Source organism: Pezoporus flaviventris, unplaced genomic scaffold (genome assembly GCF_033815535.1).
Source record: "Pezoporus flaviventris isolate CSIRO_AGI_PZ_B2104156 unplaced genomic scaffold, CSIRO_AGI_Pfla_v1 ptg000013l, whole genome shotgun sequence".
Classification (NCBI taxonomy): Eukaryota; Metazoa; Chordata; class Aves; order Psittaciformes; family Psittacidae; genus Pezoporus; species Pezoporus flaviventris.
This window is the reverse complement of record NW_026892561.1, coordinates 41,835,508-41,907,596: the sequence shown is the minus strand read 5'-3', so window position 1 is coordinate 41,907,596 and position 72,089 is coordinate 41,835,508. Positions and strand designations below refer to the sequence as shown.

Sequence of the window (72,089 nt, the reverse complement as noted above, 5' to 3'; positions counted from 1 at the left end):
AAGGACTAAAGTTATTAACATTTACGATGAAAAAAGCATATTGATTTTCTGTCTCCAGGACAGCATCACCATAAGAGACTTAAGTTCACTTAAGTGAACTAGCCCAAAAGTTACCCAAAAGAATAGGGATATTTACATTTTTCTTTACAGCATATAGACATTTATGTATATTCATCTTCCCCCTACTCCCAGCTTCAGAAGCAGAACTAGCCAACCCCAAAAGCATCAGAAATCACAGATGCTTTTAAGAATCTAGGAATCACAATCTGTAAGAACACGGGAATGAAGCATGTGCTGGGAAACCTGATACCTTCTCAATTATTTGAAAGAAGACTTATATTACCCAGTTAATAAGAGAATTAGCAGCTCTTTTTTAAGAAAACGTGCACTTTTCATTAATCTGACCTCATTTCCAGTTAATCACACTGGTTTTACTACAGGTTTCTGGAAAGGCAAGACCTAAATTTCCACAGAAAAAAAGGGACAACTGAGTATGAACTGTGCACAGAAATCCTGCAAGAGCAGGTCATGACCTGATATATTAAGCCATCTGATTCAGTTCAGATTGAAAGCTTACAGGCTGTGTTGGCTGAGAAGCTGCTGCACAGTCCATCACTTTCTGTAAGGCAGATGATGAACCTCAGAAGAGGAAGTAAGCAATTAGCTGGGAAAGCAGCCTCTTAAGCTGAGTTGCCAGAGCAGCTGGAGGCCTCAAGCTTCCTTCACTGCTGAGAAAGCTACATGAACTACTCCTTATGGAGGAGGAAGATATATAGCATAATGGAGACATACAGCTACCAAATCCACCAACCTCTAAATAAGATTTTTCATATCGCTTAAGGATGTAAAATAAGAAGATAACAGAATGAAAGAGAAAAAGCTAGATGCATGTTCAGTTCTCCTCTTGTTTTTTTTTTACCTGCAACCTATCTGAGCCAATGCCAGAGACTCCGTCTCTGGAGACATCCAAAACTCACCTGGACATGTTCCTGTGTAACCTGCTCCAAGTGACTCTGCCTTGGCAGGGGGGTTGGACTAGATGATCTTCAGAGGTCCCTTTCAAACCTTACAATTCTGTAATTAACAACTGTAGGTTATGGTCTGTTGACAACTAACATTTCATATACACAGCCTTGAGCAAGGGTCTTCAGTTCAGAACTTGCTGGTAATCAGTCTTGATGCCTTCCATAATTGCTGTCATACTACAAGATACTAAAAAAAACTTCAGGCCACTGTTTCTAAAGCCCAGGAAGAGAACAGGAGGCTTCCTGAAATACATGGTTTACATCACATTGCCAAGTATGGTCAGGAAGATTGAGATTCCCACCATGGGAAGATCAATCCACAGATGAATACAGTTTCATACTTAAACTGCTTTGCAGCATATTTAACAGACCTCAGCACCAGACACCTCCTGATTTCAGCCTGAAAATATAAGCATCTTTCTGGCTGTTAAAGGTGAGCACCAGACCACAGGCAAGATACAGTAGCTGCCAAGACTCATGTGTTTCCACAGACACTGCTTAAGAAGAGGTACTAAAGGATAAATAAAGCATTTCAGTTTGCACTCAAGCGTTCAAGGCCGTGACAAACAAATCAAGTATGGCTCATCCTAGCATTGCCACTGAATTTTCCCTCCCTCTTCCTGTCCATGATCACCGTCTCCAGCTTCAGCAGTTGTTTGACACAACAACAGACCTCTGTGTTTGCAGAAGCATTCATGTAGTTGAATAATGAACTCTATTCTAGTACCAAGGACAAGACAGGCAAAAGCAGGGCACAGGAAAGCTTTTTTCCATAACATGCCAGCTGAAACAATTGCGTAGCTACAGCTTTAGGATGCTACCACCTTTATTTGTGTCTCTTTCTCATCTCTTCCAACCCCATCATTTTAACCATCACACAGGAGACACACTTGAACATGGTTGCACATATTTAGCTCTCATTCTCACACACAAGCTATAGACTTTAGTAAAAAAAACTCAACCAAACACGCACCTTTTTATGTTTTCATAGTTCTTTAATTTACACTGTTAATCTCTAAATTCACATGTAGGTGATTGGCTACGTGCTTTCCAAAGCTAAAAAGAGGAAATTCTTTATCTCACTTTGCTTATTCAAAAGTTGTTTATGGTTAATACAAGTGCACTGAATTACACGGTACTTACAGGCTAGTACTTTCTGTAAATCATGATTTCTAAGTTATGTCACAGGAAATTGGGAAGATGCCCAGAGGCACACAAAGATGACTGCACCCAGCAACACTTCATGATTACTGATGATTAATCCATCTTTTCCCTGTCTTCCCGTGTATAAAACCTTTGACCCTAAAGAACAGTAGAATCCGGTTAACACACCAACTAACTGTAAGTGCTTTGATGATTACACTGGATTTTCCCCCAGTTAATATTACAAAAGCATTCTCTCTCATGCATGCTTGTGATTAAGCAATCCAAGCAGTCCAGAAAACCCTAACTCTAGCTTCCAAGAAAAACTGAGAGCCTCAGCTTTTTCAAGTATGAACACTACAGTTGCCTAGCAAGAATCAAAAGCCTCAAATAGCTGCGTGAGCCAGGTAGATACTGAGCCCATCACCAGTCTCTAGCCAGAGCTCCCTCTGAACAAAGTGTTCTCTTACTGTAGATGCACATAATTTATACATGTCCCCATTTTAATTCCTAGCAATAAGGTGAGGTGGTTATTTTTATATATCTGTATGCATACACACACTCTTCAATCTAGTCTAAAAATGCCAAGTGCAGGCTAACTGGGCTCATTGCTTGACATTTTCCTGCCTAACAGTATGCTGTTACAAAGCTTTAGAACTGGAACACATTTCTGGCTGTGCAATTTAGAGACGCACACTAAAAGTCTCTGCATGCCACTAAGACATGCTATTCTCTTGGTTGTCAATGACAACACCAAACAGAAGCTTCAACACTCGTGTATACACACCTTGAGACAAAATCCACTGCAGATTTCTTTGTTTTCTTTTTCGTACTAACATGAGTTTATATCACCTCCCACATGAGGTACATAGAGCTATATATAGACAGTTGTCTACAGTGATGGCCACATCATCATCCAAAGCAGAGGTTTTATAACATCCTGATGTCTAGGTAGCAGATGCACGGGTAATGTCCACACAAGCAGCTTTTCAGCATCTTAAGATCTAACAAAGTTTGCTTACAGACCGTCTGACATGCAACTTGTCCATAATTGTAAGGAAGCTGTGGATTAGCATTCATTACTCAAACTTCATTCCTGTGCCAAAAAGCTGCTATTCTCACAGGTATAATCACACCTCATAAAACGCTATGATTCCAAGCTAGCACATCTTATACATATTTGATTCAGTCTACTTAATCATTCTGCCTTTGGTGTTGGTCTTCACCTCACATGCTTTAAGGACTTATTCGATCGCTTCTCAGGCACGCAGCTGCTTTTCACTTTGCTTGTGGATTTCTGCAGCTTCTTCCCTTTTTCAAAGCTACATGACGGCAGCTTACAGCTACATGCGCTTTGTGAATAGTCCCTACAAAACATTTCTAATGAATTCCTGTGGATAGCAGGGGGTAAGACGTTACTAAATTCTCACATAAGAGAAAGTGAAAGGAGAGGTCATTTTTCAGTGCAGTTAAAAAAAAAGAAAATCAGTCTACCGGGTTTCTCTTTCAGGAAGTTGCCCAAGAATGCAATTAAAACCACAAAGCCAAACCACGTTTCGGAATATTCTGCAGGCATGAGGAAGGGGGAGAGAAGTAAATCACACTAAACACGCTGAGGCCTCTACTGCTGCAGCAGGTATGCCCAAATTTGAAGGGAAATCTGACATCTTAACAGCTACTTGCTAGCACAATGGTATTTCCAAAGGACTTACTTTTCTGTGAAGATCCTCCTGTGCTGCCAAACATTAAGCCAAGGTACTGAGCACCATTTTAACCAGAAGACAAAAGACTCTCTCCTGAAGTGAGATACTTTGCATTTCCCAATCCTCCCAGAACTCATTACATGAAGCATACTACAGCATTATTCAAAAGAGAGCCAAGATAAAGAGTTTTAGCTAACCAGTTCTCTGCCTCAACACACAATTTCATGTCACCAACATTATCCAAATCCTGTTTCAATAATAGAATATATACACCCTTTCCTCCCTGAACTGCAATGGATGTGAACACTTCTATTTTTCCATCACTCGATATGCAAAGAAAATCTCGGTTACTAACTGAATTAGGAATTTTTGGTGGCTTTTTAAGTACATGGAAAGCAAGCTCTTCCTCATAGAGGACGGGAGACACTAGCGAAGTGAGCAACTTCCAGTTTTCAAGCTTTTACGATGAAGCCGATGCTCGGGAAGTGCCTCCTCTCGCATCCATAACTGGGGAGCGGACTCCCAGACTGGCGCAGGGATGCAGCGCCGGGTTCACCGCATGGAGCCCACGGCAGAGGGGGACAGGCGCTCCCACCCGGAGCCGGGCCGACCCTGGCAAAGCGCAAGGCTACCAGCCTGGAAACTCATCTCTTGAGGGGGGAAAAGCCTCCTTGCTTCCGAAACAGCAGGGAAAAGCAGCAGCTCCCCACGCCAGCGGCACCCGCTCACGCCACATCGCCACGCACCCGGCGCTAGGAAACTTGTGGGACCAGGTAAGAGGCGAAGCACACTGAAGAGCCCGCGGGCACCCGGGATAACGCGTCCGGATCGACCACTAACGGCCATCAGCCTTCCGGTTGTCAATAGGGAAACTTTGCTGTGTGCCGCCTGCCTCGCGGAGCCCGCGCAACGCCCGATAGCCCTTCTCCAGCGGGCGCCGAACAGCAACTCCGGGCCCTCCGGCCCGCCCTCCTCCCGCCTGCAGCAACACGGCCCACACGCCGGCCGGCTCTGACTCACCTCCGTGCCCCGCAGCCTGGTCCCGCCGCGGCACCGCTGCACTGCACCGCGCCGCTCAGGCCGGAGCGCGGCGGCGCCCGGCGTTTATAGGGTCCGCGGCCCGCCCCGCCCCGCCCGCCCGCCCGCCCCTCCGCCGAGCCCCGCGGCGGCCCGCCTCGGGGCAGAGCTGCCCGCGGCCGCCCCAGCGGAGCGGGGAGGCGGAGAGAGCAGCGGCGGGAAGCTCTGGCCCGACCCCGTTTGAGGAGGCAGCCCGGCCTGCCCGCGGGATGCCAGGCTGCAAGCGGGCGGCACGGCGGCACCCCGTGCCGCCTGTAGCACTGTAGGGCCCATCGCCCCACGCCTGCCCCCTCGCCTGTGCTCCTGCCCTAGTCCCCCCAGCGTGCCTCCCGAGCCACACCGGCTGCTCTCGCCCCTCTTCTGGGGCATAGGGAGGGGAGAAGGGGAAGTGGAGGCAGATGTGGTGTGCGCAGGGGAAGCCTCAGCCTGGCAGGACCGCTGATGGAGCAGGGATAGTGAGGGGATGGATCACTAAGGCCAATGGTTGCAGCGGCCCCCGACACCATGAGGCCCCTTCCTGGCAGTGGTGTTGTGGGAGATTGAAGGATTCTGGCTGAAGGGACAGCTCCTCCCACCACCTTGCATGTTCCCCACGGCTGGACTGCTGCACCCATGTCCTCTAGCAGCAAGGGTGAGGAAACATGCCAGTGGCCTAGGACCTTGATACCTCATATGATGCTGGGGCTTTACTCTTCACAAACTATGTAAGGGAGGCTGCGAGGGAGGCAAGCTGCCACTCCAGTGTAACAGCATGGGCACAGTCACGGCAGCATGACAGAAGTGTAATCCTGGGAAAACACATGTGAATGTTAACACTGACTGACAGCCCCTGACTCCTCAGCTGACGAAGAGCAAGATGGAATTTCCACTGTTCATACCAAAACGGTGCTGCTGACAAGCCCAGAGAAGCAAGCAGTGTGCTGGTCCGGCAGAGGACAACACTGCTTTGCTAAGTCATCCTTTCCTGTTTTCCAAAAAATTTCTCATGCGTGGCGCAGTCCAGCTTTGAAGGAACAGGACAAGTATGCAATAAACCACGTTTCTCCCCTCAGGAGTTTGGACTTCTCTGGATAAAAAAAAACCCAACCCATCTCTTGGCTGCAGCTGGAGGAACAGTGGTGGCGTCTGCTTTGCTCTTTAAGGTGGAGAGCCTTGTGTTCATTGAGGTGGGCTCTCTCCCTATGGAGACCCCCTGTGCCTGGGCAAAAGCAGGATGCTGGCAGGCAGGATGAAGGAGGTGGCACAGCATGGCAGTGTGTGGAGGCAGGGTGTTCAGCCTCAGCCAGGGCAAGGGGAATTCGGTTGAGACTAGGTGCTGACACCAGCAGGCTGGGCTGTCGAGGAATGGTGTCTTCATGGGCAGTGCCAGCTGAGGTGGACGTTTCTCAGACTGTCTACTAGCCATTTGCCAACTAGCTTAATTTTGCTATTTTTAGTTAAAAATTTTCTCCTTCTCCCCTAACCTAAATGCCTTGTATCATCATTTCTACAAACACAGATCTATTTCTGAGTTGAGAATGAGATGAATTAAAAACAACAACAAAACTGCCACCTTTTGCATGGTTTTTCATATTAGCAGGGACAACCCTGGAGTACCCATTTTCTCTCATGGATTAAGACAGAAAGCTATGCAAACCATGTCAGAGCTCCTGCTCAACTGCTTAACATCATGAAAACCACATGGAAAAATTTTACTGAGTGGTTTTAGGAGCCTTTTGGTACAATCTGGCTTACGGAGAGGAGGCAGAAGAGCCAGTCAGCTGCACACAGATCTTGGGGTAAGAATCCAGGCTCTAGTCTGACAGGCTGAAGACCTAAGCCAACAGCCAAGCCCCCCAAACACCCTCAGCTTGGTCCTGAACCCAGCATTTGCAGGTGCAAACTTCGTAGTTTGTCTTTAGCAGAAACAGGGCAGAGATAAGGGAAGCTACCTTCCAAACAAATTACCGTAAAATAGTCTCAGTATTGATTACACTCAGTTTGAACAACACAGTTTTAATCCAGTGAAGCAAGCTGAAGAGTTGCAGCCAGAAGGCAGTGCTGTTCCTCCCCTTTCTTATTGCCATGTAGCCCATGGCTGCTACAGTTTCTAGATGTGGGCAGCCACCTCTTGCCCAGGCAAGAAATCACTATTTCTCCTTGTTAGGAAATGGTTTAAGCAGTCAAAGTTTTGGCTGTTAAGCAGTTAACTAGTCACACTTCAGAAAGTATGAAGCATCACACATATTAAGCACTTAGCATCAGCAAAGGACTCATTTGCAGAAATACAAGCATCAGGTAAAAAAAAAAGTTGAAGGGGAGTTTGGTTTGAGGCTGCATAAGATTGGGCCACCCAACCTAGCAACTGCCAAAAGGAGAGTCCTCCTTTTTCCCAAACCCCTCTGAGATGAGGGTCTCAGACCCTTACTGGCTCTGCTGCTTGTCAGGCCCTTGTGTGACCCATCTTATCTTGGCAGGGAAAAAATACAACACAGAACTTTTTTTCTGAATTTATCTATGAAGGAGACTTCTGAGGGGCTCAATGAATACTGGAGCCACTGGAACAATAAAGGAGCCAGGTTCACAGCAGCCAGGAGCAAGACTGGCTTAAACTGTTGGAGAAACTTATCCACAGGAGGCATTGTAAGATCTGGTGTAGATCCCTTCAGGTGAGTGCATGTGGGATGCACTTGCTTGCTACTGGAATTAATTTCATAGTTAAGTACCTGTGCACAGAGATGAAAGCTGTGTACGTGAAAGCAAAGTTCACTGACAAGCTGCACGTGCTGTGGGGCTATACTTAAAAGCACAGAGGTTCTTCAGATGGTATCCCACCTTAGAAAGGGTAGATTTCAAACCATGCACCAAGTTGCTAATGAGGATACAGGAAATCTCATCCATTTTTTTCCACTTGAAGCAGAACATCTCTTCCCACAGAGGGAAATGTTGGTGTTTCCCTGTATGATTTAGGCTTAAAGAGGAAGCTGACAGGCATAGTGTTGTGGTGAAATAGAAGAACTGGCTCCAACACAAACAAGCCTAAGCTTGACAAAATAGGCTGTAGTTTTAACAAGCAGCTTAGGAGAAGACTAAGGCAGAGGCTCTTAATGAAAATGACCACCTTTTTAGGCCAAACAGAGTAACATTTTTCAAGCCGTTCAGATTGGAAATCCTATATGAAAATAAAAGAAACTTCACAGTTACCATACATGTTTTATAAAGCTAAAGTAAAAAATTATGGTAAATGTGATAAGCCTATAGAATTTATTGTTTTATGTATGGTTTTGACAGGTTGCCAAGAGAATGGTGCTGCTATATGGAGAGTGGAAGAAATGACATTTTCTTTGCTTTTGGATTGTTATAGAATTTTCAGTGCTTTACAAGCCCCCAGATGGTTTTTATAACCCCTTCAGGGGTTGAAACATATTGACTGAGAAATACTGATTTATATAGCAAACTCTACTCTCTTCTCATTGCTGGCAAAATTACTGCTTTGTATATGTATATATACACAGTGGCTGAATGTAAATAATGGTCCAACAAATAATGAGGTCTGAGGCAAAATCTACCACCTGGTGGTACATTAATTCAGATGAAATGTCTCTAAATTTACACTTGTGTAAATAAGATAAATATTTGGCCCTAAATCTTTTAGGTGAGCTCTGGATAGAGGATTAAAAAAATTTGTACCATGTTTCACCCTGCAAACACAGCAGATTACTAACTCCTTTCATTGGTATCTGAAATGCTTTGCCTGTAATGAGTAGGCATCTGGAGTAAATAGTCTGTCCAGTTTTAATTTTTGGAAGACCACTGTATTCATGCATGTTCTGTATAATCCAAAGGGTATAAAACAATTCTTACTGAGCAGTGGCTTCCTAAAGTACATTGAAATCCAGCAGTGTACCATAAAGACCTCATATCCCTTGGGTGACTAAACCTGTGCTTTTGCTTTTGCCCATAGGTCCTGTACAATCAGGCTGGTGGCATGGCTCGCTGGATGACTGGCCACTGCTGCAAGCCACTGCTGCAACCTGGGTACAAAATGCTCCAGCACAGTGCCGGGGAGGAGGTAACACTTTGTTCGTCCTGTACGTCATGGATTATGTGGTCACTTAGAACATGAGTAGTATGATTTCAACTCCATCAAAGGCAGGAGGAGAGTTAGTGGTGTTCCTAAGAGAGGTCTCTATCCACCTTGTCTGAAGCTTTTCTAGAGAAAGAGAGGGTTTTCAACTCTCATTTTGGCACCTTCCTACTTTGCATTAAAGAATTAAAAATGCATTTGATCAGCAGAAGGAAAGGAAAAGCATGTCACCATAGCTTCATATTTAAGTCATCCTTTGGGAGGGTGGAGACTGCAGTTCTACTCCCCACTTGCCAGACAGAATACTATTGTATTTTACACTAATCAACCAGTGGGTAAAATACATGAACAACCCTTAGGCTGGGCAGAAAATTTAACCAATCGCCTTGTAAACAGCATCTCCTTTGCTCCTTTGCATTGCAATACCTCAGTCACTTCTTGGAGCTGGGCCTGAACTCATGCCCTGTAGCTCTGCACTGGTGAAAGCAGAACCTCTGCACTAAACTTTCTGGCAATTCTCACTATGCAGATTATAAAATTTTAGATCACAAACTTTCTCTGACAAGGCACGCACACAGCTCCCAGCTCCTTCAGCCTCCACCTCAGATGAAGCTGCCTGACACTAATACTAAGAAAAGGCAGTGAGCTGCTTCCAGATTACCTTGGATTTGCATGGATTTGGTGCTAAGCCCCATCAGCGAAGCTGCTGCTTAAGCTTTTGCATGCTGTGTTTAAGTTGTAGGACCCAAGTGACCAGAGCTGGCAAAGTTTTATTGTTGGTTCAACTATTTCTGCTCACTTGGACAGCTGTAAAAAGAGCAGGCAGCAGAGCAGCTCCAGACCTGAAAGAAGGCAGCAAGGAAGACTTGGCAGAGGAAAAAAAGCACAGGCAAGTCAGCTGGCTCGGGGGAGGCAAGTTGGAGGAATGAGCCCAAAGCACAAACAAAGCAAATGGCAGCCTTGAGGCTGGTCCAGGCCCTGGTGGGTCAGAGCAGAGCCACCGGCCAAGGCATGGCCTGGTTCCCAAGGCTGAGAGAGGCTTATGTCGGCAGTGGGGTCAGCAGAGGGTGATGATATGAATGAATGCCACTTTTTTTTTTTTTTCTTTTTGGCTGAAATTTGCCTGTTACTCCAGGCTGGGAACACTACCATTTGCTATTGTAAATACCCTATTCTAAAACACGGGCTCTCGGCACCCAGCCGAAGGAGGAAAGATCTCATCTGCAACTCCTCAGTGCTAGGAAAAGCCAGTACTGCTCTGTCAAGCCTAAATTACCTTCCCTTGGTGTGGGCAGGATGCAGTGCTTCAACTTCTTTGACATGCATTTCCTTGAGACAAATATCAATTCCCTCAGTGGCCCATCGTTTACTATCTACATAAAAACAGAGGGAGATGGTTAGAGTGGGGAACAGCCCTGCTGTTGCTATATATAGTGCCCTGTCTGCTCAGCCTGTAATGTTTTGCTATTCAGTTGTAAATAATACTATAAGGAAGGGAATAAAATGGGGAATAAAATGAAAATTTAACTTGGAGAAACTGATGTAGAAAAGCAGAGAAAAAGAAAGAAGACCACAGGTCCAGAAAACACAGGAATAAACTACCTACTTGGGCTTAAAAGCAGATGTCATTAGTGAAACGCATCCTGCCACTACTGCTTTTGGGGTCTCCTGACAGAAAGCTGAACAAATCTGTCCTTTTGGCTGGCTACTTCTTCCTGGCACCTGCCATTATGGTCCAATGTGAAGGTTTCCAGCATTATACCTAAAATAATTCTCACATTTATATTTCAAAGAGTGCTGGGAGACTGCACATATTTCTTTTACATGCACATATTTAAATCTATTCAAATTTGTTCCTCTTATGAATCATCATATCATCATGAATCATTGTCAGGACTTACTAGCTTAAACTCTACACAGTACACACTTGTAAGGAAAAATACAAAATATATATGCCTTGAATATTCCAGTGGTGGTTGGGCATCTTGCAGCAATACATAGGTTTTCTAGCAACACCCTTGTGAGGAAAAGTGGATTTATTCCCATTTTACAGAATAGTAGTAGAGGTAAAGTGGTCAGTCTGTGGCTATTAAGGAAGTCTGTGGAAACGACCCCAGATCTCTAGTATTTCAGCATAATTTCTAACCCACAGGACCAGCTCCTTCTCAAACCAGATGAAAAAGCAATGCATAAAGGAAAAAGAACAAAGAAACGGGTTTGGTTTTGTTTAGTTTGGTTTGGTTTGTTGCCAATGAAGGGTAAAAGAAGAAAGCCATTAACAAAGCATTTTCCTGTGTGATTCAAATTAGGGCAGCCATAATGGCTGAAGACAATTGTGCTTTTATTCTTTTTCAGTGATAATTTCAAATTTGGGCAAGTTTTTGTTGTTGTTTTGCCATTCAACACAAATAAGTTGAGTTTGGTTCCACCACCAGAATGATTCACTAATGCCCTAAAGAAATTGAGAATGTCCCCAGTACAGGAAATACATTACTAAATTTTAAGTCTGAGCCACATCAGTACTGATCTTTCTATGCTGGGAAACAATTTCTCTGTAGTCTGGAGGAAGTGCTCTCTAACAAATGAAAAATTAATTCTGTATTGCAAACCCCACTGAGTTCACTGTTGGGATTTTTCTTTTCTGTGAGTAAGGAATGAGTGAAAACAAACAAAGAAAACCTTTGGGATGTGAACCAAGAAGAGGCATAAAACATTAGTTGGGCTTCTAGCCATAACCTACTGGGAGATCTATGGTCTCAGTGAGTTTTTGGTCACGCTCTTCAGGAAATAGACAATACATAGTTTATTCAAGATAACTTAATGATAACAACTCCAGGCATTTTGTTTATTAGCTGTAGGTTTCTTTCTTACTGACACATTCTTCTGGAAACCTAGCCTTGGCTCTGCATTCTGCCCATGGCAGGTTTTTGTAGATTTTAGTTTCTGCGGCTCTTTCAAACTGAAAAAGAAGAAAAGAAGTTATAGGCAATATCGAAAAAAATTACATAAATTGACACACAAGTATTTAAAACTTGAAGTTTCTTTTCACCATTTTAGGGCTTTCTTTATCTGAAAACTTCTAAAATTTAATTTAAAAAATTAACATTTATCAAACAAAAGTTTGCAAAATGTGCTTTCCAAGGAACACTTTCTGATTAGCCTTATTCCCAAGACTACCTGGGTGTTTTCATACTCTCAGTTAGTGATACAATCACAGTGACTTCTCCAAACAGAGGTCAGCTCACACTCTGAAGTAGCATCACACGAAGGCATCTTGCATTTTGTTGAACAGAGTTTTATCTGTTCTGTTCCATACACTGAATTCTAGTAAACGAAAGAGGCTAGAAGGAACATTTCTTGTGATAAATAATGGGAAGTTGTAGAGGTGGGGCAGTTAGGACTGTTTCCTGCATTATATTGATAGGGAAACAATAAAAAGCTAATATTCTCCCCAGAGATTTACATATAGATTAAGACTTTAGAGTCTTGTTTCCTGGGTTTTTCAGTTTGTTGTTGTTATTTTCCACCCAAGTGGGAAAAAAACCCAAACAACTAAGTGACTTTTGAGGCTAAGAAGTACTTTGTATCCTCTGAGGATAAGGTCTAAAGAGACATAAATTCTGTATTCAGCCAAAGAATATTAAATCAATTTAAATTACTATTCTCTTTCAGCAAGTGTAGACAAACAAGGTTCGGGGTTTTGATTTCAACCTGTTTGAGTGAAACAGGCTGCTGCTAAGAGTGTCCAAGAGAACATGCTGTTGCCCTGCTCCACCAGTAGTAAATATCTAAAGTAAGAAAGAGTCCAGAAGATAAATGCTATGCCTTTGATTCCTCAAATGTTCAAACTACTGTCTGAAATAATTAGTAGCTGCAGCCTGTAATCACTTGCCATTCAGGCAGGAAGGAAACTCAGCAGCAGGCAGCCAAATTACAATGCAATGTTGGTTGCTCCTGCCTGCCTGAGCTAACCTGGCTTCTCCTTTGTGTGTCAGGGTAAGGACACAGCCCCAAAAGACAAGCCTTTCAGTTTTCTGTTGGAACACTTCCCTCATCACAAGTCAGCTAGACCTGACACCATAGCTAAATATCAGCATTTCAAGTTAGCTTGCCTTTTCCCAAAACAAGGGCTAACTTCTGAGTTTGTCAGCTAGAGTAGTACTCAGCAAATCTTTCTTCACTCATTTATTGCCCAATGACACAGAAGATGGCAGATTAGGCAGTCTTTGGCTAAAAGTAAAGCTTTCTTGCCTTTCAACTAATAACATACTTCAGGTCTTGCTTCCAAAACCCTGTTATTTCTTAGCAAGATATTTCATACTTTCCTTCTGGTCTCTTTAGTTTCCTGCCTGAAGATATAGTCTTATCATGCTAATGATCTTCAGCTTCTGTTGCTTCTGTCGTGCTTTCTGTTACCTCTCTAGGTCTCTAGGGTTTAGTCATTGAACACTCACCTCTCGTTAAGTTTTATACACATCTTTTATATAGCTATTTCTTTTGTTTATATAAAGTGTCTATCACCATACTGATACTCTTTTCCTAATCTCCCAATTTATTTCTCCACCCACCACTTCCATTTGGTATGTTTGATACCTCAGTGTCTTGGGTTTGCCTACCTCTTTCTGCATTCCAGCATTCATTTCTGCATTTCAGCTTCTTCCAAGCCTGAGGTCCTCTCTGCTTGGTAGAAGAGATTTGATTTAACTTCTATTGTCTATAGGTTAGTCCAGACATCCCATTGAGTCTGTTTGTGCTGCAACAATAAAGACAGGATTAATTGGCTCAAAGCTTTAAGAATTAAGACATATCTTGATAATTTGAGAGACAATGGGAAAGGTGGTTCCCCTGTTCCCTTCTCAGAGCTGGAGTTCAGGCTAACAGTTTTTTAAGTCATAGTTTCTGAAGTTTTTGTGGTTTCAGTTTCTGAAGGCAGAAGCAGACCGAATGGTTCACAGTTCAAACCTGTTCTTTCAGAAAGGGGTGGAGTTTGCTTTTAACAATGCCAGGCTAATTTGTGAATTAATGTCTCTATTTTCTGAGGTACAAGAGCAGTCTGCTTTGGAGGACTGGCTGACAGGATATAGTAAAAACAAAGATGAAGACAAATCTGATTCTTTAGATGAAGTTGCTACTGTGCATTAGGACTGTCAGCAGCCTACTGTCAGTCTATAGGAATTGTTTCCTGTTTTCAATTCATGATGAATATGGATAAGAGCATATATGACTTTTTTTTATTAAAAGGGAAAACCCAGTAGCACTATGGGAGACAGATAAAAAAAGGAGAAACAGAAAGGTTCAGGAAACAATTTTTACAACTACCAATGACAGAACAAGCACCTGTAATGACAAAAGGCATTGCCTTGTAGCACAAACAGCTAGGCAGACTTTTGGGCAGAAACAACTCTGTCCTTTTTCATGTAGAGGTACCTAAGAAAGCTCTAGAAGTCTCCGTATACAACTAAACAGCAGCCAAGGAACAAAACCACATTTGCCTTCAATTCACTCTTACACAACTGCAGATAGTAGATAGTGCCCTAAGTGGGGTTCATTTTTGGCTGAAACCTCGGGATGTTCATCAGTAATGACAAGACAAGGGAAGAAACCTTGCCTCTGGTGGATGTGGTTTGTACTTCCCCATGCAGTGCCTCTGCCCTGAAGTCTACAGGGGCCTTTCTCATCACGCTGCTGCTAGTAAGTAAAACCTTAAGTTTTTATATTAAGACAAGGGTGAAAATAATGGCCAAAACCCTTTCTGAGACAAGTGGTTTAGATACAGCTACAGCCAAACTTGAGTAAGTCCTGCCTGAAGCTTGAATACACTACATCCGCTCAGGTCAGTGCTCACAGTGAATGGTATTACACAAAGAAAAGTACAGGGAAGCAGGGGACAGAGAGGATGCTGAACTGCTTTCCAGGTGTCAACAGGGCCATTCCCATGGTACGTGGGTGTTGTGGACAGATGCAGCCCGTGCTCCTGCCCTGCGGTTAGCCTCCACCACAACTTCCCATCTGCTTCACTTATTTCTGGCCCTTTTGGTGGCTGTGACAGGTCAAGCCCAGGCCAGATGTCTGTGACCAGCCCCTGCTGTGCACAGGCCTGTCTCTGCCAGTCCTCCTCCCTGCAGCACCTCTGGAACCTCAATCTCTTTCTGAGGCTTCAGCAGATGGATCTGTCTGTGAACCCTAGCATCACTAGGAAGGCTAAGGAAGACATTCAGAGTGTCCCAGGTTGGAAAACTTTCACCACGCCAGAAGTTATACCATCCGATGGTTTCCTCTAGAAGCACAATGAAATCATCTTAGGAGTCTGAACAGCTCTGGCAGAGCACTTTTTCCTCCCAGGTCTGGACATCTAGCTGGCACCCGAAGACGAGAGCCCCTTCACGAACAGAGGACATGGCTGCAGTGATCTGTCTTGCTGTGTCTCTGCAGTGACTGCCACTTCCACAGCTATCATAATAGCGCTTGGGGATAAGTTTGTATCTCCAAGCTGCGTCCACTGTCTGCATTTTGAAACCACATGTAAACTGGTGGGCTCATGGGCTAGCCTAAGAAAAACTCAGCTCTGCGACAAAGTCTCTCTCAGGGTCTTCCTTGGGTCGGCAACTCTTCACGTCAAACACACACAGCCCAGAGACCAGAGGTCAAAGCTACTCCTAAACCAAGACAGGACACAATGAACTGGAGGTTGTCTCTCCTTCTGAAGAGAAAACAAACATGACTATTTGTTTTTTTGTGCTGGGCGGATAACTCTGCCTTCCCTACCATGTTTCAGTGTTGTAAGAGAGGACATAAATCAATGTCCAAACCCACTCTGTGCCTATCACTGCATAGACTTCTCCTAGCGACATGAGAGTCTTCTTTTTTCAACTGGGCTGAGATGATTTTATTTGCAGCTTTTATTTTGTTCTAGTCCTGGCTTCCCTCCATCCACTTTTGTCAGCTAGGGTTTTGCTGCTTTGTTTTCCATTCACACCGTTTGGGCCCAGTGGATAAGCTTTTAAGTCAGAAAACTAGCATGTTGGCAGCAGCGGCCCAGCTCAGGCTTGCCCTGCCCTATTGGGCTTGACAACAGCTCAGAAATGATTGATGTTCTAGCCCCAGTGCCTTCCCTTGAGATGACAGCACTCAGAAAAGCTGTCAGTGCTTGAGGAGAAAGGATCACCACAGAAATGCTGGCTCATTGCAGCTTATCTCCAGAGTTAGTTACTCGAAGATCATAAATACGTGGATTACAGTTTCTAACTTCATGAGTTCCTGGACAGTTGACACCAAGAACTGTATTTCTGCAGTAAAATATGGACCTATCTCCCTCTAGTCCCTTTATTCGCAATGCCTTGAAGATGCCAATATCTGTAATTCGTTTGGTGTACTGTGTGATTCAGAAGTTGCGGCGGACGTTTTATAAAACATCCACCCAGCTTAAAATGATTGCAGTTAAGTCCCCTCATAGAGGATTCTTCTAATTATGCCTCAGAAAGGAAGGGGCAAAAGACATGAAAAGCAACAGGAGGCATATGCATTAACATTACTATTATGTAGTTGGTTCCTGTGCCCTATGGTATCAGAGGAAGCTATTTTTGGCAATATTCCTGTTATCGAGAAGGTCCAGGAAAGTAATCCAGATGGCAATGAGTTACATAAAGCAACTTCAACTTTTCTTAAGTCATGTCTCACTTGTTTTATGTGCTAGCCCAAAGGTAGCAATCTTGGTACCTTTATGCCTGCCCCCTGTGATTGGTATTTGTTCAGGCTGAACAATCATCTATGATGGATAAATGGCATATGTCAAACCATCGGTTTTAGTAACTTGTAAGAGAAAGGTCAGGAGTTAGTCTCAAAACAGCTTTGAGACAGCTCAAAGCACCAGTCCCTCATATCCATTCATTTCTTCTAAGAGCACTTCGAATTCCCTTTGCTTCCTTTAAAAAGCATTTCTCACTGCCACTTCTGACCAGCCCAGTCCTCCCAGGTGTCCTGGGCTCTGCTTTCTTAGGATGATTATTTCTCTCACAGAGTAATTCCTGGTAGCTTGCCACAGTTTATCTCAAAAAATCTTCACAATTTTTAATAAGCTTTTTTCATGTCGTGTTGAGCAATTGTCCTGAACCCAGGACGACAGCAATCTATATTACATCATTCCTACTGAGTGCTCACTGTCAGCAAGAGCAGAGAACTGCCTACTGGATATGATTTCTTTTCAGAGGTGAAACAAAGGAATTTTTACTAAGCCTGAGTGTTTACTAAGCCAGCCAAATACGGCGAGGCTGACCCCAGCCTTTCACATGTGTAGAACCAGTTTCAGACTGCCACCAAACACTACAGAGCCCACTCACCTTTCAGAAATGGTTTGTTCACGCTAGCAGAGCAATGCAGGATGACTGAGTTCCAGTTCAGCAGCATTTAGAGTCCTGTTTGTGTAGGAATAAATAGCTACCAGAGGATCAAAGGCAGAGACTCGGAGCTTAGTGTCCATACACTGTATTCAAAATTAATGGAACATGTGAGGAGAAATTATTGCAGGTCGCTTTTTGTAATCATTAGGATTGCCTCATTCTATAATGCTGTTATTGAACAAATTCAAGGTAAATTGCATCTCTGGTAATAACTGGAATACTTTCAGGACTAGATTTTCAAGTTATCTAGTTTATTTGCATGTGTGCTTGCACAAATCGTACATGATGCATCTCTTGGCACTAGCATAGCAATTGTGTGCACAGAAGTGGCACCTGTGCACACACATGGCCAGCCAGCTACCAGGCTGGACTTGGACTTGAACACCCAGGTTGGAGACACAGATCCCTCAGAGCAGTTGGCTCCTACTTTTATTAAGTTACTGTCAAAGCAGTGCAGATAATAGAGAAGCAGGAGCTAAAAGCCAATTCCAAGTAATGTAGATGAAACTGAGTTCACATATCACTCAAGCAGTGCCAGCAGCTCCTTCAATTTTGCATCCATCTTTCCTAAACACACAGCATTCAGCAGTTCACACCTCAGGTGTGATCACACCTCATGTTAAAACATTTCTTCTTTTGTAAAACCTCTTGCCAAGTATGCTTTTGTATTTTATTACAAATGCCTATTATTTGGATTAAGTTACTTCCTTTGTATGATTGGCTACATTCCAGATGCCTCTAAAATCAGTAGTGATGAAGTGGGGGAAACAAAAGCAGCAGATGCTCTTCCTTCAGGCCTCACCACCCACACTACAATGCAGCACTCAGCACTCCTTCCCCAGACCTCTGTCCTCTCTCCATCCCTTGATTTCTGGAGCTAGGGAGGGGGAGAACTGCTGCTGATGGCAAGTGGGATGGTGATAAAATGCCATTTTCCTCTTACCTCTTTATAATAAACTCTGTCAGAACATTTAAAAACAACACAATCAAACCAAACAACAGATCTGAAAAAAGACACCTCAACAACAAACCCAACCACCCAAATTCCATTGTCCTCAACAAATTCCCTTGTCCTCAGGCTCTTCCCATTTTGTCTTTTGGTACCCATTTTGGTACTCACTCAACACTTGTAATTATCATAAATTTTGCTGTGTCTAACTGGAAATCTCTTAGCAGTCATTCCAGTATCAGGCACTGTGAGATACATCATGACAGCACCATCTCTATTCACACTTCTCCAATATGCCCTTGATAAATCATCTACTATATTTTTAACTCCTTTTCTGGATTGGCATTCAAACCTTCACTTGGTATTTCTGGAGTGTTAACAGCTGTCCCCCTATTCCTGGTGAATGCTTAGTGAAGGTTCTTGAAAATAATCTCAAACACCTAGTGATCTGTTCCTAGGGCTGCTCAAGTTTTCCATAGATGCACTAGGGGGGATCATTAGGAGCACCACTGTTGCAGTCACCCCTTGTGACACTGGTATCTTGGTTTGCTAAATGCTGCTTGAGATTAGAGATACACTTATAAAAGACAATGCTGAGGTGGGATGGGAGATAAGTTGCAACATAAAAAGAGCAGATGAGGAACTGAGGCACATTTGGCTTTCAACCAAATGTGCAATGCTCCATATAAACACATGAGAGAACAAGGAGGTGGCACATGAAAGCTCTTAAATCTGTCAAAGAAGAGAAGAATAACAATTCCGGATTATCAAAAAATACCTGTTTCACAATTCAGCAATAAAAAATTCCAGTGGCTAATTTAACTACTTCTCTGAGGTCTTGGGTTTGGTCCCTGACCTGCCAACAAACTCTCAGTGCAACCTTTAGAAAATCACTTCATTTATTTTGATCTACATCCCTGTCTGTGAAATGGGAGTAGTGGCATTTATTTACTGTGGTGCCAGACAGCAGAAGTTTGGAGCATGGGGGTGCTCAAATGCCACAGAGTCTACTACTGCTCCTCAAAAGCTGAATATTCTCCATCTTATGGAGTGGTTTTTGATGTGCATGTAGCAGAAGGTAGCTAGCAAAATGAAGCAATTAGTTCCATGACATTTTCAGCTGCCTAACGAGTTTCTGTTCTTGTCACACAAGTGTTTCAGAACTGGAGCTTGTGTTACCAGTTCTCAACATTTTACGCTTTTTCAGGCTGCAGTTCAACAGCTGTCTCAATATTGCAGTTGGAGCCAACAAATTCCATATAGATTTTCCTCAATATGTTGTCATTTTTAAAAACCCTTTGCCATGCCTCTTTGCTGTTCATGGCTTGATCATGGCTACCCTTTCATTAGAAATCTCTCACTTGAGTCTTTTTCCTACTAATGCGTGAACTGGAGTTGTTTTAACGTCATGGAGATTAATTTCTCTGAAAGCTCAGGTTTCTGTCCCAGCACTTGCGCCCCACTCTTCCAAGCTGCTCCAAGCATCATGTGCCTGTTAGTCAGTTCTCCACAAAAATACCACAAATCTCATATAGAATACTACTCTTTCCAGCCCCTCTAATTTTGCTTTCTAGGTTCAAGAAGGTACTATATCACACATGTTATTGCAGGGCTTTTTCGGTCCAGCCCCTGTTCCTTAAGGGTTGATCCATAAAAATTTGTCCTTATAACAGCTCTATATGCTACCATGTGTTATTATCCCCAAAATACTGTATTGTGTTGAGGGTAGGCCTCCTTTTTACTCCTCCTGACCCAGTAAAAATCCTTCTGGTGGAGAACTGCACTGTGAATCTCTGGCCCTTCTCTCCTGTCCTTTGGTATGGTTACAGCTGTACAAATCTCACATTTAACTTCTCTGCACTGATTTCACCAGCCCTAATCCCAAAGGATGTAAGAATCAGGATTCATGCAATTAGGAATCATTACAAGTGCCTGTATTGATTTAAGAATTAAACTGACAGTATCTTTGCCAGCTATACATAGATCAGTATTCTTTGAAGCTTTGCATTCTTACTGTTTTGCACATCCCGCAAGAAGGAGCCCCTTTCCTTGGGAAGGACTCTTTGTGGAAGATCCATCGGAGTCCAGGGCTTGAACATGCTTGCAGAACATTATCTCTGAGAAGATTTCAGTCATCTACTTTGGACCACTTGAACCACAAACATTTTAAAAATGTGGCATTTAGGGAAAAGGAAAATATATCTTTGTATTTGATATTACTTTATTATTATAGTATTGCATATATTTCTGGAATCAGACTGCATATATAAGAACAAACGATCATTTTGTTCATTATTAGGAAAGGAAGCATATTCTCTTTTTATCCACTATGCTTTTCATGCAATCTGCAAGTACAAAGAGAACATTCAAGACCTCAGGACAAATATATTCTTCCTTTTCAGTCATACTATTATATTCTTTTGCCTTCTGAAAATAACTTATGCAACTTGTCAAAATCTGCAAGTTCAGAACTATTTCTGAACTTCAAGAATATTTTTAGATCACTCATATACAGCTCACTGAATATCATCTTTGTTTTTGTAGTTTAGGCAACCTTCTTTCTTAAGTCACCATATGTTACCAAAATCTGTGAGTAGTCCCTTGCCTTCCTTCTTTCCCAGGTATCACACGCATAAATGCTCTATTTTGTGTGTCTCAAAATTCTTTGTCCTCTGAGGATTAAGCTCATCAGGCTATCCTCTGAGTATTTCCCTATTTCCTAGTGCCTCTCAGCCTAAATCATTGCCTCCATTTCTCACCCTCTTTCAGGCTCTGTTTGCCTCATGGTGGGTTTGGGTAAGTCTTCCTCAGTCCATCCCTGCTGCATGGTTCCACCAGGGTGAAATCCTGAACTCATCTTTGGGATGGACTGACTCACTGTCCCCTCCAGCGCAGCGTTACCTGTGGCACTATCCCTGGGTACTCATTCTCAGCTCAGGCTTGGGGGATCAGCGCAGGATGTCTTGAGCAGCACTGCAGTGGTGATAGTTCTGCCAGCAGACCTGTGCAATTTGGAAGGAAGAGTCAGGGCTACAACCCCCACATCCTGGGTAAATAGTCCAGCCTTTAAACTGATGGGTGAAGGGAGCAATTGCAACAGCCACTGTGTACTTTGAGTACTTTCCTCTGCTCCCCCTTCTAAACAGCTAAGTGAAAGGTTTTGTTTCAATTAACTTCCTTTCATTTTTGCTCTTGTGAGGAAAATGGAAAAAAAGAGTATCTTGCTTGAGCCGAGAATGCAGCTCACATGTCCAATACCTGCAAGAAGAGAAATGTTCATTAGTGGTGTCAGAGGGAACAATTCTGCATGAGTTACAGAAGGATGAATTGTCTCCCGCCACATTAGATGAGGCACTGCTCTCCTAAACAGCCCTAATCCATGCAGTACCTCAGAATGTCTAAACTCAGTGATCCTTCCGCAGCCCAGCCCACCCTGAAACATTCCTGTGCTGCATACAGACCCCAGGTACCTTGGTGATGGCACTGGCCATCCCTGGCAGGGTGATGTGCTGGCTGGAGCTCCTGGACACCTAACTGCAAGCAGCTTAAGCTGTCTTTGGAGGTGTCACTGCTCTTCACCAGCCAGGTTCTAAAACAATTGTAATTTGGCGAGCTAGATCCCATCTGGGCCAGAGAGGCCCTATGCAGACATGGCCCAGTGAGTTACAGCCATCCTATGAGCCAGCCAGATGCACCACCACAAGCCCTTGCAAGACTCTTTAGCTCAGGCTGGGGAGCTGGGGCACCACAAGCAGCCAGCAGCGAGGTGGGACCATGGGCTATGTATGCTGCAGCTGCCTACAGAGGACCATGGAGTGCTGACAAAGAACACCAAGCAACAAAACCAAAGGCTGGGAAGAGCTTTGCAATACACAAATTATTGTTGAGAAATCTGAGGACATCAGACACAGATACCAAAAGGTCACCCACATCTTCTAATGTACAGACAGCACTGGTTACTTTATTTTGGGGACTGGTTAGTCAACAGGGCATGCTCTCATATAACTCTTTTTCCTGCCTGCTGTCACTGCTATAAAATATTATTTTCTAGTCTAAGCTCCATCCTTCCCCCCCCCCCCCCCCCCCCCGCATCTGGTTTTGTTCCAATTCTATCTATTGTTTTCCTTATGCATGCTGTAATAATAATACTGATATAACCTCCCATACCCCCTGCTAATAAAAGTCAGTGTATGAATTTCACCAAGGGTCAGCACCCTTATTTCTGTTTCACAGTAGCTAAACTGAGCCATGAGGAGATGAAGTGATTTGCTGGAGACCATTGACCAGATCCTTGACAGCTGTGAGACAAGAATCCAGGTCCAATGAGACCTTAATCCTTGCCCTACCCACTTAGAAACTGTTCTTCCTTCCCAACACATGTGCATGCAAACAATGCACCTATTGTGGGAATAGGAAATTAGCCCTGTTTTTTCAGGATGAAGAATCCTTTCACTACTGTTAGCAAAACCTGCCAATTCTGTGGACACAACCATCCCTGGACTGGAGTAATAGCTGCATATATTAACATCAGACACAAATGCCTGCTCACTGAGTGGCACACACACAGCAGGGAACTTGCCACCCAAATTTCATCAGACACAGGCAGATCACACACAGGGCCAGCAAATTGTACATGGGCTTGGGGCTGGCAGAGACCACCACACTTCCCTTCCAGACACAGACTGCATCACCTAGACCTTAGTGCTTCCCACTGGAAGATTCATGCTTCATCTGGTGGACGCCTCCCTTTTCCCTCAGCTCCTCCCTTCTGCCATCAGGAAAGCGGACCCACCTTTCCCACAAGCTTTGCCTGGCAATCTTTCTTTTCCTGCATTGAGGCTTTACGGAACTGCAGGATTGGCCCAGGAGGGAGAAAGGGAGCCCACAGTGACCCATGCAGCCCACATCTTCCCAGGCTCAGCCACGCAGCGCAAAGAGTTAAAAAATGATGAGGAATTTCTCTGTGAGCCACAGAAAGGACTAAGAAAACGGAAACTGGCCTGAATTTAAACTGAAGGACCCCATTCTTCTGCCAAACCACTCAGTTCCTTAATCAACTGGGGCCTTGTTTCACGGTCAGTCATCAGAGGCTTTAGAAAGTCATTCAGACAAATCTGTAGTGGGGGAGCCACAAAGGATGTCTTTTCTGTGGCACTCTCTACCTAGAATATGTAATGCTTGGGGACAGGCCTGTCCTCAGTGGTGCTTCTATACCACTGGAGCACAATATACAATGATGCTATAGGATACTTGTATTGCTGAGCTCCTGCTTATTTAAATAAGCATTTAATTAAGGCAAGTCCTGTAGAAAATTGAGCAACGAGCTTTCCCAATGGTACTTCTCCTCCTCCCCAAAATAAAATCTCTGTTGGAATTAGGAGTGGGTTTCAGAAGCACTGCAGTCTGCTCCAAATCAGCCTCCTCTTTCTCTCATTAGCCCTGCAGTCCTGTCACTTACTAGATTTCTAGCTTCTAAGGAAACACTTCTCTTTTTTTTTTAGCTCAATTTAGTAATGCTTTCAATGATTTCTGATAACTGCACTTTTATTACTCATTATTATAGAGTCAGGAGAAAAAAAAAATCCCACATAATAGCAGATATCTGATTATTCTGGGAAACTTTGAAGTTCCCTTCTGCAGTGGTATTCTTTGATGTTCCTATTAAATAAATAATGATTTTTACATCTAAGGGTTATCTTACAGTGCAAAATACACCATGATCCTCAGTGTAAAAAAATCTTTTCATTGTTAGCCACAATAAACATCAGGGGAAGCTGTGATTCTGGAGTGCTTGAAGCTGACCTGCCCAGATATGGGGCAATATATTTTTTTCACATCAACTGTGTGTGAAGGAGAAACCAGTGCTGCAGACAGAGGTATTGCAACAGAGAGAGGAAAGGAAGATGTTAGATCAAAACAGAAGAGGCACACAGGCAAAAAGAAACTAGCAGATGCTCTAAAGGCAGAAAAGCATCAGATTAGAAAGAGTATGAGTCTTTTCATAAGGTTTTCAGTCCCAGCCTTGGGCTCTTTGTATGACAGTGGGAAATAGGATGACATTTCTGGAACTGTGCTGACTTAAAAATAATAACAATAAAAGGTCAGAATTTACTGTAGAAGGAACTCGTTAAAAGACTTCAGCAATGGTACATGCAGTAGGTGTTGTGTAGAGCAGGCCACCTAAATTAATTTATTCTATTTTGGTACCTGTGCAGCCCTCTCTTAGGTCAGGTCTTGTGGTCTGTGCTGTTCGCTTGCTCCCGTCACTGTCCATGGCAAGTGGCAGAGGTAGGGGCAAGCTGACCAGGCTGTGCACCCCTGAGCTCTGACAGAGAAGCTACTGTAGAGCCCATGGGCTTAAATCGGAAGGTGTGTTGTCTGGGCAGCTGCTAAATCTCTCTTCCTCATCTGACTTTCACCCACAACATGCTGGCATGGGGAAGCCACACTTCTGCACATAAGCCTTGCAAATCCCACATGCGTGCTGGTTTGGGTGCCTGGTGCTGGGCTGTGGACATGACATTCCTCCTGGAAATGCATAAGGCTCCCAGTCCTCCTGCCTGAGGTGGGCGCTTACCCAGCTAAAGCCTTTACTTGTGCATGTCAGAAAACACCTCCAGCAGCACCCACTCTGTGAGCTGTGCAAGGAGGAGGATGGCTGGGATTCACAACAATACTGCAGGCAAGAGAATACAGCAGCAAAACACCAACACAGAGCATAGAGAGAACAGAAGGAGCAGGACAGAGAAGCAGAAGCTGGAAGGAGTGCTCCCATATTTTTTCCTGCCTTTATCCCCACTTTTATGTCCTGATTTCTATGAGGTTTTTTGGTTTTTGTTTTTTTTTTTCCATTACAGATAAAAGCCAGAAGTCTTCTCCATCCTTCCCACAGCTACCAAATATTTTTCACACTCCAGGAATGGCGCGCCTTTCACTTCCTTCCTTATCCCTCACTTTCAGCTCCCACCTGCACCTCCCAAAACCTCCCTGAGCCACTGCTCTTCCCAGCAGTCCTGTAACACTTTTTGCTAGCACTCTGCAACTATACTCATCTGACAATGCTGGAAGAAGTAATACCACAGGCTTCTTGATGCAGAGACTCAATCTCATGCTCAGAAGGAAAGCCCCCATGCAACAGTTTGCTGGAGGCTGGGAACTTACCCCATCAGTACGCTGCTCTTCCAAATGTCCATTTGCAGAAATCAGAGGTGATCATCCTGGGAAGGGTTTGCATCTGAAATGGAAAAGTTGTGTTTAAAATAAAAGCATAAGAAGAGCAGCAATGAGAGGGTGTTTATTTTGGATGCCAGTGGGAGTAGATGATACCATGGCTGTATTCCTATGTGAGCACTGTGCAACCACATGCACTGTTCAAACCTTGTCCCATCCCTGTCCCAGAAACCCTTCCATCCCCTCCATTAGCTCCTGAACAGGAGCAAACATTAGTAAAGTGAATTGGAGAGAGCTGTGACCTGTAGTAAAGTGAACGGGAGAGAGGGCATTTATCTAGAAACCAGAGCTCCTTCCCGGCCTTTAGACTGTTGACCTGCATTTATGTATCAGCCAACTCCATCAAACCACCTTTGGCTGACTAACTTCTTCCAAAGGACATTTCCAAAAGAAGGCTCCTTTGTTGCAGTCCTGCTCACTGGAGCTTGGTACAAGGCTCTAGGTTTTGTGTGGCTTCTACCTGAGGTAGCTAAGAGGCATTTCCAGTGGTTTTCTGTTTTTCAGTCTCCTGAGCTGCTGAAACCAGTTCATCCCAAAGTATTATTCAGATTGGTTTTCCTGTAGTCCAGTTTCCTTTTACTTAAGCCAGTCTAAGTGAAGGCTACCAAAGAGAGTAGTATTTTTCCCTCTGTCTTACCAGACAGGGCCTCCTCAGTCAGATTGTCATATGCATAGTTATGGCCCAACACAAACTGAACCTACAACACACAGAATGTCAGCTGATTTGTACTGGATGAACAACATGATCCAATTCAGCCCACGGCTCCAGGATACCCAGAGGCAAAAGGAGGGAGAGGGCAGGAATGCATATATGGGATGTGGACAGGCCACCTCTGTTGGAAGCAGCTTGCGTTTAAATAGGGTTAAGCATTTCATGAACCTACACCCTTAGTTACACTGGATTTAGCTTCCAGGCCCTTCTTAGTCACCACAGTTTACAGTATCCCTCCCAGAGGCTAGTCCACCAACTGTACCACACAGCACATCATCCTCTCCTGCACTGCTGCTCTTTGTGTAGCCTGTAAGCTGGACGCAGGGGTTTCTGCACATCAGCACCACTAGCTTTTGACCAGGCAGGGAAGGCCAGAGCTGTACTTGCTGTGAAAGACCCTTTCAATGCTCCTTTCATCTACTTAGGATGCAGTAGTCCAGAGAAACCTTAGGCTTGGGGTCTGTCCATGTTACAGCATAGCAGCTATGCCCAGACACAGGGAGGAGTATTCGGACAGGATGACACACTGCTGCTGCCCATCCGTCAACAATCAGCAGTTTCAGACAAATGTGTTTAGCATCTCATGAGCATGCTGTGATCAAATCCTGGGCAGCTCAAAAAGCCGCAGGCAGGTAAATTAACAGAGGACAAACATTAGCTCCAGTATATGTGGCTTGCCAAACTGCAGTTGGTTTTATGTCCTCATGAGCTGAATTCAAACATGACAGCAGTTCCTAATACAACAGGAGACAAAAAAGCCCTAAACCCAGCACCATAGGTACAGCAACTTCTGCTGCCTAAGATAAGCTAATTGAAATTACACAAGAGGAAGGGGGTGGCAGTATTCAACTTCCACCTTTTCCCAACTTCTGCAGTTTTTCCAGGGAGAGTGTTGGTCTGCTTAAGAAATATCACCTCGTGTAGGTTCACTTAGCGAAAGTGCTTATAGGAACTTTTAGGAAGTAACCATGGACTGCATACATGGTTCTCTGCCCAAAGCCAGCCTTGCTTCTTTTTCCTTATGTCTGTGGCGAAGCCATTGCACAGGGCATGGTACCACTGTCCCAGTTCAATAAAAATCATGAGCATGCCTATAGCTTTATCCAGTTGCTTAGGCTGCAGTTCCATCACTGGTTAAGTGAACTTAAAGTTGTGTCACTCTGGTCTTCTTCTTTCCCTTACACTGGCTGCATGTCCCCATCTCTCTCCTTTGCATCACCAGTGGCATTTATCTGACCCCTGGAGCTGAGTGGAGCTCCAGAATCCAATCTGTCAGAAAACTAACTCCACAAGAAAAATGAATATTTTTTTGCTAGTTTAGAGTACCATAAAACCACATCCATAAAACCGTGACTGATCTGAGCCCTTCATAAGACAATTTCAATGGGCAAGTTATTGTAAATTTAGGCTTCTCTTGCATTTAGCATTCTGCAATATGTCAGATAGATTTCAGAACCATAGACAATTAAATTTCGGAAAACATGAGTAACTACAGACCTCCTTCTCCAGAAAGTCTTTCTTTCCTGACTCTTGGGGAAAAAAATGTAACTGTGTTTCCAGCAATTTCTTTTTTAAAGCATTTTCAGAAAACAAAAAGCTTACAAGATTATGGGGAAAAAAAAAAAGAAAAAGGAAAGAAAAACCTTTTTAGTTGAAGAAGCAAAAATCTTGAATAATTTCTCGCAGTCTTTTACTGGAATCCAATAAACACATTGCCAAATTACACTGTATATTTTACTAGGCTAAGATATATTTGTGTGTATTAGAGGCACAGCATGAAGAAAAAAAATAAAAAATATTAGCCTCCTTCATATAACTCAGTAGAGTTATAAAATATCTAATTGAATAAACTCCATTTGACATGAGCAAATGGCGACATTTCCATGCAGTGTTGTCTTTTTTGGCTTCCTGACAAAGAAAAGCTTAAGGAACCATGATTTTTGTTTCCTAAGGGCAAGTTCTTCTATTTTTATAAACTCAGCAATCAATATTAAAGTATGAGCATATGCACTTTAAATTTATGAACTGTATACTTTCAGTGAGTTTAATAGTTTAATCTTATGCATGTTGTTATAAGAGTGAGGGTTTTTGCTCTACTGCTTAAGATTGTCTAATGGAAAATATTGCATTAAGGCATAAAAGCAGCCGTATATGTAGACAACCAGAAAAGGAATAATTAAGACACAGCAAAATTAATACTATGCTGATTTCTTGTAAGCAGAAGAGCACCATTAACTTGAAGGAAAACACAACCCCAACAGGGAGCCTGCACTGATGTCACCCATAGACAAAAGGCCCCCAGAAGATGTGAAAATCCTCTCTGTGGTTACTTAGATGAACAGGCTTCTTCCTCCCTGGCAGACACTTGGCACTTTTCTTTGTCCCTTAAAAAGTATAGCTCAGCACTCCTGAGTTTTGATATTTGGCTCAGGTGTAGTTTTGTTCCCAGTTCCCAGCTCTGATGATGTGGTTTGTCCAACATGTTTCCTACAAAGCACCTCTCCAGCACCTGTGTTTGAATTGACTGGCGGATCTGCCAGTTTGCACGAAGCTGGGAGTCAGGAGGGGTTGCATGTTTAAATTGACCAAAAAGGACTTACTACTAATACTTGTCTATGAAAATATCACTGCTATTCATCTCAGAGAATAAGGACTAGACTTTCATGAGACTAGCTGTGGAGTGAATCACTGCTGTCCATTATTCACAGCAGAAATATAATGTGACCTGCTGTTAGCATTAGGGAGAGGGTGCCTTTTCCCACCAAACTCATGTTCAGATCTGATAAGGATTTTTCACAATGAGTATTTATCATGTAGAAAGCAGGCTCTTTCACTTTGTAATATTGATGTCAGTCACAGATGGGCTGCTGGTTGCCATGTGGATGATAATGCTCCAGGGAGTTTCAGTTAATATTAAATGGAAAGTGCTCGATTTGCATGTCTCTCTAGAAACGGCACAAAAACCATCTTGAGAATCAATATTGATAATACTCTGAATGTGAAGCAAAAAATAAGCGCACACAGCAACAAGGAGCGCATGTCACATGGTGACTGCTATAGCTGTTAAAAGACTGCAATCTCTTGCAATAGGAAAAGCAGGACATTTAAAAGAAGACAAAATTCAAATTTGGCCTATGCAGCTTTGCCAAAAATAACATCAGAGCCAATTCTTCATAACTGCATTCTAATTAAGACTGTGCATTAATTAATGGATTGCAGAACATCTGTATGCCACCACAAACTTGCCAAATGCATGTCCCAGTGTAGGTGAGCACCATGTGCGAGAAGAGCACCCAAAAAAAGCAGGCAGACCCAGACCAGCTGAGCTGTAGGTCATGTCCTAGGAGTGTTCAGGGGCTTGGAAGAGACCTCTCACCACCCTTTGGCAAGGGAACACAGGGCTGAGGCAAGCCCACGCTTGCATTGTTGGATGTGGGCCTTCTTGTTCTTTTTGGCCTATGGAAACGCAGCGAGACAAAGCAGCCAGCGAGGAGGTTTGTTTCGTAATTCTAACTCTCAACCCAAATCACACACAAAAAAGAAAAGTGATATTTGCTTCCCCAGCTGCTTCAGGCTAGGATCAAGTGCTCATGACCATGTGGATCTAATGGCTCACATGGCTCTTACCTTTCTCAAAGAAGTCTAACTTCTCAACCTGCTTATGCAGTCAGTAATTCATGAAAAATCATATCACCTGAAGAACAAGTACACCAGCCAAACTGACCTCTCTGATAGCCTGCTGTATCTCAGTGTCAGCTTTCTTACTTCTATTTATGGGGGAAATACAAGATTTTCAGGAAAGCATACGTACGGTGTATTTCTTACCCCGTTTTATGTTACCAGTAGCCTGACCGCTGCTGAATATTCAGCTAAAATAGATTAAATCAACCCATAAAAACAGAAGATGATTCAAATCAAGACATGGCATTGAAGACCAGGCAAGTGTGGAGCCCTACACACCCTCTGTAGGTGAGTCTCATCACACAAGCAGGATTCTCGTCTATTTGGTTAAACAAGAGTGTGTGTGTATGCACAAGAGAAAAAAAACACCTTTACTGGGTTCTGAAAAAAATTAAAGCAAGCAAAACCCACAGCAGACAGAGCTATGAAAGACACCCTGTGGCTGGTTTGGAATTTGAACCAAGGGAAAGGCATTTTCCCCTTAGCTCCTCAATGATTGCACACAGTGTTCATCCAAGCAGAGCCCAACTTATGTCCTAAACTTGTCAGTGAAGGACAACATTGAGATTTTGGACACAGGGGAAAGACTGAACACGTGCAAAAACACCAAATAACTGTCGATGCTGGGTAAATCCTGATTCAGAGCTACTGGTAAGCCATAGTAATTCCATTGACCTGGATCCAGCTCCACTCCTTCAGCTCAGGCTGGAGTCAGGCAGCCTGCTCATTTCCTGAGGAGTAGGGCAGCATCTTCACTATCCACATGCACACTGAAGAGAAGGGTATCATAAACTGGAATGCAGAAACAATTTGTGCATCAATTAGTAGAATGAAGGAAAACAGCACATGAGTAATTGGAGTCTCAGGGAAGGGAAAACAGAGAACAATACTGGCAAAGCCGAAGTAAAATACAAATGGGAGTGCTTGTGTCTTCCTTCATCCACAGCCTCAGCTCTCCAGCCTGCTTACACAGGCTTGCCCCTCAGTACATCAAGTAACTTCTCTGCATGAGAGGAGAAAAATCATATGCTCAGCTCAATATCTCATGATTTAATACCCAAGAAATTTGCTTAATTTTTAACTTTTTTATAGTGTGCTATTTCAGCTGGACCAGATAATTTGTTTTAAAACGATCATCCCAGGTTTACCTTTTCTAACAATAGTGAAGTGGTTATGGATACAAATTATCTATCACATTATAGTTGTTGCCATGGAAATAAACTGCCATGTTATAAGCACAAATAGAGCCTGATAAAAAGGAAGATGTGGCAGCCATGGCTTTAAGGAAGTGCTTTTTCCGTGATAAATGATGAACCAATTCCTCCAAACCTCCTGAACTACAGGAGGTAATGCAGCAGCTCTGGCTTGCATTGTTATAGAACTGTGCATAATGTTTCAAATCACTTTGGCAACAGAGGGTGCTCGTACTTGATGGCTTGAGGTTAAATGGTAGTTTTGTCATACTGGGAACTCAGCTGGGACTTTCTGACGAATCTCTGCATTATAGCCTGTTCCTCTGAACTACAATCCCAGGAGCACATCCTTGCCAAAAAGAAGTCTCTTTTCGTAGCAATAATATACATGCATGAGCACGACTAAGATACTTTGTAGCAGACCCATCCTTTCAGAAACTCCCCTTAGGCAAGAGGATTTCTCCGCTGGCCTTACGGTTTGCGACTGTAGCGATGTGATGCCACAGAAAGCTAGAAGGGCGTCAAAGTCTGCTGTGACCTAGGGGCCTGTTATAAAAGTGAGAAAAGGGAAAAGAAAGGGGAAAGGAAAAAGAAAAGAACCTGTGTGGTTTTGTTATTCTTGCATGGTCAAGGCAAAAAGCACATGGCCAAAAAAACCTCACTTGCAATCAATTAACAGATTTTGAGAACAGCTATCTCCTAATCTTGCTCAGAGGATTCAATAGGCCATTAGTAATACCCCAACCCAACTGGCTCATACAAGCCCCAGTCTCATGCATGCTGTGTGTGGAGCCACCAGAGAGCACATGCTGGGGAGAGACCTCCTTGGTACTCAGGTTGAAGACATGGGTACTATGTATGTACAGAAAACAATATTGGCTGCAGAGAAACCCTGACACCCATATGTGCTGGTTTGCATCTTGTGAAGTCTGATTCCAGGGCACGGGGCAGTAAGAAGCTGTGGTTGGAGCTACTGTCCTGTGCTGCATGTTCACAGTGTGAAATAGGTACCTGAAATTTCCAAAGAGCACGTCTGTGCCAGGAAGGGGATGTGGAAGTGGAACAAGAGAGAACCAAGCCCACCACTCTCACCATAAGCATGTTCCATCAGTTAACAGAGAAGAGGCACAAATGAGGCTGAAATAAAGCGCCTCGTTATTTTTTATTTTCTAACCTGCTTTTCCAGCACCTCCAGAAGAATCAGAGATGAGGCTGTGTGCATCCCTGCCTTACTTGATCCTAACACACCCTCGCCTGTTGGGGCTCTGCCTTGGCTGGGCAAGGCTGCAAGTCATCAGCCCTGGCATCTGCCTGTGCCCTACCTGTGTGGGCGCTGGGCTGCCAGCCAGCCCCAGTGACCAACCACCTCCTGGGGAAACAGCCTCCTTGGAAGGTGCATGGGCAGGCACGGCAGGGCAGAGCCAGCAGGCTGGGCTGAACCTACCCTCCATGCACGTCGGTGGCCGGTGGCCAGTGGCCGTCAGGAACGGAACATCCAGAGGACACAGCAGCAAGCTGTGGGCACGGCCAGAGCCCACCCTCCGTCTGCTCTGCGGGTACAAGCAAACTTTGCTTTTGCAGTCTCAGGCCAACTCGTGTCACAAACAGTCAATTAGCTTTTTAAAAGTCAAACAAACAAACAGAGCAGGAGATTATAACTGATTAACTGAAGGGCAGGAAACATGAGAAGCTGGTTTGCTAGAAAGGAAAGCTCTTGTGCTGAGATCTCCAGTAATTAGCAGCAACAAGACCTACAGAAATTTATGAGGGAAAAAAAAATAGCAAACCCTTCCTGTTTGAATGTTCTCTTTTCACATGTTTTGCTTGGAAGACTAGCTTTAAATACAAACACAGACTGGGTCTCAAATACAGAAGAGATTCATGCTCTGCAAAAGTCATATGCTCAGATTGCAAATCAAATGAACTTGGGTCAGTGCAAGCTTCCTCCTCCCCAATCTCCCCCCTCCCAAAAAACTTCTACCTTGTTAACAACTGTCAGATTGACAGCTCTATACTTTTCTCCAAGCACCTGGAAGGCAATTTGGTTACTGCTGGCAAATGCTTTAGGTCCTCCTTGGAACACAATTGTAGACCAAAGCCGCTAGAGAGTAAAGGGCAGACTTCCTTAGCCGCTGCTGCACGGTGTGATTCGGTAATAATTTAGCAATCTCAGTGCAGCAATGGCTTATGTGCCCTGCTTATCAGTTTGCAGCGGAGCTGCTGTTGATTGTGCAGAAACCTACCTGCTTTCATTATTCCCTTGAAGAAGTATTCTTCACCTGGCTCATGGAGCAGCGCAGAGTCTCCCTGATTCACATAATGAGATCCCCAGGCAGAGCTGAAACCCTGACCTAGATTTCAATGGCTCTCCAAGCTGCGTTTATGCACCTTCAGCATGGTTGTGTTTACTCTTTTAAATTGCAGATAAACTGCAAATTAAAGAGAACCATGGGTCTTGTCTTATTTATTTATTTATTTAGTTTATTTTTCCAGTTTAAACGCATTCATCTCTGCTTTGTTGTCCTGGCTTTGCCTTTCTTTGGCTTCATTGGATAGTTCAGAAGAAAGCTTGAAACAAAATGAAGACTTACTCAAATAGATAGCAATAGCATACACTTGGAAAAACAACACTAGCAGATCAGCAGTGATTTCATTGGGAAGGAGGACGGCAGGTCTGATCCTGACTGAACACACAGAGTTTGTTAGTGTTGGGTTATTCTGCATTATTGTGTGGGAAGGTCCCAGGAGCAAGTACAGCTCCAGGGATGCAGGCCTCTGTGCGTTGTTGAGGATGGTGTTCAAACTCCACTACCAATGGAGAGGATCATTATTCCATTTCCCTGGTAGCAAATTGCAAGGAAAACTCAAGCTAAATCTGCACATTGATACGAAGGAACACAGAGAGCAAGAGGTGGTTCTCAAGAGTTATTTGGCTAATATCATCACTCATCACCACCGGGGTGTCCAGCCCCTCTCCCATGCAGGATTATCACTTAGGTGTTCGGACCTAACTTCCAGAAATCCCTAGCAGTGCTCAGACTCTTCTGCAGCTGAGACCAGTGGCAGCAGGATTAGGCCACCAAGAGGATTCTGAAAACCCCTCACACACAGAGCAGCCCTCCTTCCCCTTCCAAAATCCATCATGACATGGGGAAGAAAATACCCAAAGCTTGACCACCTTCCATTACAGCACGGGATTGCCATTCTCTGTGTGCACATCCTCACCACAGAAGCTGATGAGGTGATTAGCAACCATTAATGTCCTGTGGGAAACCAGGGGGGGTCCCAGATTTCCTTTGCTAACTTACCACTACTGGAAAGCACAGAGTTCTTTTCCCAGTCAGAGATGCAGGAAGTGGAATTTGTCTCCTTGAGCAGACATCTTCTACCTTCTAAAAACCTGCCTGTGGACACACTGGAGGTCCCTGGATGAGGCCGCTCCAGAGCAGGGCTGGTGTGAGTAGTGGGTATGTGCTCTGTGGAGCCTGCTGAAGCCTTGCTCACATTAAAAAGCAAATGAGTGGGTGACAATTAAAGTGTTGCATATTTTTGCCTAAAAATAGCTCTCCCACAATCTCACCCCACTTATTTCAGCACAGCACTGAGCTGCCATTAATTTACACTTACCAGAAAAGAGAAGGAATTATAATGGTTTACTTCCTTACATAAATATTCTCTATTTTAGTGCCTGACGTTGTGGAATCTCTTTGCAGCCCAACTCAGAGGTCCCAGCGAGGGCTGATGGTACTTGCAATAGTAAAAACACACTTTCAAAACCATTTTTAGAAATCCCTGTCAGTGTCTGGATATCTACAGAGCTGTGAAAGTCCAGCTGCCCCAGAAGAGCTGTCAACAAACAGGAGCTTCCCAGCAGCCAGCCCTGTAAGGTAGAGGCACAGGTCTCCACTGCAGGCACAGGTGGAAGGCAGGGAAGAGCTCTGCCCTTCTGAGCCCATCAGTTTACACTTTGATTAATCTTGCTGAGAACAAAGTAACCACAACAAAACCAAACCTGAACTATGCAACAGGACTGAGAGGTGGAAAAGAGTGGTAGAATCAAGGCCCTTTCTGCACTCAGAGTGAGACAGGGTTTGAAGAGTTTTTAAGACTGAGAAGGGAATGTAGCTCCGCACTGAACGTGTGGGAAGCTGGAGACAAAGTCTGAACAGTCTTCTTTAAATCAAGGACTTTCTTTTCACCTCTGCTTTTGCTTTGTGATAGGTACCACAGTCCTTCCCCCTCAACTGCTCTTTGTGCACACCAACAGAGTCTGTGGAGCTGAATTCTGCACCACCCTGCTCCCAGTGCCTCAAAGAGCCATGCTTATGCCCAGGAGCTAAATCTGAAATAAAGCCCTGCCCTTCATGATGGGAAGTGTGACAATCGATCCTTAGGTGAGCAGGAGTCCTCTTCCCATCCCCGCTGTGGTCTGTACCCTCCTGAGCTGCTCTGTCCTGGGGCTTTCAACCACACGGCTATTCAGCAGGTCAGAGCCCTCTCTCACCAGGCCAAAAGTTACCCCACAACAAAATGCTTTGCAGTGACACTGGCAGAGATAGGGAGCCAGCCTCCTCCCTTCACAACATGCAGCTCTGGCAGACAAAGCAAATCCCTAAAGCATTCTCTGCTGCACGAAATGCTGTAAGCCAGCTGTGAAGCCACCTCCTCACTGGCATGGTACCCCACACCAAAGACAGAGCCTACCTCTCAGGCTGACAGCCGGCCAAAAGAAGAGTAGAAAAAATTTGTCCAAGAAGTGACATTAGCTTTTCTTTCAATGGTTCACTGAGCAAACGTTTGGAAACTAGTCCCTGTAATGAGATGGGTATTACATTGCTGTTGTGCACCTGGGGCTGTCTACTCTGACCGTTTTCCCCACAGGTACGCTCATGACACTACTCAAAGCCTATTGCTGGCCCTGCTCATGCAGCCTGAACACTGCACTGCTGTTTTCAGTCAGGGCTTTTGATAACCGTTTTGCAGGTAGAAGTCGCTGTCCCTCAAGCGCTTGCACCAGTAGCCTCTTCCGTTCATCGTTAATCTTCAAAACACAAGTTGGTTAAATGAGAAAATCTAGTCTTTTCCAGCCACCCTGATAGCACTGTCATGCCCTGTTGTGATGGCCATGACTGCCCATTAAGTCTCCCAGTTTGGGCTTATCTGCACTGGTGTGACCATTTGGTGCATTACCCACCCCATCTCGCTCTCATCTCCAGTCTGTTCCTCTGCGCCTCCATATGGCACAAACCAGGGCTGTGATGCGGATTAGAAGAGCTTTATAATTTATCTTGTTTGATTTAGATCTTCAAAGCTCTCTGAAAAAATTTAAATCTGTATTTTGGGAGAGAAAAAAAAAGTACATTTTTGAAACAGCTCCTGTTTAAGCACATGAGACAAAAGACAAGGAAATGGAAAGCCAGAGTGACCAGCAAGGTGTGGAAGCCCTTTTTCCCTCTTTTGTTGAGTGGCTGGGGCCGTCACTGCTGGCACAGTGGGCAGCACTGCAGGGTTGACCCTACCTGGTAATTACAGGCATGGTCCAAGTGAAGGACCAGGCTGTTCCCTAGACAGCTCTGGCAGGAGCAGCTTGTCTTCAGGTGATTAGAGAAAAGAGTGAAAGGATGATGAAAGCAGTGAGCAGCGGATGTGCCCACCTGGCTGTGAGGTGAGAGGCTGGAGGAGTCCCTACCTGTTTGAGACTGTTGTGGCTCCCTGGGCAATGCGAATGCACTTTGGGCTTGTTTACTGCCCACATTTTGTGATGTGTCCCTGGGAAGATAAGTGACCTGTATAAATACAGATTAATGCAGTGAAAAAGATTTGGATGCTTAAATGGGTAGCTTTTAGAAGAGATAGCTGCTGCAGGACCCCACTGCCTCAAAAAAGGAGGAGAGAGGGATTCAGGAAAGGTTATTCCCTGCCCGTGTGTTCCCATCAGACATACAGAGTGCCTTTTATTTATTTATTTCGAAACAGCACTGGAGAACCACGAGACCAGTAATGACCTTAATGAGCTAAAACTGCTGACCAGGACTTTGCTGTATTTAATTAAGACTCAGGTACACTCATAGCATTAGCAAGGCAATGACAGGGAGCAGTGTGCAGCACTCTGGCAGCTCCCCATGAAGGACCTACTCTCAGTCCATCACCTCTTCCAGAGGAAGACCTCTGTGCCAGGAGCTTTCCCTTGGCCAGGTGGCACTGCTGGCCATCCGTAGCCAGTCCCCTATCCCAGCAGGACTGCGCACCCTCCCCAGTCTTGCATGTCCACAGGAGGGAACCCCAGCCTTCAAATTAGCAATGCCTGAGAAATTAGCGATATGAATAGACAACAACCTACCAACCAGCAGCACTGGTGGATGCCCTAGAGGTGGTATGGGTTCTTTTATGTTCTTCTAAATTAGATTCACAGAAATTCGTTTGATGATGCCAATACTGCAGGCCCAGGAGTGCTACATCATCCTTTGTGGGCGCATAAATACGTGTTTCATTTTGTCACATTTAGTATCGGCGATGATTTCACACACAGCTGTAGATCACCTCCCATTTGATCACAATCTGCCACACTTTTCTAGCCATTCAAATTTATAGCAACACTAATAGTTCGAAAATAATGGTGTTTACTGTATACTAGATTTCTATAAATTAGGAGGAAGCAAGAGATCCTAACAAAGACCTCAGAAAGCAACAAAGCTGGACTGAATGTCAGCTTTTTCACCCCGATTAACACATCCTTGTCTATTGGCAAAAAGTTTCCATTGCAGCTGTGAGAAAATAATGCCATGGATTATGTCACGTCGATTCAAAGTGAAATTCAAAGCCAAAGAGAAAGCAGAAAAGCATTCCCCACGTTCTCACAGAAAATATCACTGCCTCAATTAGGTGCTACAGATGCTTGGAGTAAACATATTTTCCACCAGTTTTCTTAGAATCGTACCCACTTAAATCTCCAGTATTCTTCTACATGTTCATTTTTCACCCCAGTTTAATACCACGCCTCTGGGTGTTGGTGGTTAAGGGGATACTGCCAAGCAAGGAAAGCCAAGAAAAGCTGGGATAAGAAGGGAAAATATGGCTTTTTAATAGTAAATAAACTTCTCAGCCTTAATGGTATGGCTGCTGTCAGCATAACTCAGAGGAGGGAAAAAAAAAAAATCTCAGTGCCAGTTGTACCTTTCATTTCTTGGACCATGTGAATGCCCAATTCTCCAGTTTTCAATCTGCTTCCAATCCAATGGAAATAATGCACACAACTGAGCATTCAAACCTGTAATAAATCTCATCTTTATGTGGAATTGCTGGGATCCAGAATGGAAACAAAACTAGACAACACTTTTCAATATTTCAGTAAATATCAACTTCTTTCCAGTAAAAATTTGAGTTCCAGGGAATCAAAATATGCTGTTGATATAGCTAGCACATAGCTGTAAGGTCAAAATTGAGACATCAAGTATCTGGAAGTAGCAAAAAGCTGCCAGCCAGAGTAAACTGGGAGCATCCCAAACATGAATGTCCTAGAAGATAAAAACCTCCTCACCTACAAAACTCCTTCCCAGCAGTGCTGATGGTTGGGGTAGCCCAGAGGTGGGAATGACGATGGAGCAGCAGATTCCTCCCTGGCTGCAGCATCACCTTCCATTGCACCTGTGATGGGAAGCTGGAACTGAGGCTCTACTTCTGCTCACTGCTAGAGTGGATTCAACTTAGTCCGCTCAGTGCTCAGCTTGGTGGTGCACATGCAGCCAAGTCCCCCTGAATGTGCCATGCTGTTTTCCACATACACCAACAGAAAGTTACTATTATCTATACCCTTCCTTTGCAAAAGTGGCAGGGGAGGAAGAGGGGAAGAAATCACCTGTTTTAGAGGCACTACAAAGCAGCTTACTTTAGAGCTAAAAATTTCTGGCAGATGGTACCCAACATCTGGGAGAATGTTAATGTCCAGATATAAAATTTGGTTTCCTTATTTGTCTTTATTGGGATAGTACTTGGCTACAGTGTGTTGTGATAAGATCTATTTCCTATGCCTGTCTCTTAAATTTAAACCTCAAAGCCATGTTTATAAACATTGCAACCTATCAGTTATTACTGTAGTTCAGGGCTGAATTCAGATCAGTGATGGTATGCATAAATTTGTCACGTAGAAGCATATCTGCAATGCTTCCTCAAACAAACTTCCAAGAACGATTTTTTTTTAAAGAGATGGCTGAAAAGAACAAAAAAATAGATTATATTAGCATATCCCAGGAAAACAAATGGTTTGACCTTGTAGGAATAAAAGTAGGAACAGCTCCATTAATCACTTAACCCACAAAGGTTCACTGTTTTGAGAGCAGGAATCATCCCACTTTATTCATCGTTGACAGCAGCAGGCACAGCAGGGAGCACAAGCCACAGCAAACACTCCTAAGCCCTGCAATAACTCCGCACAACAGCCATTCCCAAGACACAGACTTTGCCTGATGAAGCATGGGAAGGCTGCCGAATCAGAGTTCCTTGAGCCTCTCCCAGCCGGTCACCAGGGAGCTGTGAGTGCTCCACTGAGCAGCAGACCTGAGGGTGATGCTGGGCTCCTGTCTAGGAGCCTTGCCCACCCCAGCATGTCAGGGCTTGCTGGGGTGCAGCAGCACAGCATGCTTTCCATTCACACCTTGCCCTTTCCTGCAATTAGCTCTGGTTTTGGAGTCAGTGGAGAAATCTGGGTTTCCCTCTTCTGACTGCTGCTGTGGCTCCCCCCAGCCCTGCCAGGGATGCCATGCAGATTTTGCTTTCCATCAACCATGCAGGAAAACCATGGGTCCTCTCTGTTTAGGATAGCAGATCAAGCCTGTTCCCAGCTGAAATGCTGCAGGAGAAAACAACAGTCAAAGTAAAAATAGCTTCTTCCCAGTGCTGCGCTGAGAGCCCTTTGTGCCAGCTTTCCAGGGGCTGAGGAAAGAGAGCAGCTCTATTAGCTCTCTAAATTAACAGCTAGGGTACCAAGGGCTATCTACAACAGCTGCACACCTGAAAAGCCTGGAAAAATATTCCCATCAGAGGCATGGGAGTAAGAGACCTGGAGACATGTGTCTTTTAAAGGCTGTATCTCTCCTAACATCTCTTTCTTCTTCTACCATAAACACGAGCAAGAGCAGACAGGCAAGGGAAGGATGCTGGCAAACACAGCCTGCCACAGAGCCTGTGGATAGCCCAGCTGTTACCAGCAACATAGATGGAATGGGAATATTTTCTACAAACCAAGTAAAATCTAATGGTAACAGTTTCGAGAGCCCAAGCCCCTTCGCAGTGCATTAGCAGTTATTACTCCAGTCTTTCACCTCCCTCACCACTACACCTAGCTCCCAAGGTCACTGTGGAGAGACAGCATCACTCCCGTGCACAGCCTGCCCAAGATGGTGCTCATTGTGAAGAGGCTGCAGGCTTCTTCCCTTCCAGCATCAACCAGGGTGTATCCTGGAGGCCCTTCCTTCCCTTCCTTAGCCTGGCTGCTGGGCTGGCTCCACCTGCCTCACCCCTGGCTAGTGTCCAGCTTCAGCTTCCGGATTTGGGTGGCAAGGGATAGTCAGACACAGAAAGGCTAATGAAAACCAGGCCAACATTCATTCCAAAGCATTTGGAAACCAAGTTGCTGCGCTGTATACATAACTTTGGACACCTCAGTTTGAAAGGGTTAATTTACCAAGTTATTTCCTCATTCTACTGCTAATTCACCAATATTAAATAGACTATTAATGCTTAAACTATAGATAAAAGCAATCCCCAAAAGCAAAAATGATTCACCCTGCATGAAATGCTAGCAGGTTAACTGAAGTAAGGACTCCACCAGTAGAGCCCTGGCTCTGTTATCAGCATCTCAGTGAAGGACAAGTGCAACTAGTGAAAGCTGGGCACTAAAAGCAGCACAGCATCCAACAGCCTTCACCCACTTGTACGACACCTTCTTACAAGGGCAGATTTACAGACAGGATATCCTTTGATTAACCAGTGACATACTGGATCAGGGGCATCTTTCCCTATTATAAATTCCTGAAGTTAAGGAGAAACAAACTCTGTGGAAGACCTTATCTTTTACAGGTGCTCTATGAAGTAACACTGGGGAAAAAAAAAAACAAAAAAAAGGATAGACTCATTCACAGCCTCACACTTACTTCAGTTCATTACGAAAAGGTAAGTTTCTTCCCTTGTGCTATTGGCGGTAGGTTGAGATTTCCTTCCTGTCACCTCATAACAGAGTTCCCATCCCACAGTGGCGCCTGCCTTGCTTATGGTCAGCTCAGAAACTTTGCTGGGGATTGCCAGTATCAGGTCCTGATGACTCCACCAGCCAGGTCTGTACAGAGTCATACATGACTGCCCTCAGCACTGGTATTGCTGTTCCAGAGGGTGACCACAAGTTGCAATAAGCTAAATGAGGTTTTTTACCTTCTGTACCCAGAGCAGGATATTTCTCTCCAGTGAGGTCAGGTGTTCCCCAGAGACCTTCTGTTACCTTTGGCCAACTAAATAATTCCATGTGAGGAAAAGGGAAAGAAAAAGAAACTCACCTTTGCAAACATTAGCATGGGCTGCAAGAAATGCTTAGGTAAGATGACGAGATAAAATGAGATTGCTTTTAATAGCAAACCCATGTTTTCTTTGGCCTATATGCAACCTAAAGCTTTCCAGGTGCTCAAGCTTAAACTAGTCTTATAGATCTAGAGAGACATTCATTATTTAACAAGCACAAAGAGGCCTGAGGAAATGATTGCTTCTTCCTCCTATTCTGTACACAGGTAGAGCTAATCCTGGCTCTCGGATCAGAGAGGCGGTTTTCATCTGCTCTAAAAGCCTGAGTTTTGTTTTTCCCTTCATTTCCTTCCTGCTAAAGACCTCCTTGGTGCAGAAAGCCCTGAAGGTTACCCATGCTCTCTTAGCAGGAGCTCAGCTTTGGGCAATCCCTGCTTGAAGTCAGATGCTGAGGCCCCAAAGATGGACACTTGCTCTCAGAGGTACAGTTGGAGCCCACCAGAAACTGCTGCTGGCAGCTTCATGTTTCAGTTCTTTATCTGGTTGTCAGAAAGGGTGCATGGGGTAGAACACTCATTTCTCAACACCAGGTAAATACTGGCTGCCAGGAAGCTGGGAAGATGCTACAGGGACTAATGTAGCAGTGACCTCGCCAAGCTGCTTCATCTGTTCCCAAACAGCGAGATGATCACCATCTTTGCTATGCTGCCCATGCATCCAGACTGCAGGGCCAAAGGCTGGTTGTCCAAGTCATCCCTCTGACCCTTCTGATCAGAAATGCAAACAATTAATCTCCTGCCTAAACTTACAGCGAATGCTTCATGTCAGGGAAAACGAACTGCTCCAAAGGGTTGTCCTGGGAAATTAACAGCTATAACGATTTCCAGAAGCACACACTGTTCCCAAGACAGATGACTCAGTGGATTCATCTTGTCATGGTATTTTGTTCTCAGCCTTGGACACCAGAGCCCCCAAGTACCTTTTGCCTTACCTTTTGCCACACAGCATCCTCATTTTACAGTTAGTGTGAGACAGATGCCATGAGGAAGGAACAGGGAAGCTAATTCTTACTGCCTAGAAGTACAGATATATCAACAATACCAACAAATACCAACAACAAGCTGGTGTTGGCTTCTGTCAGGTTTTTACCATTACAGTCATCAGCCCTGTAATGGGTGTTTCCTAACTATCACATTTAATGCTGGCTGCATTTTTCCACAAGGGTTTGTACAATTTGTGACTACTTTAACTCAATTAATTAGGAAAAAAAAAAGGAAAGAAAAAAAAACCCAATCAATCAAAAATATCCAGATGAGACTTTTCTTATGCTCATTTTTTAGGCTGTGTTGAGCAATATTTTCTCCACGCTTAACTAGAGTGGAAACAATGTAGATTTGAGAAGGAGCCCTTACATCAAGCTAAGGCATACTGCAAAAGACAGGCTTTGTGAAAGAAGGGAGCTAAAGTAGGTCAGAATAAAACAGGCAAAAGAGACACATGTTCCTCATCTATCACATAATTTTATAAGATGCTGTAAGTGAAGTTAGTTTCAAGAGCTGGCTGCAACTGGTCTTCCTAAGGAATTTTCAAGGGAAATCAGTAGAGCTTCAGCTTTATGTTAATCCTCCATAAGGAAGCATAGTTTATTTCCCATGAAAAAGGGTATTTGTAGTCAGAACTTCATTTCTATTCAAACCTCCAAGTGGGATGTGAGTGGGGTGATGCTGTGAGCCTTCTGTTTGCCCACTGGATCAAGTCTGGTTTATCTGTTATGACCCAGAGGTATGATTTCTACTAAGGCAAAATAATCCAGCTGTATGTGTTATGTACCTCCTCTGAGCTGCAGGGAACACGTTTTGCAGTCATTTAGGAATAACTCAGTGCTGCAAAGCCTCTTGTCAATCTTTGCAATGTCCACAGTCAACAGAAAAACAGCTGGGAAGAACTACAGGGAAACTAGGTGGAAAAGCTCAGTCTTCACCTACTGCCCAGCAGCAGCCCTGTGACACAGAGAGCAAGGTGGGATGTTGATACTTGATGTCACACCTTTCTAAGCAAGCCAGTGATGGCTCCTATGCTCTTCCATCCCAAAGTTTAGCACTTGCTTCTCACTTCCCCATGCTCCTATTGCCTTACCATAGTTCCCAACAATGCAATGAGATGCTTTCCACCTTAACCAGGGACTGCAGTCAGCACAGAGTCCCAGGCAAGACCTTTCTCGTGGAGGCATGCACACAGATGTGATTAAATGCACCTTATTGCTGCTGTGCTCCGCAAGGTGGAAACACTCTGCATAAGGCGAAGTCAGAGCTATTGCTGCTGTCCGTAGCCAATGTATTGAACTGCTGTATCTTTCAAATGCAGTTTTTCACTCTTCATTTAAAATAGCAGTGCTTTCTTTAAGGCAGAGCTGATGACAGAAGAACAATCTACCCTGGCCATTTCTATTGCAGTCCTGGCAAAATATTTTGGCTCAGCCTTCAACTGTCTCTAGGGCCTGTGTATCTGTACTACCCAGCTTGCTTTACCAGACCTTAAGGTGGGCCATGGGTGACAGCTGAAGAATCGCTGTTTAATCCCATTTGAAACTCCATTTGGCTTTGTCCTAAACTGGAACACAAAAGGTCACATTTTTGAAACCTCCCTTGAAGCGTGGGAGCTCAGAGCATTCTTGGCTCAAATGCTTCTTGTGGGGAATCAACCACATGAACCTGCTCAGATGAGCAGCTGTCAAGCTGGGTTCGAAGGCCCCATGCTCCTCACTGCACATGTGCGTTGAACTCCTGACAGAGCACCTACCCCACAGTGAGTTAGTCACAGGAGGGTGTTAAGCTACTGTGGTTTAGCCAAAATGCTGGCACAGAGCCACCGTTGTAAAAGCAGACAAGCATCAACATTTCATCAACATTTCCCAGAGGAAATTTCTCCTCTTGATTTCCCTGATGGAGAATTGCATTCCCCTCCTCCCCCACATCAAGCGCTCGTTTTTTCTTTTCTAAAAAAAGAAACACTACCTTTTACTGAAACCACGTTATTTCTCTCAGGAAATTGTGAGGGTAACTTCCCAGATAGCTCAGCTTAAGCAATCTTCTGTACAGCATCTGACACCAAGAGATGCAGGCTTTCCATTCAAGAGGTGTCTTGCCAGCCTGGAATACTATACTGTGTTGCCTTTTCATCACTAAAGCTTCAACCTGGAAAAAACACAGGAAACCTGTAATACAAAAGCACATGGGTATCTCAAACAAACAAAAAACAACAGAAAAACAGAGTTTTGCTGCTTTTGCAGTCTGGTCACAAGAGTCCAGATGTTTTCAGGCTGTTGCAGAATTCAACAGCAAGTTCAGTTCAGTGTCAGCCATGAGTCTGAAACACATCCATAAGGACATAAGCACTATGTACAAGATCATCTTATTGTTCTTATTGAAGTGTTAAATTGAACACAAACACCTGCCATAGTTACAAGCAGATCTTTTGGAAGGACGGAAGGTAAAGTGAAGGAGATATAGTGCTTACTCAGATAATAGAGATTGTCCTTTCAATACATCAACAAACTTTAAAGAAGGTTTATACAGCACTTTAGGAAACTTGTAAACTGTAGAAAACTTGAACTTTTGACAGGTATGATGACAACTTTCAGAGATCAGTGATGGATGCTAAGCCATGGATGTTCTGGCCAAAAAAGGGTTCTTACTGATAACCCCTCTGGGAAGCCAGGGCCTATATACATCTATGAATCTATTTTGTTCTGCTACAGACCTTGTCCCACCAAGCGCATGGACAGGTTGCCAAACCTGTAACCACCCAGAGCACAGCATGTATGTTCAATGAAAGGTGATATTAGAAGTAACACGGGAGAGCACAGGAAGTATCTCCTTTGGAGCAGGCTGCAGCAATGCCATAAAGCCTGGAAGTTGAGCTTTGCACTAAGAGTGAGTTCTTTGACATATAAAAGCAAAACACAGCAGAAAGCAAACCCTTTACAGGTATGTACTCTTAGTAGTCATGTACGGTGAAACCTGTGCTAGCTTGAGTGTAGCACACGAAGCCTGCTCAGCCTGACCCTAGGACCTTTCCTTGACCTACCACTAAGAACTGAATGTGTAGAATATGTTAGTTGTACTTATTAAAAATCTTCCCATGAGACATACAGATATTATCTTCTGCCATGGCCCCAAAAACACTTTACATGACAGTTTCCTGAAAAATCAAACAAAAATTTATTTTGAGCAGAAAGATGATGACAGACTTCAGTGGGATTAAGCAATTCCTCTCAGCATTTTTGTGGGTTTAACTAAACCCAGAGATTACAAGCAGAAAGGAAAGAACCACCCCCAGATTTTCCATTAAGAAAAAATAAAAGCAGTGAAGAAACATTCTGAAGGAACTATAGAAGGTAAACAGGCCAGTTAGACATGACATACTGCAGCCTTGACCTCCCAACAGCAGCTCTGTTACTCCCATTCAAATCAACTGCTGATACGGTTTTCCTCTCACCCAGCAGCTCCAGCTGTTTCTGAATGCTTCTGCTTTCCAAGCTTGTAGAAGGAGACCACACATACAGGGAGGAAAGCAAAACACATTAAAAAAATCCAGTAAAACCTTTGGCTCTATGAGCACCAAGAGACTGAACAAAACTGCAGCACCTCTTCAACAACTTGCTTCCAACAGCGAGAGAAACAGGAGCAGGGCAAGTATCACAGATAAGCAGGCTGCTTCTGCAGAGAAGTTCAGGGAAGTTACAAGTCAGTGAGTCACTCCTCATGACAGAGGGGAAAAAACCCACTCATAGGTCTTGAGAAGTCAGATAGACTGATTGCACCATCTTTGCAACAGGAATCTCAGATTAAAGCATCTCACCTGCTGCTTCATGAGCACTGTACAGCCCTCCAGATGACAGAGTTGGTCATTTTGGATGCACAACATGTACAATTGACAGGAGAATAAACCTGAATCATGCTGAATGCTTTTGTCAGAACAGGAAAAAACTTCAGTCATCTCACACAGAAAACCACATTGCAAAATTAGAGGTGAAGCCTGCCAGGATGGATTTAGCTATGTTTATGAGGTGCCTGTCAGTGATGTGCACACTGTCGACAAAAATTAAACAATGTACTTGATTGCTAGAAGAAGGACCAAAGATCAGCAGAAGTTCATGGAGGAGCTTGTGCATTTTCACACAGAAGACTAAGGCTGAAGATGTTAAGGGTATATACACCCTGTAAGTACACTGGAATTTATAATGTGTTTTTATAATACACATTCTTGTACACGTGTTTATGCATAAAGATTATGTACCCAAATCCATTTTCTATTTAGGCCTTGAAATTCTCATAAGCATTTTAGTTCTGACATAACCTCTGTGTTCCCAGTGCCCCCACTGCCACTGCCCTGTAATGGCCGTGGTGGGAATACTGCCTCAAGCCTGGGCAGCCCTCTCCCACAGCACACTGTGAATGCTCCAGCCATCACCTACCTTGTCAGACATTACCTGCAGAGATGTTAGCATCACTTTTCTGTCACCCTTCCTTGGTGGTACAAGTCTGGACCACTTTCATATTGCAAAGAAGAGACACCTGAGATAAATGTCACTAAAATGATGCTCATATACAACATGTGATTTGGAAGATTAATGCAGCAAGTCCCAGTGAAAATATGTCTCTGAAGCAGGGTCTTGATGTATTAATCCTTGCTAGCACCTGAAAACTGATAACTTTTTAATGACACAAATGGTAAATTAATAAATTCTAGGATATTAAACCTGAAATAGAATAGAAAGAGTGAAGTAAATATCAATATCTCTTATATCAACAAGAAAAGTCTACAGAGATTTCCTAAACAAGGCTGGGAAGTCAGACTTAACTTCTTTCTTAAGTAAACAGCAAAAGAGGAAACAAATGCACTTTTAAACAAGTTATTACAGTTGTTAGCTGCTTGTTACATGATCTCCAAAGAGTTAAGTACCAAAGGCCAGCAGTTTTTCCAGGGTGTTTTGCATTTTTCACTACTTATACTGAGAGCCATTGAGCACATTACCACATGCAAACATTTCCCACAAGCACCGTTCCTCTGTAAATGGCTGGCTTCTGCTCCAGTTGACAGTCGACCAGATGTGAGAGCTTGGGAGGCTTGGGGACTACTGAGCACTGCTCTGGCGTGCTGGGGTGGCAGCCAAGCCACATAGAAAAGGACAAGTCAGGTAACTTGTTACAGCAGCTATTTTTCCACTTATGCTTTTTGTGACTCCAAATAAGCATATAAAATGAAATGCAACGGTGAAGTGCATCTGGGTGTATGCAAGGTCAGGCTTGGAGGGGGAGGCAGGCAGGAGCAGCTGCCCTGCAAAAGGGCTGAGTCACTGGGAGCTGGGATTAGGGTCAGCAATGATGCAGTGTGGGATGGGGTAGGGAAAGGTTTGGGGCACAAACACTTAGCCCTACTGTGGCCCAAGGATGACATGCAAGGAAGAGAGTGGGACATCAAGCAGCTCCAGAAGAGGAAAGTGCTGCAGGCAACATGTGGTTCTGCTCCACCAGTCACAGGTCTGGCCCCACAGCAGCAGCGATGCGTTTTGTGTTTCCCAGTACATGCTGAACGCCTGGTTCATTATTCTCAATTAAACATAAGTGAACCATACTAGCTCCTTCAAGGACACTGCTGTTCATGCTGCTTTTCTGCACAGCATACTGAACTGATTTAGAGGATGAGAGAAACCGGGTTTGGCAACTCAGATGTTTTGGGGTTTTGGCAATGTGACAAAACTTCCTGATGAGACGGATGTATGTAATACCCTTTCGCTGGCTGTTCTGCTCAACTCAGGCATCTGTAAGCACTTCTCTTTGGATCATCTGGAAGTGACATTTGGAATAAGTCAGACTTTAAGTAGATCATAACCTCTGCTAGTAATAGACACAAGATAGTTGGTTACCTGGATCTGAAGGGCCAGTTCTCTTCGCCCCCTGTAGAGGAATATTCAACAGATAAACCTTAATAGGTAACAAAAACATGTGGGATTCACCAGGCTGAACAGTAATTTACCTATCATTAGCAATCATTAGTTCAACATCTGCTAATACAGTTACACAGATTAACTGAAGAAGAGAAATTACTGTTGAAATACCTTGTGCAGAATGGCTAACTGAAAGAACACAAATATTCTGTATGTTTTGCTTATGGTAATGTATTTACCATCCTGATTTTGCTTGCCTTTGATTTCAGATTATGTATAATCCAAGTGACAAAATGTATAGGAATAATAAGCAACTTGCATACAGAAAAGAAGGGCAGTCCCATGGGCTTTATGCCAGTCTCTGCTCCTCCTCTGAAATGGTGAATTCTTTGAATGGTAACTGTTAAGAAAAGCCAAGCAAAGAGAGACCAGTCCTCACCCAAACTGTGATCAGCAGTGCGATCAGCAGTGCGATCAGCAGTGCACCAAAGTGCCTTCATCCCTATTTAGAGGGAAACCAATAAATCTTTTCAAGGAAGCTATGCATGCCAGCCCATGCTGTGCAGAGCAAAGTCAGGCAGCAAGACAGAGGACAAGGCTGCTTTCCAGGGCTGCCATCCTTGCTGAGCGTCATAGCACTCTTGGTGCTTCCATAGCACTCACCATCACCTTCAGCAGCAAAACAACATCCGAATGACTCAAACCAGCACAGATCTGCGGCAGTCAGTGGAGCTGTGCAACTCTACAGCTGCCAAGGAGAGGAAGGGCCATGGTTTTAAAAGCTTCAAACAAAATTAAACCAGAAGACCACAGTCCTGCACTTGACACATTACTGGTACACAGGCCTGACCTTGTTGATAGTAGCAGAATTGCTTCTCTTTCCAGGTAAGTATTCTGTTGTATTTAAGCAAAACTGCTTTTTCATTTTCCATTGTCTCAGCCTTCCCCAGATAATCCCATTATACAGGCAGGACCCACCACGCCAGGGCACGGGAGCATGGAAAGCATCAGTTTAAAGTCACATCACAGCAGCAGTTTTGAAAGATGCCTTGAATGCACAGGCACAGCCATCTGCTGTGTGTATGTATATGGATTGAAGACTCTGTATGCTGCCAAAACACTCCAGATCCATAAGGGATTCCTGTGGCAAAGCCTTTGCAAGCTGGAGAATATTCCCATTCATTTACCTCTCTCAGTAAATTGGCCAAAGCCACCTCCTGCAGCTTGGGCCTCAGCAAAGCTCCTGGGCAGGGGTTTTATTTCTTCCTAGGATTCTACACACTCATAAGGCTCAGTGCTCTTTCCGTTAACAAGGCTGAAAACCCCAGTGCAAGCAAGGATGAAAAGCTATCAGTGGCACACGTGTGATTTGGTATGCAGCCCTAGTCTCATCCCTAGCACCATGTGCCTCTGTTCCAGTCCCAGGAGAAATTTGCGGAGTTTGCTCAGAAATGGAATTTCTGTCAGGCATCAGCTTCTACATATGGCGTTGAGGATGCAGAAATACTTCTGCATCATGAAACAGACTTATGTCTTCCTCCTTTGTCTCAGTAGTATATACAATAACACCCCAAAACACATGCGTTGGTATGAAAACAAGAACAGAGATAGAAATACCTGCAAACTGTTTAATTAAACATTTAAGAGTGAGAGAAAACACACTTAAAATACAATGAAACTGCTAGCTGTCCACAACTAATTCCCTTCCTGCATTTAAGACAACATTTAACCTAGAGTAGAATTGCTATAGCTTTCTCAGTGTTCTAATGTTTTTGTGGAGACCTAAAGACACAGGCTTGACAGTCAGCACAATGTAACAAATACAGACCCTTGGTTCTGGCACAAGAAGGTATTTTGGAAGTTCAGACCAAGGCCCCAAGTAGAAGCTACTGCCAAAAAAAATGCAGCTGATGTAAGAAAACAGGTAACAGCAGGGTTTTGGTAAGCAGGTAAACTTTACTACAAGGCCTTGTTGTCTCATGTGGGTAATGGTTACAAGGGACAGCAATTTCATGAGCTGACAAGATGTTAATCTCTGCAACTGTAACTACATTTCCTGACTCCAGTGCTGACTGTCGTACATTTAGCATTCAGACCTCCAGAGCCTTAGAGCACACAAACCATTAATCTAGCAAAGCAAGAAGCTCCTGCTCCTCAGGGTCATAGGGATGCTCTGTCCAGGAGAACTGCTGCATTTGTAAACACCTTTGCAGTTTTCATATTTGCTTCTCTTTTAGGATATTATGAGAAAAACTCAGGTAAATACTTCCCCTTCAACCAGAAAGAATTCAGTGGTGGCATCACTCCACAGCCCTGCTTTTGAAACTGATGCAGTGAGAAGGATGACAAATTCACTGCAGAACAGCTGGTGAAAGCGAGGAGGAAATGAAGACAGGCAAGGAAGAAGTCTCTTGACATTTCAAAGCATGCCTCTGCTTTACAAGAGGGCTTAGCACAGCACTGTGGGTTTTCCACATTGTCTGTGGTACGGGATGAATTTTCTCACCATGAAACCATAAAGAAGCTCTAGCAGCAATGAAGAGTTAAACTGAAATTTTCCAGGCTTACATACTATTACCACTGGTGAAAGTAATATGACATAAACTGAAGTAGCAATTAGAAGTCTTCCTTCCCAACTGCCTTTGGCAGCACTCAGGTCTCCCCAGTGACTGTGATTAGTGTGGCATAACTGCAATATAGGTGAGCATGCGCTTACACATTGTGCTTTGAATTTAATTATCTAACTGATTTCAGCAGCACAGGCTGAAGGACTTTCCCTGCCTGGGTATTTGAAAGCATGTACAGTCAGTAAAATAAGCATTCCGAAAGGTGTTTGAAGGGAGGCACTTTTAAAAGCTGTTTTCTTGTCTACTAGTCTTCTGCTCCCTTTCAAAGAAAACCAAGTACTTCTTAACCTCCAAATGAATCTGAAGCTGGATGAGCACAGGTTCGAGGGCATAACAAACATCGATTTTTAAATACATCACTAGTTTTGTATCACTTTGGAGGAGGAAGCATGCCTGGCAGACAGCAGAACAAGAACCACACTGGGGAAGAGAGAAAAACATTCGGATTAAGTGGGAGGGGAGGGAGAGGAGGAAAAATCATGATTTTCTGCAGTTTGAAGGTATTTGACCCAGAAACTACAAGCTTGAGAGCAAGAAACCACTTTTTATTTTTTTTAATGCTTATTTCCAAGTATTTGTCATCACAATTCACCCAACGTATTTACATTAACCTGCTTTGCTTTTGCTTGGAGACTTGGTATTTAAAATGTTTGTTAGAGACTAAAGAACATCCTCTGAGAAACAGATCTGCTGGTATTTCTGGCGCGGCATACTCAGGCTACAGTTTTGAAAGGTTGGGTTTTCAGGGTGCTTTGTTTTTTTCTCTAAAAAGGAAACTAAAAAAGACTCAGCTTTCGTTGCTGAAACTGTATTTTCTCTTGGCCTCTTCCCACACTGACACCCCCCCCCCCCCTCCCCTGCCTTTTAGAAAAACAGCAAGAGTTGCATGTTTGAGAGCTTGGCTTTTTAGTGACCCAGGCTGGAAGGATTTTGAAGGCTCTCAACTTCAAACCCCTGGTCCTGCCCAAATCCTGTGTCAACATAAGCTGCAGGTTTTGATTTTCAGATGAGTGCCTAACAACTGTTGTCCCTGAACAGGGTGTTGCTTGTGGTAGCATCGTTGATCCGTTTTACAAAGAGTATACCAAGAAATAAGTTTATATGGAATAATCTAATCTTAAAAAGGACAGGAGACCTGACACATGAAGCCATGCCACGAGCTGCCCTGCACGCTGCTCCTGCAGCTCTCCAGCAGGGTGGAGAGCAACATCAGGGCAAGCAAAGAGCCCAGAGGCAGAGGCTGCTTTGCCCACAGCAGCCTGGAAAACTTTTCTATCTAAAACTTTAATCTCTAATTTGTTAGGACCTCTTCTAAATGGCATTTAGATTTATGCACATCACAGCCCCTAATGCATTCTTGCAAGTGTAATTTACTCATTTTTCAGTTGACCTACTTCCAATCAGGCTTGGTATTAAAGAAATCTTTCAAAAGGCACTAAAAGCTCTGCTGCTACATGCTTAATGCTTATTTGTGTGGCCCCTGAAAAGCAAAAATGAGAAAGGCAAACCTGATAGCATTTTGCTTTAATTCTTGATGAAGTGGGAGCTGAGGTCCACTCTTGGCCTTGGCCACTGGTGCTGTGCAAGCAGCATGCTCCATCCAGCTGCTTTCTCACCATTCCAAGGCTTCCCAGGTGCTGCAGGTAGCTGTAGCCACCAACTGCCTAGTGCTTCCTGCCTCCAAACCTTTCATTTTCATTTGCTTTTAAAAGCTGCACCACTGAAATCAATCATGTTGAGAGCTTTTTCCCAAGCCAGGTGTTTCCCTGAGGCTGCTTTTTGGGAAGATTCTAGTGGGAATGTTTGCATCAGAAATAAGAAGGAAAAAGAAAATTACTCATTTTGACTCAGTTAAAACCTTACAGTGGCTGATCTGGATGCAGAGCAATGGTTTGGCATCATAGAGGGGTGCTCTTAGCAGCCTTCAGTGTTTCTGCAAGTACCTGCTTCAATAGGCTACATCCTATACCACTACAGAAAGACACCCAGCCACAACTGTCCCCCAGCTACAGGATAGGGGATGCAATGGGGAGAGACAGGAAGTTAGAAGGAGAAATTAGGGGTATTAGAGATAAGAAGGAAAGCAGCCCAACACAGGGATATCAGCTGGGATGAGTGCATTTGAAAGGAGCTATCATCACTGCAAATATCCCCAAAGACAGAGCCAGTTTCTGAAACTTGTCTGTCACTCATCTGCCCATGACATCCAAGGGAGAAGCAAGTACTCCATCCCTTCCAAATGTTGCCTACAGATGAAACACTGGGAATCTGCTGCTGCTGCTGCTTACTCTGGGACCTTGCTGAAGGATGGTGGGAAAAAACAAAATATATGGAACATATAAACTGCACTGGTTGAGATAGAGCATGAACAACACCCCGGGAAGTGAACCAAGAGCTTGGGAGCCTCTGTGATGCCAGGAGCTGGAGGAGAGCCTGCTGGACCTCTCCTGTGGAAACTCGGCTCAGCCTCTCCCGACCCACAGGCTCTCTCAGGCTTCTGCCCGGCACTGGCAGCTCAATCGTATTGGCTTGGAGCTGGAAAGCGAGGCACAGAGCACGTGCTCACTCCCCCGTTGGACTTTCCATCTGCACTGCCATGAGATCTGCTGGTACTCGGCATTGCCAGCTCCCGTTAGCAGCAGTGTACAGCCAACAGAGACAAACTGGGAGCCTGTGAGCAGGGAGGGCAGCTTTGCTTAGCTTCTACTTGAATGGATGCTTAAAATCTGCAGGCAAGCAGCCAGGCAGTGAGCAAAAGGAGGAACCTGGCCCTTCATAAGGGCTGTGCTATCCTGCAAGACAGCAAGGCCCTACTGCCTCTGTAAAGCTTCACCACAAGGGAAGTGGCAGCTCATTTTGGTATCCTCCTGTACTTTGTGTCCCTCAGCTCTTCTGGTATTTACTTGAAGCACAAGAAGTGAGCTTAAAAACACGAGTGGCATCTGAGGTCACACCCTGTGCAAGGTCCTAGGGCTGCCTCTAATGACCAAATGTGCTTACATCAGTGATTTTTTGCTGAGTATGTAAATAATTTGAATAACAGACTTGAGCTGTTCTACACAGACAGACTTACTCTGAGCAGAGCCTGCTGTGGCCTGCCTGCAAAAGCAGCCCTGTGCACATGATTTAATTCTGGGGCTACCCGGTGTAACTTTGGAAATCACTGGCCCTGAAGCATCGTGGCAAGGAGGTTCATGTCAGTATTACAACTTCACTGGATAACTGCATTCCAGCATCCCACTTCACAGCCCTCTGCTGTGTGCTGCTGCTCAGAACTCGTCAAGACAAGAGGTTTCCTGCGCATCTAAATGCTGGCAGCAGTCAAATTGTTCCTTTTGCGCACCAGCATTATAGGATCAGGCCCCTGATTAAGCAGAGCTACTGTCATGCATAGAATAGTTAGGGTTGGAAGGACATTAAGATCTGGAAAGGGGCTGTGGTGTCAGAATATGTGGGGCAAGGGTACACCATGGCACTGCAAGCCTGTGTAGACAACCACTACAGCAAGGATATCAGTGCGGCTCTTGCCAGCTAACTGAGGGACCCTGATACACACCGACCAACAGGTACTGTAAACATGGCAAAGGGCTGGAAGTCAGCTGGTGAGGGGTCAGACAAATCCCCTCCCTGCCGAGTTGTCTCTAGTCCCCAGCCTAAGCCACCAGCTGCAATTTTGACATAGGAAACACCACACTTAGCACCAGTCATTTCCTCTGCACACCATCAGCTGCTGTGGATATGCAGGAGCACCTTCATCGAGACCTACTCCTCCCCTCACGGGGCACAGCTCCCACCATGTACCCAGAGCCCATGCACCCTTCCCCAGCCACCATGGTCACCCTGCTGCTGGCCCAGCTCTGCTGCAGCGTCCTGTCTTGCTCCATCCCAGGGGCCTGTTTTCTGATCAGCCCCAGCTCCTGGCTGCTCGTGCTCCAGCCATGGTGAGTCAAAAATCACAGAAAATGAAGCTCCTCTCCAGTAAGCAAGGATATTGTGCAACAGCCTGTGTATGGTTCTGAGAAAGAATATGTTGTCTGCCTTTTATTTATGGGGTATTAACATGGGAAAGCAGCTTAGCATTGACATAACTACCCCCAAACCATTCTGTTCAGTTCTCCCATCAAACTTAATATTTGTGTCTAAAGTAATTAATACAAAGCCCATGGTACAACCATAACTCTCAAAGGACATCATAACCTTCCAAAGTCTTTCCAGAGAAGTCTCTGTATTTGCAACAAGCTACATCCCTAGCGCAAGGCACCGAGCTGTCAACAGCAAGCTGCAAGGGTGCTCACCCCCAGCTGCCTGTGAAATGTCAACTGATCCCCTGGTTGAGTAACAGCATGTGGGACAGGCACCCAATGGAGTCTCAGGTCCAATGTGCACAATGGCAAAGGATTCCATAATCCCTCAACACAAAGTAGCGAAGCTCTGCTTTGGTAATTTAGGGCACACACAAGGCACCCCTATATTATGCATATGAGTGGAGAAGTGCCAGAGAGGCATTTATCTACAGGGTCTTCTCAAGCAGGGAAGAAGCTCTGAAGATGGCATCCAAACAGAGCTGGGAGAAAAACAGCTTATCTCTAAAACTAGGGAGACCAAAGAAAGCAGAGGAACTGTTTCTTGTTCTGGTGGCTTGACAGGCTCTGCAGGATCGTGTCCCTGGCTCCGGGCTGCAGCAAAGCATTGGTAAACTACATGCCCAAAGGGTTGAGAGACACGCATGGTTCCTAAAACGCAGAGAGAAAGCAGTGAAGTGGTGGGACTTCACCAAGCAGAGGGCTGCAGGGGAAGCTCCTCTCCTGCCCAGCTGAGAGCTGGCAGAGACTTTTAAAATTTAAACTAAAATTTAAACTAAATTTAAATTTAAAAGATAACTTTATAGGGGATTATAGATTTGTTTACCCCTATAAAAGGTTTTTAAGAATCACAATATTCAGACTCATCTTTACCAAAAAGAGGTCTAAAGGGATTTTTGCAACCCACCATAAAGAAAGGCAGTGGATGCACTGTAACTTTACAGGCATGTATTATGACTGTATTCCAAATAAATATTGTCCCAAGTTCTTCTTGAAACTAGGGGAGGTTTACAATAACACTGTGACCCTGATTATTGCAGGAGGGTTGCTCCCAGCATTCCCTCAGAGACATGAGAGAGAAATTATCCTCACTGAAAAGTCATTACTGTGAGTTCACGTAATCCTGCTTTTAATCAAATGATAATTTAAGTGTAAATTCCACTTGATGCTTTTAGAAAAACATTGTTATAATATCCACTGCTATTAAAACCTCATCCTCCAAGAAGATCATTATCACAGTTGCCATGTAACAAAGCAGGAAAAAAAAAGGTACAATTCAGGATTTAGGCAGATATTTAATCTCTATCCCTTCTTCAAAAATACGAGTTTTATGTAATATTAGAATCTCAAATAGTTACAGAGCCCCTAAAGGTAAAGTGGGACAGATAAAGCACACAGAAATATTTAAGCTTGTTTTTTTTCCTTCTGGAAGATAAACCTATACCATCAATATTCTGCTAATAATCTTCCTTGAGTAATGTGTTTACAAGCAATTGCTTTGAAACCATCAGTCCTGTGAAGTTTTAGGGACCTGATTGATTTGCTCCTCACTGGCAAAGGTGTGAAAGTTGGAATATTGACAGGGATATCAAGAGAGTTGAGATGCATTAGCATGAAGTTCACATCAAATGCAAGGAGGAAAGCAAAAGAAACCACTAAGAAGTTTCGGCACTCTCAGTAAAAGCCGACATTCAAACCACTGCTCTCATCAGGGTGCACTATTATCTGCAGAGATGATAGGCCATTTCATCAGCTGGGGTATCATGATGATGTGGCTCATTATTCTTGGTAAATTATGCATGCATGATGAGGGGGATCAGGAGTGAAATCAGAAATCATTCCAGTTCATCATGTGCCAGATCACTGGAAAATCGTCAGTAGACACTCCAAGCAGGCAGCCAACCAGCACACAGGCTATACGGTCAGGTATGAACTACACAGACATATTTCCATTTCACTTGTGGTTAACCTGCTGGTGAATAGTAGAAAAGGATCAGAATGATGCATCAGTGTCTGCTATAGTGAGCTGGAGAATTAAAAAGACCTCAGTATGTATTCCAAATTGTCACAATGATCCAGAATTACCTGGCTTAGAATAATCAGAAAAAGCAGCAGGGCTGCCTCCTCTCTCCAAGCAGCAGGATTGCCACCTACACCCACCTGAGCTTAAGCAGGAGGAGGACTGAATTCTCCTCTCATTTAACATCTTCACATCAATGTGCTTCAAACAAAGGCACACAGTAAAACTGGGTTGGTTCCTTCTCCACGTGGCCCCAGTGGAATGCAGGGAAGGCTTCAAAGATGAGCCCATATATTACATATATATATGGTTCTGCTCTGACATATAAAAATACACAAGCATTCAAACCCTTGAAGCAGCCTGACAGACAGGCTCTTGCTTCCCAGCCATCCCTCACTTCAACTGAGGAATGCAGGGATTCTCATACCAAACTGGATATTCCAGTTCCTCTGAAGATAAGCCCAAAATAGATTTCAGGGTGTTTGCTTATTTTAACACATATACAAGCCCATCCTACAGTGGGACATCCTCCTTTTGGAGGTGGCTCACCTGGTGGCTGAGTATTTGGTGTTAAAAACACCAAGACACAGAGGAGGTGTTGTGGAAGGTCTGGTATGCGGTGTCTTCCAACAGACCCCCTAGCAGAGTTAGGCACCCCTGGGTGCCCTAAGCAGGGTGATCAGCCACCCCCCAGCATACAGGGAACAATGCTGTCACCTCTGCCACTAATACGTGCCAAGTAGCCCCAGGCAGCTCAGCAGCCCCCAGAACTCTTGGCCTTTTCGAAGCAGAGCCATGTTGCCACCAGCCCTACACTTGTGCAGCCCTGTCTGCCAGGGCCAGAAGCAGAGTGAGACTACTAGGGGTTTTATCTCCATCGTCCAGCATAAAGAAACAAGACTACACAGGCAGACCGTCTTAACACCACTGATGCTCATGTAAAGCACAAAACACTGTTGATGGACCCTGGTGAAGACAAACCAGCACCTAGTGCAAAGTCATTTCGTTACTCCCCAGCCCAACATGCTGCTTCCAAAGTTGGCTTGCAAACAGGCTTGTGCAGCAGAAGCACTGTGACTGAATAAATAAGAAGACGGGGCCATCAGCACTGGTAAAGCACCACCGCACACTGGGCTGCTGCCGTGGCACCGGCTGACCACAGTCTCATCCCGTGTGGTGCCTGAGGGCCAGAGCACAGCTCATTCAGTCCCTGGGAAACCCTCAGCAGCCCCAGGAGCTCTGCTCCCCTCTGGGGATCCAGGACAGCAGCTAAGTGCTCTTTATCAGTGCTGGGAAGATATGACAGGTAGAGAGCAGAATAACAAAAGCTCCAAGGTGTGATTTATGTAGGGAAAAAAACCCAGACAACTTAGTATTATTTTCCAATGGCTTTTCAGAGACCAGCCAGGACTTCTTTAAAAGAAAAATCCATATCACTTTTCAAATATTGTTTTCTACAGAGACTTCACTGTGTTGTGCTTAGCTGGTGTTATAACAGCAAACAGGCATCTTTGCCTGAAGGGATTGCAGATACTGCCAAAGCAGGCAACATTTTAAGCCTACAATAACCTTTAACTAATTGCAGAAGTCAAGCCAGACAGCCCAAACAGGCACAGAGCTGGGATTTGGGCAGGTTGGGAATGTGCTTCAAGGAAGAGTGACACAGCACGGGCTTTTACCCAGGCGCTGCTGCCAACTGGCTTACAGAGGAACTTCACATCACCATAAAGGCCAGAAACTGCCTCTGAAAACCTAACTACTCCTTGAACACCCATACAGCTAACACTTTGGGAATTGAAGCCAGCGTGTTACTCCCTGGCAAATGGTGGGGACCAAGAGGAATGTGGAGATGCAGCCTCCAACATGGAGACACATGCGACTGCTCTGAGACACTGGGAATGCTTGGGGAGAACCTGTTTCAGCTGAAGCGAAGGCTGACTGCAACATGGCACGCTTGCTGGGAAGTGTTAAAAGCAATACCAGAAAGCAAGAAAGCAAATGACTCTAATCAATTCTCCCCCGCCTCAGACAACCAAGGCTAGCAGGGAGATGGGATGTGTTAGGGAAGCTGCTGAGCTTTGCTCATTAGTTGCTCATGGTTTTTCACTGGTGAAGATCAATGACAACTCATTGAGAATCAGCCCACTTATGGGGTCATTGGGCTGACAGCTCCAGTACAGCCACTGGAACATTTTAAGTGGGTCTGAAAGCACATTCCTTTTCCAAGTTTCAAAAGTGTGTAAGTAAGGTATTCCAAACAGGGGCATTATTGGAGACGCTTTTAGCAGAGCCAAGGAAGTGGTACTGGTCAACTTCCAAGACCATGTAGCTGTGACAAGACCTGGGGTCCCTTCAGGGGGTTGTGAACTGAGGCCCTTTCACCTGACCCACACCCTCAACTGTCCTGGACAGTTTGTGCTAAATGAGCCGATTTTTATAGTGACTGGTTTTGAAATTTCCTTTGAAATCCTACATTGTTTTAAAAAATATATTTAATTAAGAGCACCCTCCCCCCCAGCATGGTCCATAAAGCTTTCACTGGAGATGCTCAATTGAAAGGATCTGGAACTCGTCACGGTACCATCTGCCTCTCTCCGAGAGGTGATCAATCATCCTGAAAGTTAAACACCCACAGAGGCTTAATCTGTTCTAATGTTGAAATCAACCTATTTTAAACAGTGAAAGGGAGGACATGCTGTCCCCTCACGGCACAGCGGTCAAGCCCCCGCTTCCATGCCTGACAAGCTACAAAACACCAACGTTTCCTAATTTTTACAGTCAGTGCTAAGACAGAGATCCTTTTTCTTAAGGGAAGACACATGGGCAGAAATGGAGAGCTGTGTGTGACATACATTGTCCTTTACAGGGGTGAGGGAGCACTGTGCATCCTGACACGGGAGCCTGCAGGGGGATGAGCACTCCCCAGACCTGCTTTCCTTCTGCCCACACACAGGAACTTTGCCTGTCTACTTGACAGGAGCAAAACTAATGCCTCATCCTACCATGGTTAACATGAGGGGTGCACAAAGGGCTCTTTCTTCACAGGATACAGGTAAATTCAAAAGTCATTGGAAACCAAATAGATACTGGTGGCTCCATTTCCTTCTGCTAGGAGCAGACAAGAGGCCAGGCCAGGCCAGATCTATGAGACAGCTTAATCTGTCCCAGAGGAACACTGATCAATCAACAGATAAACACATGGAGGTTACTTATCCCTTGTGCTGCCTGCAAGATTTGGTATTGAACAACGGGGGTGTTTTGATCCACATCAAATCAATTCCTGAGAACAAGAGTGGTCTCTGGTGCTACTGAGGTCACTTTCTCTCTGCCCAATGGTGGCTTGGTGCACAGGCTGAGTGCTGCCACAGCCCTGGTCCCCTCCAATCCTCCCCAACTGCCTGGGACAGCCGTATGTATCCAAGAGGCACCATCTGGCCTTTCAGAGGGACCAAGGGACCTGAAAAAGCTTGCCAGGAGAGCAACAACCAGCCTTTTAGATCCTGCTAGCATCGCTGTCAACAGCAGCACATTGCTCTTACGGTTTGCATTTAGGATGCACCAGTGCAAGCCATCAGTGCTGGTGCTGTTATATGAAATACCAGGGGAAAAAAAACATACAAAGCACTTACTATCATTTCTGTTCCTAGCAGATGAGTAGGCAGTCTATTAAGAGAGTTGAGCTGAATGTAGGATTTCTGGTAACAACCTGGGATGAGACATGCTGTCATCATTGGCCTAGAACAAGTCCTGCTCAAAAAATAGATCCCTGTTTGTCCAGATTGGATACAAATTGTTTGTTTTCTTAGACAAGAACATTGGGTAGTCCACAAGTTCATGATTCATTCTCCACCATGAAGATCTCCACCCCAAGTTTCTCTAACAGACAGCTATTTACTGACCTGCTAAACCTCCTCTAAGCTTATCTGGACACACCAAGCCAGCTTCATTGTGCTGATCTTCATCTTCGGGGAGAAACACATGGGGCAGCTGAGGGTTCTGCTCATCACTTCACAGTTCAAGCTCCTGAATGTGGCTGTCCTGTGTCGGAAACAAGCTGTAGGCATGAAGGCTGCAATTTTGGAAAAGGCATGGTGGTTCAGGAAAGCACACGGATACCTCCTCCAGAATTGCCTCCATCGGAGCTCAATTGAAAGAGAAGTGGTTTAAAATAAAATTAAATGTGCTGTTTGGTGTGCACATGCAATATCTAAGAATTTCAGGGCTCCTTAGATAGGTGAAGAATAATTCAGGTACGCTTACAGACCCAGACTGCAGAGACTACAGACAAGCCTTCCGCTGCCTCTGCTGAGCCTTGTTACAATAGGGAGCAAAAGATGAGAATGTGTTGGGCAGGAGAAGGGGTAGAATAAAATGAAAATATTTGGGGATTTCATGAGTATGTGAATTGGTGGATTTATAGAGGAAATTTAGGCATTGAAGTTTTATGCTTAAATATCCTGCCTGCATTTTCACTGTGCACATCCAGGACATACCTACATGTTGGACAATTGTCAAAAGGACACCAAAGCCATCCCATCACCTCAAAGAGGCCACAGTAGGTATCATGGGATAAGTGTAAACAGAATAAATCTGACAGATGCCCTGCATTTATGGATTAAAAGAGAAATGTCCCTGACAAGCTCTGAGTCCAAGCCAATCGCACTGTGCTGCTACATGCCAACGATGAAGCAACCTAGGCATGAAATGCAACATCTCTCCCAGACCTTTTCAGTCTTGATCCAGCTGAGGATCTCGCAGTCCTGGCCATTAGGCAGACCAGACCATAACAGATGAATCCAAGTCTGGGTATGTATCCTCCTTTAGGACCACTTCCACCAGTGGGAGCACTGATGGGTGAAAAAGGATTTCCAGAAACACTTATCTGAATGATAACTCATTGTTGCTGGGAGCCAAAGGCAGTGAGTGTTCCCCTGAAACCAGCTGTCTGGTTCTATTCTTCTGTGTTAAAAAAAAGAGAGGGCAAGGCCACAAGACCTGCTGCCACTCTGAACTTCACCCGCAGGCCCATGAAGCTAGCCTTGGAGACAGCTTTCATGACAAAAAGGGTTCTTGAGGTAACAAAGCCATATTGGGATCGGTGAAGACTGATAATTAAAAGCCATGGCAAATCATCCCCAAATCAAAAATACAGTTGCAGTATGTGCTTTGGGAAAGAGCAGAAAGGGACAAAATTTAATTTTCTTTAAGTCAGTACATAAAATCTATGACTAATGTCTGAAACACAGCAGCCTCCGTGGTGTCCACTGAGATTTCTCTGGAGAAGAGGGAGAGAAATGTATTCAAGGCATAACACAAGTAGCATGAGTTAAGCTTTTCTAATCGTCTCTCTCCCTATCCCCAGGTTTCATTCCAGCGTCACTCACAAAGCTGTGTTTTTTCTGATGTCTACATCTGACACATTTTCAAAGCCCAAAAGTGAACAACCCTCAAAATTCAGTGAGAGCCGCTTGAGAACCACTTTCCAATATTTATGTGAACAACCTCGGAGCTTTGAAAACATCTCAAAGCCCCCACATCCCACAGAGGCCCTCCATCATACCCATGAGCTTTAGGTTTGGCCCAGAGCACAGGAAAAGCCTGAACTTGTGAGATTTGACTAAACATCTGGTCATCATCAGCCTGGAGAGCAGCACTCTGAGATGGGTGTTTATGATATTGGGCCCAAACAACTGCTATTTTTCACAAGATAGAGAATGTAAAAGTTTGCTGTATACAAGGCTGTTTACTGGCTCCCGTTATTGTTTCCATCGGCTTCCTTTCCAACATCCAGTCACAGAAGAAGCGCTAATTGCATCCAGCAGACACCCCCCCCAGATACCCACCATGTACTTCACTCTGTCAGCAGCAGCTGCACTGCAGTCTGCCCCACAGAGACAGCTCCAGCACGGGCTGGTGGCAATCTCACTGTGCATCCTCACTGCTCCTGGGTCTGCCCGGGCTGTTTGCAGCACATTCAGATCAGCTCCATGGGATTAGAAGAGATGCGCGGCTCAAGTGCAATGATAATGCTTACAGAGTTTGCAATTATACAGAAAATGTAGGCTAGCAGTTGCAAAATTGACTCTGGCAGCAGGGACTCCCTAGCACCTTCTGAAACCCATCCACTCTCATCAGAGGTGCCTTCTTTGAGGCAGCCAAGCTGGAAAAGCGTTGGCCAGAAATGTGTGAATTTGTCAGTAAGTCTGTGAGTAACAGGAAGGGAGGTATAAGGACCCAGACTGCTGCCTCGTCACACAGGCTGTGGAGCTCTGCAGAAAATGTTGAGATCATTATTCATCCTGCCACTCACTGGGGAAATACACTTTCACTGCAAGGCACTGCAGGATGGTGCCTGTCTCTCCTCTGCAGTGTCTGCATAACACCTACACTGGAGACCCTTCAAATACCTCCATGGGACATGTGAGGAATGTGAGCTATACTGAGACTAGGTCACCACACATTCCCAAAGCACGTAGGAAGAAGTGAGCTCCTCAACTTCTCTGGTGAAACAGAGAGGATTATTTAATGAAACTGTGTGGGGACACATCCTCCAAAACCCAGCTGTTCTTGAGACAGCAAACCTGCCAATGGCCAGTGCATACATGCGGTGCTATTCCCTGTCATGGTCTCCAGGCAAACTCAACCCACCTCAACATCGCTCCAGAGGGGAGACCCCCATGTGATGCTGGCTGGGCTGGGGATCCTCAGCCATGAAGAGGTCTGTTGATACCACCAGAGCCCTCCATCAGACCTCACCGAGGTAACTGCATGGTGCAGAACCCACTACCCCATACAGACTACAAGCTGACCATACCCAAACATTGCAGATGGAGATGCATATAGGCTTACCCGTGTCTCTGAAGAGCCTTGCTGTGCACATCAGGGTCCTTCACACACTACACCGAGCTTGAAAGGATTCAGAGATTACATACTTGAGAACGCACTTTCCTGAAGGAAGGTCACGATTCCAGATTGTTTCTCTGTGTTCAAACAATCAGGTTAATAAATCAAAATAAGCTCTCACACGATTCATGTTCAAGAAGGATTAAAAACATCAAGGGTTATGCCAGAAATAGTAGGCTGAGATACAGGGTTTGACCCCTCTTTTGCCAAACACATAGAAAACATCTGTGCAGTCAAGCAAAACTATGTAGCAAATTGGATCAAGATGATTGTGACCTTCTTTGTGGGTTCCCCAGGTCTTTTGTTCAGACGGAAAATAAGCAAATTAATATGCAAGACTTATAAAGCTGTGATGTGCCTCGATTTACAGGAAGGCTTTTATACCTCTAGCTAAACAGTTCACAGATTGCTTTGTTTAGAAGAGCACAAGACAAAGGATAGGAGCATTTCCACAGCACAGCGTGAAGCTCGCCATTGTCTGTAGGTTAGATTCAATGCGCAAATGCAATAAAAATGGTGTCATGCTGACAAGTTAGTGTTTTATTCAACAGTATTCTAAGAATAATTCAGTGGGGATGATAAAATAGCAAGTTTATGCCTGTTCAGCACTCGATAATAAAATCTAAATATTCAGCCGTCACTTAGTAATACCACCAGCAAGTCAGAGCCCTGTTACATGAAGAACTTTATAAACATATAACAAGAGATCCAGTTGTTGTCAAGAGAAGTCACACTAACAAAAGCACACTGGAAACTGACCGATTTAGGCATCTTCTCCAAAGGTTCTATCACCATTGCATTTACCCACCTAGATTCCTGTTATTCCAGGTGGATATTTCCAGCTCTTGGGTCAAATCAAGAGCTTTGGAGTAAGCTCCTGCGTATCCCATAACTCCTATTTGGAAGTAATGATTATCACATCCTCTGAATGTGGGCTAAGAGAAATGGTATTTGTTTACCTTGCACAAACATCGACCTTCTACTTAACCCAGAGGAGAGTTTAATAGGCACAACCATATCTCATTTAACACTTCCATCACTCACTCTCAGCTCTTTGCCTTCACGGATGGCCCGTTCCAGCTTTGCTGCTTGAGCATGATCTCAGTGAAACATGTTGCTGCAGGCAGCATTCCCAAGGAGCTCCTCCACCCGTGAGGAGGAGCCACTGGTTGCTCCTGACAGCAGAGTCTTTTGAAAGGCGATGGGGCTAAATTCAGTTGTTGTTGCTGAGATCTTATCACTCTGGGAAGCACACATGGAAAAGATTTAAGCAATTACAGACAGAGAAAGCACAGCAGAACATTAGATCTAAACCTACACCCATCAGAAAGTTCGGCAATGCGTTGCCTCTTGAATAAGTACTGAGCCTGCAGTAATGTCCTTTGCATGTGAGGACACTGTCCCTGTAGAGAAGGACATGTCCCTATAAAGGGGCGATGGCCTGTCTGCCAGCTAAACTAGCAAAGGACATGAGCAGGACAGAAGGTGTGGTTTTAGGCTATCACTGGAAACTCCTAATGCGAGTGATTATTTATACAACCAACATCCTCCTGAGAACAGCAGTACTCTGGACGTGCCTTTCTTTTGGTACGGTGATGACACAGGGTAAGCCACTTTGAAACTGTGTGAGGTACTCCCATGTTTTAACTGGAACGCTATCGTAACTTTTCATTTCTTGGCTTCTATTACTCAGTCAGGAGCATTTCTTACAGCACTGGGCCACCTTCCAAGCATAACATCTACCAAAGGCCCTGAGTATGTCCTAGTTTTTCTCAGAACACAGCACAGGGCAAAATAACTACAATTACAGCACGTGCAGAAGAGAAACAGCAGCAAAGAGGCCCAATAGTAATGAAAACCAAACTGAAAAAAGAGCAAACCAAATCTGCCTAATCTATGGCCCCAGGAGAAAATCGTTGTGAACAACAAACAAAACCAGTATATAGTAATGCTTTGTAGAACCAGCATTGCAACACAACTCTGCAGGGCAACACGTGAGGAGGGGCAGCCCTGATATTCCCAAAAGCCAGTGCTGCTGAATCAGCATCCTTCTGCAACCAACAGGTAGGGGCCGGGAGATGATCACCCCCAGCCTGCACACCAAGGGAGCACCCATGGGTGGACATGGACCTCTGTACCAGAGCACCCAAAGGAAGAAGCGAGCCTCCCGCAGACGTATAACTTCTAAAACAACAATACGTTGGATGACTGACTTAAACCCACCAGAGACAAGCACCACAAAGATACATTAGGATCCACCTCCCTAGTATTCAAATCATTGTACAGTACCCAACTCTAATAAGCACTTCCTGACTAAAGGAAGGGTAAAAAAAATCTAAGTGCTGCTAGAACTTAATTTTCAAGCACAATCAATGCTTCTGCCAAAGTAGGACCATGCAGTGCCCAGGATCTTCCAGCAGCCTTTGGTAATAAGCACCTTAAAAGGCAGGAAAAAGACAGAAACAGTTCCATGAACACCTGTAAACACAAAAGGAGCATGGAGAAAAAAACCCAACATTCATGAATTATTTCTGATCCCACCACTGACACCTCTCCGAGTTGTCCTGTTACCTAGAAATCCTAAGATTCACCAAGAAATACCTTAACTGTAGTCTGGTTGCCTGTACTTGACATGGAAGAAAGATGCACTAAATAGCTTGTCATTCATCCAGACAAGAAGGACTTCTTCACTGTCATCCAAAAATCCCTTTTCTTCCCCTTCTTACAGATGTCAAAACTTCCATTCCACCCATCACTGATTAGCCTTCATGAAGCCATTCTCAGCCCCCAGCATCCCTGATCAAAGGTGACATTTTCACCTCATTACCCCTCTGGCAAAGAGAAATTATAAGGATTGAAACAGGGAGTGGTGGTATGGTATCAGAAAGCAGAGAAACCAGCATAAGTACCCAAGATCATTGCAGTCTCTATTTATGCCATACATCTGCATTCGTCCTCTTCCTAATTGTTCTCATCCTTCTTCCAAACAATAATGGGGACTTTTTTCATACGTCATACATAGGGTTCAGACCCCTGGATGCCTATTCAGGTGTGAAGTCTTGGTGTACTGTTGCATCTATGTTAAGCCAGCTTATTACTACTCAACAATAGACAGTGAATTGGCTATTGTTCAAAGAAATCGCTTATCAAGGCCATGCTCAATAAAAACAAAGTGTTAGTGCAAAGTTTTGAAGTGTATGAAAGGAGAATTAAGGAAGGAGGATGCTGTTGCAGCTAATGTGTAAGATTAAGAGATGAGAGATATGGGTTTTGTTAAAAGGACTCTCCCTGTGCTGTTGGGCAAAATCCATTTCCTTCGGAATAAAATGGGAATAATACTATTTTCCTACCCAGTGGAGAGGTTTAGATCATTTTGGCCCTAAGGCTCACAACGCCCACCTATCTGTGAAGCCCACCACGAAATCACGTTGGCCCTACTGCTCACAATGCCCACCACATCTATGATGCATGAGATGAAAGACAAAACACAACTCTACCAACCACGTCTGATCGACTGAATTTTTAAACTCAAATTAACTTTCATCCAGCTTCCAAACCCCAAACTGACTGCACGCCATTAGGCTAGGAATAAACATGAGAAATTACACTCTGCAGGGTAATTTTCTGGAGAGGCTGGAAGCCCCAGGAGAGAGGCTGGGGACAAGAGCACCTCCTCAACCGTGACCGCAGGGCTGCGCCTATGACAATCTCATCAATTCTGTGCCTCAGCTCAGGGTCCCGGGGATGGCTGGAGCCCGGGGCGTGCTCTGCACCCCTGCCAGCTCCTGCCCTGCACACCCTGCGTTTCAAGGCATTAAACTACATTTATGCAGCTGAGACCTCCATGGTCCCACAGAGATAACTGAGTCTTAACCTGCTGCTTCTTTGGAACAAGTGGGTGCATTGCATCCGTTGCAGAAAGATGAGAGGCTTTGCAGTCTCAGTGCCGAATAAACTAGGGGTTTCTGAAGAAAGGCCGAGTCCAAGTCTGAGCTGTGAGAGCTGCAGATGTGCAGGACCTGGGAACAGCTGGGCTGGGAGGATGGGATCGCTCTGCTGACGCCTTGCTGGGCTGAGGGCGATTACATCCAGGGCTTCATTTCCCACATTTCTGGGGAAATTACTGCGCTGCCTCCTACACGCTTCGCAAAAGGACACAGTCGTGCTGCCTCCGGAGCCTGGTCCTGTGTTCAGCTCTGACATGGCGCAGCTGGAACTGCTACCCACTGCTGTGAGAAATGGCTTTCAGTCATTAAAGGAAAAAAAAAATAAAATAAAAAAAAAATCACTTCAATCTTGGCAAAGCCTCATAGGAAATTTTCAGTTTCTCCCACACATCCTCTGCATCAGCAGGGTTATTACTATTATTATTATATACAAGTTAACATTACAGACAAACAACTTTTAGAACATAAGGGTGACTTCTCTGGCTTTTAAAAATTGGCAAAGATGCTGTCAGTGTTAAAAGGGCTGCTGCATGCCCATAACATCTCCTTTTCCATTACCATCAGCAGCACCGTGCAATCCCCTATAAAGTAAAAACACATGCTGGAGCATTAATGAAAATAGATGGATAGGCTGAGGTTGCCAATGTGCATTTCTGTGTGCAGATCAAACAAGACAGAACACAAAGGAAAAACACACAGAACAAATGCTCTCAAATAATCACCCCCCAAATAGTAACTGCACCATGATAGATTCTCTTGCGGACAAATCCTACCCAGGAAAAGCAACTGAAAGATCCGGACAAATATCCAGTGTGCACCGTGGGTCAGCTGCTCGTGGGCACCCACTGCTTGCTGTCCTCACCCACCTCTCGGAGGCCCAAGATCCTTGTGGTGGATGTGGAGGGAGATCTCCATTCAGCATTGGCTTTGCAATGCTTCCCAAGTATTTTCATTGTCAATACACTTTCCTTCACGAACAACTTAAACCCAGGTTTTGATGATGATCTGAGGTTCGTCATTGCTTCTGCCATAAAAGCATAGCAGGACGCAGAAAACTCAGGAGACCATCAAATCCCACAGCTACACCGGAATGAAGAAAAGCACAAATTAAGCCTGAAAAATTCCCATCCTGGCCTGTTTTTGCTAAGTTGCATACTATCCAACTGTAGCAAACTGCACAGGGGCTCCGGGACTTGGGCAGCCCCCACATTCCCAACACCCCATTCCCCCTTCCCCAGGGAGCAAGGCTGTGGAATCACTACCTGGCTGACTCACCACAGATGGCGTGAGTCACTGTGGGAAATAGAAGTAGTCCAGACACTTCCAAACAATCTGAGACACACTCTTATGAATCAAACAGCTGAAAATGAAACCCAGCAGCCAGATAAGTGGGGCAAGGGCTGTGAATCTGGGAGACATTACAGGAAAGCATCTTATGGGTCCTCCTTCCTTCCTCTCCTCCCTTTTTTGTTTGACTAAAAGCAGAAGGGTTTTTTGGGGCATGGCTTTCCACATCTCTAGTGAGCTTAAGTAACCCAGCTTGTGCAAGTGGCCGTGACAGGGCTGTCTGGTATTGCAGGGGGGCCACCGGACTGACGTCAGCCCATGACTTGGCAGCTTCCATCCTGAAATCTGAATCCCGGGAACTGTCGGCTCCCAGCTACCATGAGTGGTTCCTCTTGGGTTGCACCGGCTGCTGCTGCTGGGTTTGCTTATGCTGCACTCCCCTTGCTGGATTCGGTGGGGATGAGCTGTGCCAGGAGGACATGTGGACTATGAGAAGAAGAAGGAGCCATTCCTGGCATGTGTTGTGCCCAGCCTGGCCTGGTGCATGGAAAGGGGCCATACTCAGCCCCCAGTATGTCCAGAAGGAGCATGAAGGCCATTAAGGACCCCCACATCAAGTACTCGCCTTACTGGTGTCAGCAAATTACAGACTGAATATAATCTATTTGAATAAGAGGCACCTTGATAAGAGGCATTGACCATTTGGGGAGGCACAGGGACTGCGTAACACATGCCAGCATGGTACAAGATAAAGCTTGCCCACAGCTCAGTTACACATCAAGCGGTGCTAGAGAGAGGAAGCCCTGGCTGCTGATGAAGGGAGGCAAAGCCAGCACACTGACACAGGAAGAAACGAAATGCTGGAGAGGCATTTGGCCTGTCATCACTTAAAACTTGCAAACACAACAGTAGTTATTACCAGAGTTAAACAATGAAACTGGGGGGAGGGGGGGGGGGAAGAAGTCGTCTCCACTAAGAACAATTGCTGAATCAATACAGCTACAAAAAGTAAAACTTTTGCTTTTCCACAATAGAAAATTCTTGGCTTCCCATGGCACCTATCTTGTCTCGACTGTGTTAGCACCTTGTACCATGTGCTACAGACTGAGGTGGCTCAGCAGCTCAAGCAGGCTGTCAGAGAGCTGCAGCTAAAGGTGGCCAAAACTTCAAGTCTGTGAGAAGTCTAAACCTCTTGAAATCTGGTTTCACTCTGATTTGCAACAAAAACTAACATTTGCAAGACTTCTCGTCACACAAAATGACTTTCCCGTCTAAAAAGAGTATCTGGTAAACATTAGCATGAGGCATTTCTGAAACCAGCTATTCCCTCCTCAAAGCCCAGTAGCTCTGAATTAAATCAAGATGAAAAACCGCAGTGAAATTGTCAGGGAACCTCTGCTCCCATCCTACCCCTTTCCCTGGCCCCCCAGCTCACACGGACAGGCTGAAACCTTCACAGCCTGGCTTAGGCCATGGTTGTAGGGTTGGGGAACCAGGCTGCAGGGTGGGGAGCCCAGTGCTGCCTGCAGTGTGAAGCCACCGAACCTGCAGGTGAAACCAGCTGATGGCCAAACCACCCTTACCAAGGCCAGTGGGAACCAAGCAGGACCCTCAACGGAACCCAGGCATCGGGATTCAGCATCCCATCCGCTGAGACACTTCTGGTGGTGCCAGAACCAATCTGATGAATCACCTTCCAACAACTCAACTCACTTCTGGAAAGTGTATCTACGTTTTTAAGCAACGGCTGGACTAGCAGGAGGCCAGCACAACCACCACCATACCCAATGGGTAAGGAAATGCATGGGAAGTGGGCTATCAATGCCTCAAAATGCTGCATTTGATGTACAGCACAAGGTTTCACAACACTTCTACTTCATCCCAGTTACCTACACCCGTTCCAGCAACCATCACCAGTTTCCCCACAGTTGTGTTCAAAGGAAGGTGCTCTTCGTGCCATTCCTAATACACGTGGTCATGCAGTGAGGATGCTTCCATCTAACATGACCAAGAAATAAGGGAGGGAGAGGAACACAACCGAGATCTGCTTGCTTAGATTCACTAGACACAAAACCTCTAGCTTTTGGGATGGCCAAAACATGTTCCCTTTGTACTCACTCTCAGAATTACATTTCCCACATTGCTCTGGGAGTGTCCTTGAATATAATCAATCTCCTTTGTTTGTTTTAATTGGGACTCACATGCTTTTGGAGCATTTTAAGCCAATTCTGGCAAACAAAAGCAAAACCACAAACCATGTTTCCACTCCAACCATACACCAGTGAAGCTTCAGATTCAGAAAGCAACATGGAAACACCACTGTGCAGGTACACCTCTCCATCACCAAGGAGTCACCAGCCCACACAGGGGCAGCTGCCTGCACACAGGAAGGCAGGGCAGAGCACACAGCAATGCTCCCTATGGATGCTGGGTTTGTGCTTCCTGGCTCGGAGCAGGGCTGGAGCAAGCAGCCTGACACACAGTACACCACTGGCAGCGGTGTTGCTCAATGCAGGATCTAGCTGAGGAGGGAAGTCCAACAAGCCAGACAGGCTCATTGCCAACATCTAGGGCAGGCCATAGCTGTCACTGT

The 72,089-nt window shown here is 44.7% G+C and overlaps 2 long non-coding RNA genes across 2 annotated transcripts; both read right to left on the bottom strand.

The window, feature by feature from the left end:
- Window positions 1–12,693: 12,693 nt before the first annotated feature.
- LOC133269031 (uncharacterized) lies at window positions 12,694–30,874 on the bottom strand. The gene is made up of 5 exons (XR_009743276.1): window positions 30,658–30,874; window positions 25,521–25,593; window positions 17,351–17,447; window positions 13,631–13,767; window positions 12,694–12,802 (listed from the first exon to the last, which is right to left on the bottom strand). It is a non-coding gene; the product is annotated as an uncharacterized LOC133269031 (long non-coding RNA).
- An 8,652-nt stretch (window positions 30,875–39,526) lies between these two features.
- On the bottom strand, window positions 39,527–44,926 carry LOC133268225 (uncharacterized). The gene is made up of 3 exons (XR_009743010.1): window positions 44,696–44,926; window positions 44,115–44,291; window positions 39,527–40,020 (listed from the first exon to the last, which is right to left on the bottom strand). It is a non-coding gene; the product is annotated as an uncharacterized LOC133268225 (long non-coding RNA).
- Window positions 44,927–72,089: the final 27,163 nt, after the last annotated feature.